This window comes from Sinohyriopsis cumingii, chromosome 8 (assembly GCF_028554795.1).
Source record: "Sinohyriopsis cumingii isolate HCF-2022 chromosome 8, ASM2855479v2, whole genome shotgun sequence".
Taxonomy (NCBI): domain Eukaryota; kingdom Metazoa; phylum Mollusca; class Bivalvia; order Unionida; family Unionidae; genus Sinohyriopsis; species Sinohyriopsis cumingii.
Window position 1 is genome coordinate 50,838,941 of NC_142968.1, and position 72,089 is coordinate 50,911,029.

The 72,089-nt window shown below is 36.2% G+C and overlaps 1 protein-coding gene across 1 annotated transcript; it reads right to left on the bottom strand.

The window, feature by feature from the left end:
• Positions 1-26,538: 26,538 nt before the first annotated feature.
• Positions 26,539-52,812, bottom strand: LOC149793497 (uncharacterized). The gene is made up of 8 exons (XM_089967482.1): positions 52,692-52,812; positions 49,160-49,236; positions 45,737-46,057; positions 44,185-44,324; positions 43,337-43,529; positions 42,281-42,436; positions 41,342-41,383; positions 26,539-29,577 (listed from the first exon to the last, which is right to left on the bottom strand). Exons 2-8 carry the CDS (start codon positions 49,230-49,232, stop codon positions 29,543-29,545), a joined length of 960 nt encoding a protein of 319 aa, XP_089823608.1. The 5' UTR covers positions 49,233-49,236; positions 52,692-52,812; the 3' UTR covers positions 26,539-29,542.
• Positions 52,813-72,089: the final 19,277 nt, after the last annotated feature.

Sequence of the window (72,089 nt, forward strand, 5' to 3'; positions counted from 1 at the left end):
TCCAAAGCTGCTAGCAGTCTTGCATGAAAACCAAAAGTGGTACATGTCTTGGGACCATTGTAATAAAGCCATATTATCCATTTGTTTGACAACCTTGAAAGGCAGGTAGATAAAATAAAGTTAAAAATGCATGAAGAGCAATCATCAAAATAGTAACAGCTTTTCAATTCCAAAAGTTTTATAAGAGTAAAGAGTGAAAACCAACAAGTCATTTAATTCCCAAGAATAAAAAATGAAATTTAAAAAGAATTTACAGTATTGTAAATTAAATCCCAAATAAGTTATAACACCAGTCCTAATGAATAAAGTTCTAATGAACTGCCAGTGGTTTCCAAAAACAAACTTCAACTGTTATCTCAGTATTTTGTTTTTGAATTAAATTTGTCTTATGTGCATTCATCATGAGCTAAGTGGATAGATGGGAAGAGGGTGTTAGCAAGAACTGCATGTGGGACATAGTATAAATGGGAAACAGCATAAAGAAAGCATATGAGGCATGTAGGCACAATTTCAATATACAATCACTGGTCCTCTAAGTACTGAGTGGGGAAAAAACAACAGCTGTGATTATTGGGTTAGTCAGCACAGTATACTGGAACTCTTTTGCATAACCAAAACAATGACAGTTCAAATTGTGCCTTTTTCCATGCATCAAGTGGCACAGTTGAAATACCCAACCCCACTTCTGAGAAAGCGAAATTCAAGGTTTTTTTTCGAACTCAAACTAAGAAAAGCATGAAGTAGGACCTCATCCTGCTGGCGTTATAATAATGTCCTTTATCGACATTGCATTTGTTACATCATTGTTTTCAGCAGAATGACAATAGTAAGACAACCCCCACCCCCACACAAAAAAAATCTGCAAGAATGTTGTCCTTTTTACCTTTCTGATTCAATAGCAAATACTTCAGATACTGAAGGTGTCTTCATTCTCTCAGTATGTTGCACAAATACTTGGCCAGGTGTTGATGTGAAGCATGAAAATGTACTGGCCATCGGTTCTGTATGCTTGGGTTCATCTTTTGCTATATTCTTTGTAACTTAAAATATGAATTAAATATTCATTTGTATTATAAGTTATGTTTTAAATCTGTTTCTTTGTGCACTGTGTTAAACACTTAGAACTGAAATACTTCATTTAAGGAAGAATACATAATAATGGATCTATAAAAAAATTCACATCAATAAAACTAACTTGACTGCAGCTCAAAACAACATCCTTTCCTATCATGACTATAAATCCTTTTGTAATTGTAGTCAATACAGTGCTTTATAACAGATTTACTAGTAGTTGAAAGATGTATAAAATCTTATTATTTGTTCCATCACGTTTACTTGATAAGGTTATTAAACTTTCATGCAAGTAATGTGCATGTCACATTAACCTAAGGGGGTGAGAGAGAGAGAGAGAGAGAGAGAGAGAGTGAGAGAGGGATATATATGATATAAATAATGATAACGCTTGTAAATGTCTCTAAGTTCCCTCGCCAAAGTTTTAAAAAAAACTGTCTCACGAAGATAATTGACAGGTTTACAAATTGACCTTTATGAGCACGCTGTTATAAAAAATAAATAATATACATGTATTCCACCCCAACATACAATACACACAATGCAGTCACCGATCAGCCGATCACATCTAGTTTGGGCATATTACAAAGCAAGTCCTTGTGCAAACGTTGTATTAATAAAACAGTGTGCTTTCAAATATACAGTAGGAACAACATATTGAAAAATGGAGAACACTTATACATAGACATCACAGTCACTTGATTCTGGGGAAACTAATGTGCATCACCATATAACACAGACATTGGCTTACCTGTCCAACAACAACTTCGCCATTTCCGTGTATGATGCCAGTCCTAACTCTTACATCAATGCTCTCCATCGAACAAACTGGTCCACAAGACGAATCCTTGATAAGTCTCGTTCGGTTTCTCAGACAGTTTTTCAATGTTTCTTCTCGGAAAGCGACAAGCGCGGGCGACCTTTACGTTTTTGACTCTCACGTGTGTCCGCCATTTTTGTTTATAGTAGATATTTAAATTACAGCCACGTGACTCATAACCCGCCCACTGGAAGAAGATGACGTATACATTTTTGTGGTCACGTGAGGCTTCCGTAACAGTTCGTGACCTACAAGTTTCAATTAAAGCGGGCCACCATACAAATTAATTTTCACTCATTTATTTATCAATTGCCCAATTTGATCTTCTCAAACTCTAGGTTATTTTGAATTATTTCAGCTTATAAGTCGACACATTTCACTAGTTACATGATTTGTAACATTCACAAAATTACAGACACTCTGCACTATTGTGCCTTTAAGTTGATTATTTTACAATTTAAATTACTAATTTAGGTTCATAATTTTAAAAATGCCATACTGGGCCTCTCATTTCATTTCGATGCTAGTTTTGTTTAATTAAATCAATTACTTTCTAATCTATTTTTCATTTTTCCGCAGAGCGTGCACATGTATTTTCTGGATGCAATTCGACTTAGGAATGGAATTTAGGCAATAGAAGTTCTAACCTTGACGGATTCGATGTTCGCATTAAAAATCCAACTGGAAAAGTAATCATTGCAACTCAGAACGATCAGTGTACGAGTCTAGATAAGTTAATAGTGAGTTGTATGATTTCGAGAAGAAATGACGACTTGATTATTTTGTTAACTTCAGTCAATACCACAACCAATGACCATGGAAATTATACTGCGTGGATCAAAGAAAATCTACACATTGAACATATGACCAAGATTTGATGATCATGGGTAGGTATGTGAGGAAAGAATCATGTCAACTTTTGCACATATCCCCACCCACCCCCCAAAATATAAATAAATAAATGCCAGATATAACAGTATTACGAGAAATACATCTCGGAAGACACTGTATGTAATGGAACAAAAATAACGTTAGAGCTTAATTTCTCGCAAAAATAAAAACTCTGCTATCAAGGTTATGTTCTTGCTACTAGTTTCTATTTATATGATAAAGCTAAAGAAATGAGTCAGATATACGGATCCTTTAACATATCAACTGTTATATGATTGATTCATAACTGTCAGTTTTCATTGGAACATGGTACGTAACTCACAGGCATAATGCCATTTTAGCACCATAAACAGTTAAAGAAATGCTCCATCAAGTGAAACAAATATTCGAGGAAAAAACACTAAGATACATATATAAATTATTTCATATAATATTAACGACAGGAGTTATAATAACTATAATAATACAAGCAGGTATTGAATAAAATAATTCAGAATGTTTTATGCACATAATGTGAAAACTGTGATAATGAGCACAAAATATACAAAAGGATGGTTATCGAAAAATGTATATACCTGGTTAATTTGATTACTTCCTACATGTGAATTCAAATGATATGAACACATATATTCTCCTCATTACCTAAGTTCAAAAGAAGGGAACAAATGTATTGTTCTACAGGCAGTTACGATCGCTTAACGGTGAATTATATTACTGTCAGTTTTTGATGGAAAATCGTACATTACTGTAACCACCCCAAGATATAAATGTAATTAAAATAATTTTTTAAAAATGATATAGGCACAAGTGAGATCTTTGTAGTCGTTAATAAGGAAGAGCTAGCGAGATGCATTTGCTATAAAGAAGAATATGTGCCCTTTTTGAAAGAAATGTATAACTCTAATTAAGGATTTGTTTACAACTGCTGCAAGCTTAATGATCGAAGATCCAGGACGGTATTTTAACTACAGTTATATTATGCATTATAAAACACTATCTGTCTATCTATCTATCTATCTATCTATCTATCTATCTATCTATCTGACCATGATTGATATGTATCGCTGATCCAATCACTCACAAAGTGAGTGATCAGGTAATAATTTACTCATCGAACAATATCAGTCATGATCATTTAATCATTATAAATCCATTTGTATTCCTTTCGTTAGTCATATCAGAGGATTTCATGAACAAAAGCACTAACTTTTTGGCAGCTTGTAGTTTGCTTTCATTAGCCCCCTCACTGCACCAGATTACGTAGCCATATCCTCTCTACCTAATGAAGTCTGACTCCACAGTAATAGTGGTATAATTTCAGAGCGGGTCGTACCATGGATCTACATAACTTAGAATGATCATTTCTTTAAACAAAGATTGTGTAGCTGCTTAATTCGGGTTATTCCTTTTTTTCAACATCACGCTTGGTATGTGTTGTTTTAGCATTCGTTCCTTTTGCCTTCTACGCATTACGATATATCAATACAAAATCATATCCCATTTTTATTGAGCTCGGTTGCTCGTATATGACCCGGATCTTTAATAACCGTTGGCGGAACATATCGTCGAAGCAAAATACAATAATTTTGAAGTCTGGATTGTAAATCATGCCATATACTTTCTTTTAGCAAAAGGGGTGAGTATAGAAGTTCCGTAAGTTTTGTGCAGTTGCATTGTTTTGACTTCAAATGTGAGGGTTGTAAAGTCGGAGTGGGTGGGTGGAGCTTATTGATGTTATTAATGTAGTATATGGCGTTGGTATAGATAATAAATAACAAATACTGGGTTCACTTGCCTCAACATAGTGCTTTTTTTGAAAAGGATGTTCATACGGCATATGTGGTTTTTCAGATTCGATACATCAGCTGAATCTATCAAATTAACTATGCAAATACAGTTTGTTAGTGATGTCATATAGAAGCAGGGATTTTCATTATAGTACTTTCCTAGTTAAAATACTGATTTAAGTACTGCTTCTCGGCAAGAATTGCCAAATTCAGCAATGGCATTGAAAATTTCAGTAGCACATTCCGAGCTGTATCTGGTAAGTATTTAAAATGATGATAGTGAATAGTGAATCACTTCCTGCAAACTTTCCATACGTTTGATCAATAAAGTGTGTAACACTCTGAGAATAAAAGGTTTATGTTCATTTTCAGCTTTAGTGGAATAGAAATTTAGATGCACTTTTTCTTTCAGGTGTACATTCTACTGTACTGAAACATCCTCCGTTTGTTTGTATTCCCTACCGAGTTTTAAAACAAAAACATCAAGGATATGAACAATGCACACAACTCAGAAATTTTGTTCATCCATTTTGTACTTTCTAAGCTGATTGTCACGAGGATGTCGCTAACACTGTAGGCACATTTGCTGTTTCAAATCATATGAAAACTCTCGACATAAACAATCCGACAATTTCAGTATATATAAAAAAATGATACGTCTGCGTCAAATATTTGCGATCTTTTGTTTGAATATCTCTAAACAAAATTGAATAAATAAAAATAATAAATTCTTTTATACACGTGTTCAAAGAGATGCAGTTCCTAAATTTACGTAAAACATATACTCTACCATGCAAATATCTCGACTTGTTGCTAAATAAAATTCCATTTGATACAAAAGCGAACATGTTGACAGTTTACTCAGATGACTATTAGGATATAAATTACACACTAATGAATTAAATGTACAGTTTTAAAAATTTTAAAAAAGTATGGCTTTAAAATGGGAGAGTTTGCGAATACTATATAATATTTTTAACTCAGCCTGCATCAAACTGCAACATATTTTGTACCTTCCAGATAGACCACAAATAATAGAAATTGGGAAGCCGTTTCTCCACAAATTCTTTGAAGTAATGTGTACCACATCCTATGTATCTGACTCTTTAACATACTACTGGGAGATAAACGGCACGTATATGACTCAAAAAGTCATTCACATGCAAATACTTCTAGACTGACATTCACAAATTTAACAATGATGGACAGCTTTAGCAAGTTATTATGTCAAGCAAGAATACAGATGTGTAGTATTGTGGGATGTTACTCGTGTTCGCAAGAGAGCGAATCTTATAGAGTTCTACCTTTGTGTAAGTACTATCTAGCATCTTTACTTATCCTTCTTAATCCACATTTCAAACGTATTACCTATATGATGACTTAATTCCAGGGACAGAGTAATAACCAAATACGGACGAACAGTTGTGCAATCAGGTAGCTAGACTGAATCCAAACACACACACACACACACACACACACACACACACACACACACACACACACACACACACAGAGAGAGAGAGAGATAAAGATTAAGCGATTATTAGATATGGAATCCGAATGCAATGAATTATTAAGTAAAAAACTACTAAAAGTGCATTATTTCTCTAATGTTAAACGCACTATTGTACGCAGAGTAAAATGCTATTTTACATTATGGATAGGGCAGTGTATGGCATTTTGGTCTATAAAACAAATATATATATATTAATATAAATGTGTCATTCGAAAAATACAATTTTTTAGTTAATAATTCGTGTTTTATCTATGATCATTGCTCAGTGCGTACAAAGAAATAAAGTTCAAAACATTTTAAGCATTTTAAAGTGGTACATAAATTGCGTTTGAAATAAATGTAAGATAAATTAATTCACTAAATCTACATCTGTTATTGTTATCGTTATTAGATTAGTAACTTTCACTTCAATTTATATACTAGTATGCCACCGACGATAACAATCAACTATTTATTGGTACCAGATATATATATTGTGTTATATTCGTTAATAAACACACGTTACAAACACGTAAGAACACCACATGACATGAGAAATGGCATAGTCACATTATAAAGAGGCAACAATATCATCCCGCTTGCATCCAAGTGTCCTTTAAAGTATATAGCACATTTTGTGGTCTTATCAAATACAATGTTTTTTATTTAGGTTATTTGATAAAAAGAATTTTATATTTTCTTATTGTATTTAAATCCTCGTAAATTAGATTTAAATTATAAGTAATATAAAATCACTATATTGTTCAACCTCTTAATTTATTTTCAAATGGACCCAACAATGTATCCTTGACTGATGAACGAAGAGATGTTTATCTTAAAGAGGATGAAAGTTTCAGAGTAAATTGTTCGGTAAATTGCTACCCGGATTGTACCTTTCAATGGGAGAGTATTACATTAATGTCGAAATAAACAGTTGCAATAAACAGTTTCAACGCAAGAATTACAAAACAAGCAGAAATGGGCGTGACATCGAAATCGTATCCCATTTTCCTGCACCCTGCGAAAGGTAATTACAGTGGGTCCATATTTTTCACAATGATACAATTGGCTAAAATATTTATAAGGTCAAACGACATAAGAACAGATTTTAGTAAATTTAAATTGTAATATGTTGGGTAGCACACAATAACATTTTTTGTGTTAATCAGTTAGTCAGAACGCTCCAATTCACATACGCACTAACCTCCGTCACATAAAAGTCAAATCTATGAAGATGTATAAACGTTCCTGCTTTTCAGAAAATGGTATAACCCTATCAGTAAACCTATTTCAGTGGTAAGCTTGTTCTGCAGATATATCCTTCAGAGCTACAACAAAACCCGTCTCAAAATATACAAACTCCCCGATGTTTACAAGTTACAATTATGGACACATCGAAACATTTCTAAAGTAACGCACTAACAAAAGTGTTGGATGGAATACTTTTAAGAGTATGTCAATGTGAACATAATGGGGCATTAATCCAAATTAAACACTGATTGTTGTTATAAGCTATGTATACTAGTATAGTTTAAGCACAATCAATTCAATCACGATCGTTGAATTAGCTGCACTTTAAATGTTATTATGGCATTGCAGACGAAAATTAGTAATCGCTACATACTTTTCAGATGGTGGCCAGGTACTAAAATGGGCCAAGAAATGTGGACATCAGGTCTGTCACGCGCAACTTTTATTTTGCTATATCATGTCGAGTGTCAAATTATTGAAATATTGACAGACATCAGTATCTTTTACTAAATCATCATCAAGAGTCGAACGATTTTGAACAACATTACATACGAGATAAATGCTTATTTGAATAGGTCTGTGCCTACTCCAAAACTCTATCATCTCTTTTCTAATGGCCCTACAAACAATCTTTTCTCTTGAATTTTATTTGAAAGCTTCTTCAATAAAGTCAAATTATTTCAAAACACGCGTAGTGATTTTGCACGTTCAAAAAAATATGAAAAAGGGATAATACTTGTAGCAAATCACAGACAAGCAACACTTTGCATATCATGGTATCTAGGATCAAACGTGGGGAATCATGAGTGCACTCTGTGCGCATTTAGGACTTTCTACATATAATCATATTGTAACCATATTTGAATAGACTCATATTTCGGTATAATGCAAAACAATTTTCATATCTGTTTCTTGTACGTATGCAAACGTATGGTCACCTTTGTTCCTAATTGTTTAATTTTCCACAGTCTTGGTAATTCCTTTCAGGAATTTTGTCAACGTGGATGCCTATTTGTATATCGATAGAGGTACTGGAAGAAAGGCGCTTCATTTTATAGAAGTTCACAAACTAACAAGCTAACGTACCTCACGTGACGTCTGCCATGCCTAATATTTCTAAATTGATTGTTTAATGTCTTTTTGTGCCTTTCTGATTGAAGTCAAGTAATGAAAAGCCCTTTTACTGATCGGTTTTGATACTTGTCTTGCAATGCATACCATTTTCCACATACAAGTCAATACTAAGAGCTTCCGCAATATACATAATTATCGATGTTCACGTTATTTTTTTTATAGAGGAACTGCCCAATCTCCGACTATGCCAGAGTGAATAAACTTGGAGAATACCTGCAGGAAGACGACACTAACGGTGACCTGGAAACTTCCAATATGACTATGTTTTTTTTGCCTCATCCGTAAATATATATATATATATATATATATATATATATATATATATATATATATATATATATATATATATATATATCGAGAGAGAGTAGCAATCATTCATAATGGTCTTGGATGACGCACTAAATCTGTTTCACGAAATATGTATATCAGTATATGCTGAAAAATGGTGTGGACAGCATTTTTTATGCATTAGCATTTGTTTTATTATACATTACACGATCGCGAAAGACTCCGGGAAAACGTAATATATGAATACTGATGTCGTTTCATTGTTTAGACATAAAAATGTCTGGATATCTCTCTTCCTATTATTCATTGTTAACTTTCCTTGAGGACGTTGCATTGCTGTCCATTGTATCGTTTTGCTTTTCATTTCAGTTTCAAATAATCTCTTTGTCTTAACAAGTTAGGTGCATTGCACCATTCATATTTGATGTGTGTTATCTACTGTATAAAGATTTATCGACTTATATGTGCACTACATTCACATCCTTTGGCTTGAATGCATTTTTGACCATGACTCCTTTGGAAACTAAAGTATACAGTAAACAAATTATTAAATTAAACAGAAAGAGAATATACAAGAAACTTCCATTTGATCATTAGGATGAAATCTCGAGAGGTCCCATAAAGATCTATGTCATATCAGTATAGAGTACAATTTTCATACCTGAATCCTATGTAATGAAGCATCCTGTATAGACTAATTTTAGGTTCTATAAATAAATGCACACCAATTGTACATAAACCTATTCCTTTCTTCCACTAGATTTATATATTATTGAAAATCAAAACTTTGTCTATGACATATTCAGTAAACGTTGACAGAGAATAGATAAATTGATACATTTGAATGAAATATGTAGGTACGGTTTGACAATTACGGAACTACAAATATTAATATTTTTTTCCCGGTTCAATATTCACAATGAACTTTATAAGATGATAGGCTGTTTCTTCGAATGAATTTACTCTGACATTTATTTCATGTGCAAATTAATATTCCTAATATTCCCTACTCGCTGCCAAATTATATATATATATATATATATATATATATATATATATATATATATATATATATATATATATATATATATATATATATATATATATATATATATATATATATATATATATATATATATATATATATATATATATATATATATATGTATTATTTTCTTCTTTTCTTTCTTTAGGCATAGTTATGTTTTTTCACCAAAGTTCTTTTTGTATTGTTTGTTCTATTTATTCTGTCAGTGTTCTAATTTAATTAAACAGCGTAGTAGAACTTTACTTACATTTGCGTTTAAAGATAATTTTGTATTGTCTAAATGTTACTATTTTTGTCGGTTTTGCTGGTATAAAATCCTGATTCTGTCAAGATGGATGTGTCGTCTATATATCTTCAGCCATTTAAAACTATGTTAATTATCCAAAGACAAGTTAACACGTGACAAGGTATATTTCAATAAGCCAACATGGCAGAATCTTACAATTTAACTTTTATTTTAAATGTTTTGCTGAATGCATTTATTGCTTTAAATCGTACAAGTTATTTTAGGTTTGTAAAACACAGCTATGAGCATGATTCTCTCAAAAACAGCTATATCACACACGTAGACAGGAAATGCTCTTTTAGATCTGACATGCTCTCACATCTCTGATTCTACTGTATCGTTGCAGACTAATTGTTTAAAAGTAGTGGACCTTAGAATATGTTTTAAATTGAGTCATACACATATATGTGCGTTTATCTACACCTAGTATGTAATGTATTCCTTTTCCATTCGGATCTGTTTTAACCATGTTGCAATCAGGATTGATACGCTTACCTTTAAAGAATTTAATTTACAACATGTATATTTTGTAAAATATCTCATGATATCATTTTTTATGTTTGAAGCGATGAGTTCGACAATTGTTGTTTTCTTTTTGTCTTCTTGCATCTTTCTTTTTAAAACACATAGCTTCGACCATCCTTTTATCTCGATGGCTCACATGTATTGTTATTTATGACGAAACATTTGTTATTGTCAAGGAATTAGTAATCGCTGGGTTTGATATAATGTTCATTTACTGCATATTGCTTTGGATGCATATCACGAACTGAATCGAACGTATTAAACATATACGGGCAACAGAGCAAAATTAAACTGTCAAGTATCCTTAACATACATTATACTCACCTTTAATATAAAGATCTGAGCACCACCGAGGCTTATCCTATAGACTTTATCTTACTTTTTCCGTCGATTAGTAGCTTAAATACAAACGAGTTTGTTAAACAAATCTTTAGCGCGTACATAGTAAAGGAAAGTGAGATTTTCATTGGTTAGAATGTTACGCCGTAATCACTTTGAGTTGGGATTATTTATTTCTAACACGCCGCTCTACAATTTCGTATATTGCATGAAATATGGGTTATAGAGTATACAGTCTGGCCTTTCTTCAAATGTGTACCTTTAACAAATACGACTTTTACAAAAAAATCAAATTCCAAGGTTTCTCAATGTTTCTACGGGCTGTCTAAAAAAGACCTTGAATATCTTGGGTATTGTTAAAAGCACTTTTAATTCTCGTTATTTTAGTGCATGATTGATGCATGTAACATGAATTATTCGGTATACAGCTTGGCCTTACATCCGATATGGACCTATATGAAACTGCTAGTTCCAATTCTTAATTTTCACTTAATAGTGTACATTAGACTAATTCAGGCTGATAATTTTAGAACATGGGAGCAGTCATGTTATCTGTGTGATTAGATCATGTTCAAATACCATAAGTACAATATCCAAAGATTTTCGACTATGGTACATTTAAGTAACAGAAATATGCCAACCGTATCTCCATTGTGCATGATGCAAATATCAGCATGTTTATCTCAAAAATGTCATTCTGTCAGAGGATTATAACATCTGAAGAACGCCTCAATAAAGACATCATATGTATTATTATTATATGAATTAATTTTGTTTGTATAGCTGAAATATTTAAGTCGCAGGCATCAAACCAGTCCTATTGAATAATTCGCATGTTTTCCCCACAGAAGAGTATTTCTTATTAACAAAGTCCTATACAAGCCTACCCTTTCTTATGATAAAGAGTGAGATATTTTAAAACAAACATTGCATTTTCTAAGCATAGCAACCAATGTTATTCTGAAAGCGAGGCACATGAAACTTGTTAGAAATATTCCTGATATGTCATTAATAAATTTTACTCTTTGAAAAGGGTGTAACAAATCAGGTTCATGGAGGTGAAATATCAAAGTGTAAAATGTTTGCTTATTTTTCTAAGATTATAATATAAAAAAAGAGTTAATTTGCTTTGTCTTCATTTATTTTAAATTTCATTTTTTTATAAACGAAAAGAAACACATTCACTGTTTATTTCTTCCATTTTTTGCAACAGTGTTTAATTTAAATTGACTTCACTCCTGTGTTCTATGATTTCAAATTTCCTCATAAAGAAGGTCATTGTATGCATACTATTGTCACATGGTAAACTGAGTATGCAAGAGCAAAATAAGCATTGTTAGCTTTATTTCATGAATAATGTCAATGTCAATGTATCAGTTTGCTGAGAACATTACACACGAGTATATGAAACTTGACACAATTATTTCCGAGATGCCAATAGTAAATGTTACAGTTTGAACAATAGTGGAACAATGGGGTTCATGAGGTCAAAGATCAATACTTGAAACGTTTGCTTATTGTTCTAACACTATAATATGATAAAAAAGGAATCTGCTTTGTAATCATTTATTTTTAAATTATTTTACAATTTAAATAAAAGAAACATTTTCGCTGTACATTTCTCTCATTTAATGCAACAATTTTAAATTTAAATTGAATTAAACCCTTTGTTCTAAGACTTATAATTTCCCCATCATTAAGATCGTTACACGCACAATATGATTCAAGGCATATTGTTTAAACAAGAGCAAAATAAATATAATTAGTTTATTTAAATGCAAAACATAAATAATTATATATCGTTATGTTGAAAACATCGTACACGACGATATAAAGATAAGAAAAATGATTGCATCATTTTTGAACTTTGTTTTCAGACGGCGTTCTAAAGATTTGTATTTTGCATATTGTTAGTGTTTTAAAGACAAATAAGTTTTTCTCGCCGGTTGTACTAGCTATTTAAAAAGACATCACTAAAAGCCCTTTTAGTTCTACTTATTACGATCGATATTTGCAATGTGTGTTATAGCGTATACACCTTTTCCTTTTTTGAGATGTGCGCCTATAAAAAACCTGCTAGATCCATTTGGTCAATTTCAGTGATAAATTCATTTATTGCACTCACAGATTTGGTTTTGGTTAGCCTGGCAAAATTATTTTCTCTACTATTTTAATAACCGCTAAAGATAGTGTATATTATACAAATTCATGTTTGTATTTGTTTTGTTCATGGGAGCATTTATTTGGTTTAGTGTGTGCTTAGATCATGTACAATTTCCTCAAGTACAATATTCCAAGAAATTTCAGTTACAGTACACGAAAAGCAACATTGGGGTATACCAACATTCTCTCCACTGTGCATGTTATAAATGTAAACATCTTCACCTTACACTTGTCACTCTCTCAGACGTCCACAATATCTGAATAGCATCACCTAAACTATTTAAACTTCATTTCTAAAAATACTTCTATAAATCGAGTCAAGTGCGAAGCACAACGTTAACACTGCAAGTAAAGGCAAACGCGATTAAAGCTATGAATGAAAAGAACATTCTGACATTTTAGGAAGCAATTGAAGACACTGAATCTGATAAACTAAAGCAACACATTTTTCTGATATTTTCTGAAGCAAACCATTCTCCTTTGTCGAAATGTCGTGAAACAAAAGCTAGAAAAACATTTTAGGAGGTCAACATCAGAGGCCTGCGGTTTTTTAGAATCAAACAGCTATATCAGAAATAGGTCAGACTCTGGAAACCTTTCACTCAATGTACCTTATCGGATCGATTTTCTGCACATGATATTGAAAACCTTTATCCAGCCATATTTGACGACTTGTTTGAAGAGGAAGAAGTATCACAAACTTGGTTATCAAGCAGGTTTAATGAGCAAACACCAATTCATTTCACAATTGAACCGCGGGATGACTGCAAACCAGACCGCATTTAATCAATTAAAGATGACATCTTTAAGATATCTCTGAGCAGCAATTCTCAAAATTCACAAAGAAAAACAATCAGTGGAATGAGACACTTTCACAGACAGATTCGTTCATTGATTTATTCATTAAATTATCATTAAAAATTTAATTAAAATGATAATAAATAAACAGTATGTTGGGCTGTTAATTATTTAAGTCTAAATAATGTTGCTTGAAACTTAATTTGTTTTTGTTGTTCAAGGGTTTAACGCCATATTTCAGCACAAGATAGGCTATACATTGCGGCCAGTATAATTGGTGGTGGAAGAACCCTGGAAAACCCAGGGAAGAACCACCGACCCACGAGAAGTTACTGGCAGGCTTTCCCACTTACACACGCTAGCTGAGCCTTGGACTCGAAACCACGCAGACAGAGGAGAAACGTCAGTGATCCGGAACGGTGAGCGCTTTAGACCACTCGGCCACCCAGGGCACCTTAATTTGTTTTTGATTATTATTTTGATATAGCATATATTATGAGAAAGGCAATATGTTGTATGTTTGTAGGTACAAAAGGAAGAAAACGTTTCATTTATAAATCTTTAATGCCATTTGATATAAAAATGGGACAACTTACACTGAAGAGACTAAAATTTAGTTTATTTTAAAAGTAATATTTGTTACCGTATACAAAATTAACAAATCCTGTATATAAATATCTTGCATGGAAAGGAAATATGCATGAATGATTTTGCACACAAACCTAAATATTTAAAATATTTTGAAAAATGTTTAATAACACGCTGAAAAACATACGAATTTATTCAGCATGGTGCATATAACAAAAGATGGAGTTAGATATATAGTCAGTTGAGTATGCAGATTTGGCTCAAAAGCTAGCCATATTTTATGCTGAAGCAGCACTCAAGGTCACTGTAGCAAGAATGAGGATGATCCCTGAAGCCCAAGTTTAATAATATCACAAGAACTCTATAGAAATGTCAGGGCTGCTATTAATCGCTACATTCAAGTTGGATGTGGTCGTTCAATCAATATTTTTACAGATCCCGAGAATTTTAAAGAAAGCAAATGACATGTTCAGTGGGAATTTAAAGATGAACAAAAAAAAAGGCTTATCATGATAAACTCAACATAAACATACAATTCCTCAATCAGACATGAATGTAATAAATAGATACACGATAAAAGATCACCCTACCACACTGAAATACAGGGTTTGGTTATACCTCTATATCCACTATACCACGTGAAATTTAGACCTAACGCCTACGAGTCTTGTATTCAGGTTTGAGGAAACAGGCCGAATATATTATTTTAACCTATCACACTATGCAACAAATGATTAGGGAGATAACGAGGAAAGCACAACCAAGAGAATGCATGCAAATGGTAGTCAGGACTGCCAGGTCAAATCAGCCAAATTCTACATCACACGCATTAATCAAACACCTGAATCGCTCGTTTGCTACAGCAATACAACAATGCTTTGGAAAATCACCAACTGTGCCAATATATGGTGCACCACTAGAGACAATGTACGAGTTTTATACCAGACACATGCAAAAATGCTAAGTTATACAGGCCATTCTCTTCATGCCACATCTTTGAATGATACGATAGACGCCAATCGTCATGGTAGTCACATTATTTATATTTCTGACCACTTTAGTAAGATTTCAATGAAACCTTACACATGGCCAAGTTATAATTATAAATAACAAATGAGTAACATTCTGTCCAGTATATGTTAAAATGGGGCATAGTCTGCCACAGATTTCTGCAATACTGCCAAACACGTCTATAAATGTTCAAATGACCCCAACATACCCAAACTACTCAAGTAAATATATCTGCATCTGTGCAAAATTCACTACAAGCACTCTCATAAAATACAATGAACGTTGTGACACACGCCATCCGCATTTCAGTAACTGCACCTTCCAGTTTAATTCCAACTAGAACATACATTTGCCCGAACAAGTTAAGGTAATACATGTTCTTCAAGTTAACTGCTCCATGTCAGCTATCCATGTCAGAAGAATGATTTAAAAACACAATGTGTCACCTTTGGTTTTTGTTACAGTTCAATCGCAATTTCCAACAAATAATTGTAGGTAGATTAAGAAAATGCATAACACATAGTTAAATACATGTACAAATACTAAAATAGGTACATGAACATTTCACACAGTTTTTCTCTTTATAGCATATATCATTGCCCTGTTGTAATTTGTATATTTAGAAAAGTGTGTTGACCATAGACACAAAATTAAAAAATAAAATAGGCAGGCTGGCTGTTTTGAAGCCCATTGCAAAATACTTAACTTGTTAAACCAAGAGCTTTCCACGTCAACCATCATTTTATATTTACATCTGATTTTCGGTGTGTCTGTATATTTCTTTATTTATTAAAGTTGTGGAATAGGATTATTTTTGACGTATATTTTAATCGGATATCATTATTCGAATAATTAACTCTTACTGCTTTAAAACTGGAGATCGCCAATTTAATGTACCGCTTATCACGTAATCGTTGGTTATGTTATGAAAAGAACACCATTTGAAAATACAGGATCAAGTGATGGCGACGTTAGGATAATTATCTAATCTGTGATATTTCGGCACAGTAGGGTATGGAAATGTTTTTTTAAAAATTTACATTTGTGTAATTTATTAAATGATAAATGTGATGTCATTTAATGTTTTCTTTTCAGACAATTAATCTAAAGCTAAAGTTCTGCCACCCTCTCAAACACACAGTAAGATGTATGTATGTATGTATGTATGTATGTATGTGTGTGTGTATGTATGCATGCATGCATGCATGCATGTATGTATGTATGTATGTATGTATGTATGTATGTATGTATGTATGTATGTATGTATATATGTATTTATGTATGCATGCATGCATATGTATGTATGTAAGTATGTATGTATTTGTGTGTGTGTGTGTGTGTGTGTGTGTTTGTGTGTGTGTGTGTGTGTGTGTGTGTGTGTGTGTAAAGCTATTGGTTCCATTCCCAATTCAAATTATTTAAGTAACGATTTCAACTGTCTTCACAACCAAAACATTTCTGAGAACGTCGAGAAATTATATAGTCGAGCTGATTGCCTGTCTGTGGATTCACAGATCTAACACGGTGTGGATCTTTATTGTCCCTCCCTTCGTTCTGCCATTCCCACAGTTCTCGTTCAGCATGATAGCTTCAAGAGTTTCCAAATAATTATTGTGTTGATTGCCGTTGCGGTGATTGAAGACACACTTCTTACAGGATTAGCAAAGATCATTCGAATTTTTTCAGAATGTTCATCCGGTCGCCGTTGTTTGGTTTCGCTGGCACTTTAACGAATGAAATCTGAACATAAACCCGATGTACTATTGCGCGAAGAATAAACGTGGATATGCGCCAATAGTTCTGCTGAGATACATGATCGACGCGATAATAATGTTATTGCTGACGGTGAGTGAGGCAATAATCATCTATAGATGTCAAACAGAGGTTTGGCTGCGGCGTGGTGGACGGCAAGTATGTATCATTCGCCAAGGACATATTTAGAAAAATCATTGGCAAATTTATACACGGAGACTCATCGGGTAATCGATGATGTTTAGCGCGATTAGATATCGATGAGGCAGAACTCAACTTTACAATTGCCGATACGCGCGCATGGTTATAATTGTGGATAGACAGCTTGTAGTACTATTGTCAGCTGCTATGACGGCAATTCACTGTAGTTAACGCATTTAAGATTTTCAATGCTCGCTTATGTTCGATAAACCTGCTATCCATGATCAACCGATTTCCCGTGGACGCTGTCAGAATCGCCATGTATTCATTTCATATCAGCAAGTCAAGCTTAACGCTGTCCATAAATGGTCGGCGGACAATCTGCCTGAGAGACTATGTGCCATAGGGACACTAGCAAAAAAATAAACGAAATGAAACTTGTTTATTCTGAGTCCACGGATCACGAACCCGTTCTCGAGTATCACCGCAACCATCCGAGGAACCATCGGTGCATGGTCCTGTATCGAGGCATAAATTGGTTTATCTTACTGGCGCTGGCGGTTCTGGTAAAACCACACGTGCCTTAAATTTATTTATGTAAGGGCTTCGACGTTGAAGTCCTAACCCCAACGCATTGACTTGCCATGTAGATGATACCTCTTCTTCTTCCTGTCCATAACTCCTCTCTTCTTCTTCTTCTTCTTCTTCTTCTTCTTCTTCTTCTTCTTCTTCTTCTTCTTCTTCTTCTTTTTCTTGCCTCAGTTGTTTCTTAGGGCAATCTGAAGACCAATGTCCTTTTCCTTGACAATGATAACTGGTATCTTGACTTTTGTTTCTTCTAGCCTCTGTTTTGCTTTTATGACGGTTGGGACACTCTGAAGACCGATGTCCATTCTTATATATATAGCAAGTATCTTGACTTTTATCTTGAAAGGAGTGTGAGTAGTCCGTTCGCTTGTTTGAAAAAAATTTCCTAATGATCCCTCGCAAAGTTCTGATCAAAAGTTTGATTTGGGTAGCCTATTCCACCGCTATGCTCAGATTGAGAGTGAAATGAATAGTGAAAGGGTAAGACACATCCCCTTTATTTACACTGGGCTGTCATGGATATAAAGTTTAACAAGTAGTCATTTGACTTGTTGCACTCAAGATGAAACGATCACATCCATTCGTGAAGAAAGGAGAAGAAAGTAAGAGGCAGAAACGTGATCTATCGCCTCGTACCAGGGCAGAAGTATTGGCACAAATTCATGCCAGTGATTTTGAAGAGGACATGAGTGAACCAGAATCCAAACCCTCTAAACAAAGTTCAATACCCTTAGTCAACCCTGAAAAATATTATTCCATTCGAGAGACGGAAAAGAGTCTCTCTAGAAAATTTAGAACCACGGCTTACAAATACACGGTGAAGTTTAAAGATTTCAAGTCCGAAGTACCGTTATAGAAAGCAGAAGGGTTCATCACCGAGATGTGGGATTCTTTGCTCACCACACTCAAGCGACAATATCAACCCAAAGAAGACGATCGCTTGAGACTTTCCATACAACACGACGGCTTGAAATCCCCTGTTTGGATCGAAATTAGCAGCTCCGCAGGCAGAATTGACATCTTCCAAAGTCATAGATAATAATCAACATTACAACAATCCAATGACCAGTTTCACATCACCGATGGTAACGCGACACTGTCCATGACCTACGTCTCTCCTCCTCAAGGGAGTGGACGCAAAACGGCCTTATTGGTGGACGACCTTCGCAACATCAAGCGTAGCCTCGTCCGAATTAACATCTTCTTATTATGGCATTTCGTACATGTTTGTTGTGTATTTCGCTTGCAGCAGAGAAAACCTTCATCTATAGACTGTACTGCAGAAACACCAAAAAAATATCAATACTATTTGAAACACGTATCAAAAATTATTTGTTATTTCTTAATATGCATTCACTGTGCTTTTTTGGTGCACAGAAAATCAAAATCATTTCAATACACTGTCATCAAGGCAGTGTTTATCCATCTGTTAATATTTGTTAGTCTGGCCTATAACTTTGCAACTGTTGGATACATTTTCACGGAACTTTGCTCGTGTATATATCTTGACCAGTCAAACACTGTGTCATGTACAATAGTCAGGCATATCCAGACCTGTAAGTCAACATCAAGGGAAAATGTAAATCTGTAACTTATATCTTTGTCCAGATTTCAACGTTTGCACACCTGCTAACTCAAATGATTTTATCGTAAGGTTTACTGAAAATACTCCGAAATTATGGACTCATGGAACAATAGCCAAAACTTTGAAAATACTATTGTTGCAGTAAAATCCAAATATTGGCATGTCTAGGTTTGGTCCAGAGCACACTGGAGTTGGTCAAGGAAACAGACAAACTTTACATGGTGTATCTTAGATACTTCAATCAACCAAATGCCCATAACCAGCAAAACATTTGCGTATACTTTTTTGTATGCTGTCTATCAAGTAAAACATGTTGAAATTGAAGGGGACCACCAACCTCTTAACAAGTCCAAAGTTTTGGGACAAAAGTATAGAAAATAATATTCAGATACTTTGTCAAGCATGGGAAAAGGGTAGGAAATGCAGAAACCATAATTATTGGACATCATGCTGTGTCAATATGAGCATTGCTCATTGATGGAAAGATGATTACTGCTATTACAAGAATGAAAAATAAAAACACATAAATATTACATGAAGTTGATCCATCATGAAGTCATTGACTGCCATGTGGTTTATAGATGCGGTTTCTGAAACTGAACTGAATGTCATTTAGGCTGAAGTGTTTAACTTAATATTGCTGTCCCGTAATTGGACCACACTTCTCACCTTTTCAAAAGCATGTTTTCCACGTTGACAATATCGGTACATGAAACTTTGTTGCACTTTACTAAAACTTGGTCACACTTTACGAAAATATTGGCTGCGTTACTGAGGTCCATTTAGCATTGACAGGTCTGCTTTTCTACCACTGATGATATTTTAATGAAAGTTTAACTTTTCTACCACTGATGATATTTTAATGAAAGTTTAACAAGTCATATATTATAACTAGATGGTGTGTCAGATACCATAGCCATGCCCCCTGCCTCAAGGGCAAGTTTACTGCAAAGGTAATGTAAATCTGGGACTGATAACCTATGTCTGGAATATAACATTGTAGCCAATGAAGATATGTAAATGAAACATTTGCCAGTTATGTATCATATATAGATGGTATATCACATACTTTGGCCATGACCTTTGCCTCAAGTTAAAGATCAAATACAACTCTGACTTGTATCCTTGTCCATACTATAACTTTGAACTACTTCAGATATTATAATAAAACCTTAAACCTTTTATATATTATGACTAGACCATATGTTACATACCATTGCCACGACCCCTGCCTCAAGGTCAAGGTTACTGCAAGGGAGAAAATAAACCAAAGACCTGTCTTCATGTATTGATGTGTAGGTAGAACTGTTGAACCAGTGAAGATATTTTAATGAAATTGTATCCTGTAATATTAAAAACTGTCTTGACATTGTCTTGTGTATTTAGTCATACCACTCTTCTTTTCAAGGTCAAGTTCACAACAGAGAATAATGTAAACCAGTTGCTAGTTTGCCAACTCTCCCTGTGCCACCTATGTCTCTATTGAGATGTCTGTAGGAAAATATGTCATTAATTATAATGCAGTAATTGGTAAATACCAATATTTCACTCTGAAGAAACCAAAATGTATGTATAGTTTAATAATCGCATCAGAAGTTAAGAAATACCTAGTAGTCGAAATCATAAATATTTGTAAAGCAAAATGGTTTTCCAAAATTTTACTATTGGCTAGGGGCTAAACATTTAATACAGCGGTCAATAGCCAATTGTTGTCTACCATACAATTACTTGAAATTTTATATCATTTTTGGAGCCATACCCAGTGATTATGATCATAGACTCTGCATGTATTATGGCCAAGCATATATTTAGCCAAAACTGCCAATGAGCCATACATATATGTTTATGTACATTACAGTGGCTAGCCAGATTAGGCTAAATACACCTTCAGCCAAATTTGGGTTTCTAACTGTAGATCTTACAAAAGAGACATTTCAGCCAATGGGCACGATTGGGTTAAGGAAACATTTTTCCAGAATTTGGTTCCTGTGTGAAAGCCAAACATGTACATAATGGAAAGAGTGAGGTGCATAGCCAAATTTGTCTAATCATACCGTTACCTAGATTTTGGTTTCTAAGAGCATATAGGCTATACAAAAAGGTATTGCAGGCACAGACAAATTTAGATTAAGCATACAGTTATACAAAATTTGGTTTCTGCGAAAATGTTGTACATATACATTATGGAAAGAGAAAATGAGGAGGACAGGCAAATTTGTCTAATCATACAGTTACCTAGATTTGGATTCTAACAGCCATATAAGTAGGTTATACTAAAAGACATTGCAAACACTTTTTACATGGCAGATGAGGTAATTGCATGTGTAAAACCTCTTAAAGCAGTGACAACCACTGTATGCTGAGTAAGGTCCAGCCGTTTCTCTTATCATGCCTCTTCTTTGGAAACTTACTGACATCATTTTCCAACACTGTCATGGTGACTGTCTATTAATAGCTCAGAGTTCAGGTTGATGATCTTCAAGAAAGATACACTCATCAAGAAGAAACTCTCACCATTGCTGCTGTCTTCGATCTGCATGTTAAAGCTATACCTTTCCTCAATGATGCACAAAGGTATGAACAATTTCCAAAATAGATAGAAAATTGTTGTTAAATATTTAATAAAATTCATATACTGATCATAATAAAAATACAAAAATGAAAGAACACAAAATTCTCCATGATTATATATTCCGAGAACAACCTTTGGTGTATTGTTGTATTATGTGACCACCACATTGACATGTGATCTCTGCTTGATAAATTAGACTGGCCAGAGTGCTGGTTTTAATTTAATATAATTGAATTTCTGTATAACATTATAAAGGAGTTTGTTGTTGATATCACATGAATATTGGACTTCCGATGTCCTCATTTGATATTTACGAAGTCATGTGACTAGCAATGCAAATGGCGAGTACTTTGTCATGTTTCATCTAAGCAGTAGATTCGTCTTGTTTGACTGGATTAACGACATAACGATTATAATACCTGCCATCTCTGAGAAAATAATGGTGAAAATAAAGGTTAATTCACCAGATTGGATTCATGCAATGGTTATCCGAGAGTTATGTGTGGGAACGTCACTGTCTTTTGAATGTATATGTATAGTTATTCAGTCTTCTTGTGATTCTGAAGCGATAAAAGACAAGTGAGAAAAGTTGAATCGAGCAGATGGTTGTGGCCACGCTTGCACACCTTGTGATTTCATGTTGTCAAAGATTTCGTCGTACTTTATTGACAAAACGTCAGACTCCTATGATTGAACCTGTAACCAAGAAAATTATATTTACTATGTATCTGTTAGAATCATATAAATAACTACATTTTATAAAAGATGGAAATGTATACCTTAACAAAATTATGCATCTTAATAAAAGTTTCCAAATTTGCAAGAAGTTGTCCCACACATACAAAATCGTCTGCTGCCCAACATGTCAGCTTGTCACTAGAATGGAATTCGCACAAAATTTACCAACGTATAGTCTGTTTCTAAATTCTTAACTATCTTTTCCCCATGAACAAGACGTTATAAACACATTACACCCTATTCATTGTTGTTTCTTTTCCACATAATAGCTCATTATTTAAAATTTAAAATATTGAAGTTTACTAATTTCTTTACAAGATCGGTTTAGTTGGTTTAATATCGCTTGCCATTTATTGGCATTGTTATGTTGAATTTTGTAAAACTAGCTATAAACCTAATCAAATTACTCAACTGAACTGCTGACAGAAACAGTCCAAAGTAATGTATTTCATTTCTAAGGCTTAATTCAAAAACATTTACTTCAGCCTTTAAATGAAGAGTTTTATGAATGCAGTTTGCCAATGTAACAGTACAAGGCTGACATGTTCAAATGTAAAACTAGGCTGAAAGTAATGCCAGCTGTACCTTATTTGTTTCCATTTCACCATGATAATATATGTATTTTCGAAACTTTGCCATTCTGGTCATTTGGAAAATTGATCAGTTGTGTGTGCCCTGTTTGCAATGCATGTCCTTCTGTGATCTCATGGTAACCACCTTGGTCTCACGAACCATGCTGAATTGATCACAAGTTTGTAATCTTGGATGCATTTTAGAATAGTTTTGAGTGATATTGGAGTCAAAATGAATGAAATTCAATAATAATATTGGATGTATTCAATACAGAGCCCTCATATTATGATGGATACAACAATGTTAGAGTGACTGATGGAAAAAACATCGTTGAAGGGGTCTATAGCTGTCCTTGATAGTCCATGTCTTAAGGTCTTTATAAAATGTCAAAATCGGGCCCTGATGGTGAAATGTATAACATGTCACACCTTTATCACTTTAAACTTTGCATATGTTCTCCCCATTTATATCCAGTGCAAAGTTCTGTGGAGAGAGAGAGAGAGAGAGAGATAGAGAGAGAGAGAGAGAGCACTGTAAAAGACTTGGTTGCTGTAGTAAATGTCATTAACCATTTTATTTATTTATGCAAATTTTGTTTTGTCATATAATCAGTTTTTGCAAAGGTGATATTTGCATCTGTCCTTTCAGGGAGTATGATGTAACTGCTCACCTTTAGATGAATTTCTTTTTTTCTGATGTCCCTCATAGAGCTGGAATACTGGTAAATATGCACTATGTATACATTAATGGTAATTGATGTTATTGTGTATTTTCTTGTTACTATAATTCATTTGTTCTTTTTTCAGATTGAGAGCAAACAAACTGAGAAAACGGGACTCTCCGAGCCCAGTATTTTTTACAGAGGACTACACTTTGTGTCATGGTGTGAGTGTTCATTGTGAATTTTGTTTTACTATGTAAGCTGCTTCCAATTTTACAGCTTGAGTGGTTGTATTGAACCTTGTTTTCATAATGGTACTTTGTCCAAGCTGATTAGCCACCAAAACGTTCTTTGAAACCGCACTATCAGTTTTTGGCATACACAACTTGCAGGCTGTTTTTTAAAATCCAGTTCACACTTTTTAAGCTCCAAATACCTATACGGTCAGAGACAGAGAGAGAGGGAGATGGAGGCTAATTTGTGACCCTTGTTAAATGTATCTGCTTTACTGCCTGGATCAACTTTTTGTACTTCATCATACAAGTGATACAATTAAAAATAATATTAATACTTTTACCGGGCCAGCATTTCCGTCCACCCCAGTCCACAATCTCCTTTTCTAATTTCCAATGTAATATTTCCCCACACTTGGGGAACATTGTCAATGTTCATGGAATGCTTCATTCTACCGTTTGGCATTTGTATCTAATTGAGCTATTACAACATGTGCTGTCCTACACAGGTATACCATAACAATATTCATCCTGTTCAGATAGCTGTCTTACAATTATTTTGCTGAATATACTGATTATAAATGTAAGCATAATACAATGTTATGCGCATCATGAATGCTAGTTTTTGAGTGACTGAATTAGATCTTTGGTTTCAACAGTGCTAGTGCAATATATTACAGAATTATCTCCCTTGGACCAGTAAAGGATGTATTGTCATTCCAAATAATATTTTGTAATTTTGATATATCAACAGTGGATCATATGGTGGAAAAGTTACAGTCTTTATTTCTTGTTGATGAACACAAAACTCTTTTTGAATGCAATGTTTTATATTAATTTTAAGAGCCATATCCTTGATAAGAAGTGTATTTCATAGTATTGCAACTAATTACCTTTATATTTACCTTGATTGCACATACTTCATTTTGCACAAAATGGTTTATTTATCTCACCTTTTCTATACATACAGTTCCAATTCAGTGTTGGTTTACATGGTTTGGTATAAGCATTACAAGCCTGGCTGTTGATTTAGCACCCAAATATTCTTCTTAACAAGTGATTCATTGCCAGTATGTCAAACAGGTCTTTGGCTTGTCTTACAGAATTTTTTACTCAAGTACTTCTAGTCTCATGTTGAATTGATTTGCCTTTGTTATGTTGTAAATGTCTTATCTGAAGCGACCTTTTATCCTTGTTTGTATACTCTTGAACTAGTTCCCTTGGTCTGTTGCATAATAAGACACTAGATTCCTTCTGCATTGATTCTGTACTGTAGACTGGCTTATTTTAACAAAACCACTTATGTAAATTATGTGATAAATTAATTGGCATAAATTGTTCTCTTTGGTTTATCTGTGGAATTAATATCCCATTATTATTAAATTTCACTCAACGAGACCATAACTGAGTCTGGCAGAAGTCTTCATTTGACACCGAACATGGTTCGAGAGATACAAGACCAAGATACAAGTTTTCAGAGAAGGGTAGATTGTCTCTTAGATCTGATTCAGCACTTTTGATGAAGAATTAATACTTTTATTTAAAGTAAATGTGTCTAGTTTTCAGGACTTTGTTGAACATAAACTGAATTTCAAGTAACAAGTATTTACATGTTGACTATGTACATATACTCTGATATTGCTATAATCTTTATTTCATAATCATGTACAGAAAATCTTTGTATTTCTTAAATCACCTGTAGTTAACATTTGCCACAGATTACAAATCATATTGGTGAACCGTGTATTTTTAAATGTATTTGATATATGTCAGAGTTGAATTGTCAGCAAGGGAAAGAACTCTCAGTGACCTCAAACCTGTGATTTTCAGAAGTCCCTTTCATAGGTTTCTTCCACTGCTTCCTTTATTAGGCAAACTGGTTGATTAATTTCATGTACTGTGATGTATGTTAATATGTACTTTACATAGTACTTAATTACTACTATTGATATTCCACACATTCTGTTAACAAATAGATATATGACAGATACAGTCTATGGAAAAAGGTATTAGGAAAAAAATCTTTCTGAGTACACCTGTTTAGAGACGTACAAACATTTGTCACCTTCATAATAAATTGGTTACAAGAATAAGATTGGTACTTTAGACAAGCGCCAAGAGCTGACATTTAACCATGTTGTAATTGAGGATGAAATGTTTGAAAAGGAATGAATTTAGCTTGCTTGTTGCATATACCTTTTTTGTTGGACGATATTTTTGAAAGGTAATGCTGGACATATTCTTTTGTATATTAAGTAATGGCACTGTTTCATATAGGACCAACAATCTTTATATTTGGTAGCATATAAAAAAGTTGTTATATTGCATACAGAAGTGAATTATAAATGCAGAAATAAATGAAAAATGTAATTACAGAAGGGATATGTAAATGTTACCAAAGTTGCCTTGTAAGTGGATGTAAATGTATCCATATTCCCTAAGGAACAAAGTAATACAATAAAGCTGAATGAAAGAACTTCATATATGAACAGAAGCACAAATGATAATATGAGGGAAAGACAAAATATAAGTATGTTTATTACTGTGAAACATATAACTGGAGAGCAGAGCATGTTTTGCTCTGACATTTTTTTACATTTTTAGTACATTTAAATCAGTTAAAGCTGTTAAATATTTTAAAGACATGGTTCATGAGTAACTAAGTGTAAGTGAACCATATGTTCACACTGTTATTTCATTATCAGAAAACTTATCTCAGTAGCAGTTATACCATAGAAACATTTAAGATACGTTATGGTACTATCTTTTCAAAATCTTCTCTTTTTTATTTGATAAGTTATAAAAAAGGTATATTTGAAAACCTGTAAGAAAGTCTATGAACACATGATAAACAAAGATTTGACATACTAGTTTTATGTATCAATCTTTTTAATCTCATGTCTCCACACACTTTAGTGACAGCTTGTATAACTAACAAGAGGTTTCATTTAGGCAATTGATATTTTTAATTCTGAAATGGCAAGTCTGTTGAAAGAAACTTTGGATTCACCGTCTGGATACAATCTACTGGATAGGTTTAAATTATAAGATTATGCATGTTATGTATGTCTATATGTTTTGTTACTCCTGGTACATGATTTTGTCTCATTGTTATAATTTGTATTCATAAATAGATGCTTACGTATGTGTTGACAATTAAAAATAATCTTAATAATAAGACTTAAGTCATGCCTTTGACCTAATTTCTTGTTGGTTGATGGGACTTCATTTCTAGAAGGACCGAGTAACTTCCCAATGGCTAGGCTAGGTCAAATGGATAGGCCAATTCGATGTAAAATGAGTATGGTTTTATGTCATGTGGGGTCAGTTGCAATATACAGTCTCAATAGAAAGTGTATATAAAAAGAGAACTGAACAATCAGTTTCATTTACATTTCTTGTGTTCCTTTTCTAAGTTTGCATATGTGTTTTATGTTGTACTTAGAATTATTCGAGAGAAGAAACATTTGCTTGGACTGTTCAGTGGAAATAGAAAGTGCTTATTATTTGGACTATAATATTATTCTGGAACTGTTATAGATAATTCGAAGGAATACTGGACAATGCCATCTTGACAATGTCATAGTTCTTGGAGGACCAGCACATTTGAAATTTATAAGGAACTTTTCATTCATGTAGGACTTTCACAGACATTTATAAGGACTGGTTTTGATTCACTTCATAATACTCTAAGTTCCTCTCACATTTTCATTTACAACGTTGATAATTAAATTGTTTGTAACTTTGATTATTAAATTGTTTGTTAAGTTTTACAAAACTTGATGGATTTCCTTTTTCTGTTAGTTTGTGATCATAATGTCATAAAATCTACCTAATATGTTTGAATTATAAGATTATATGTGACCTTCATTGATAAATTGTTTTGTATTTGGTCACTTTATTGCTGTTGGTGTAGGTCAGAAGAACATCTCATTAACTTGTTTGATGTTTGACAAGTTTTTGAGGTATTTTGTTTTCATTGTTTTTGGTTATTACTACTACTACAAAAACAATCTATCCAATGCTGATGGTTTCCCTACTGCTGTGTATACAATGTTAAATACTTAATGCCTTAGAAAAGAAAGTGAAATTTTATAATTTTATTTATTATTTGTAGAAGACTAACAAACATATCAGTACAAAACTGTTCTCCAATTTACGGATGTTCATTCGTTTATATGGTCTTTCATTTTACGTAATTATTTATTAAATTGATGGACCGCTCTGGTGGCCTAGTGGTTAGAGAGTCCGCCTCGGATGCGGCATGTCATGAGTTCGATCCCAAGCTGAGTCATACCAAATATTTACAAAATTGGTACTTACAGCTGCCTCACTTGGTGCTCAGCATTAAGAGGTTAGTGTTAGGACTGGTTGGCCTGGTGTCAGGATAATGTGACAGGGTGGGACATTATGCTACATGTCTGCGGCATGATGTCCCAGTGCTAGACATCACTATAAACTGCCACACTGAAGACATCATAGCGATATGTGAAAAATCGTTAAAGCTATGTTAAAAATCCAGATCACATATACACACATATCAGATTGATGAAAATAATTTTGTAATATTGTATATAATTTTTAAATCCGATTTTAACTATTATAATAAAGGACTATAATTATGAAATTATAATTGTGTATTAAAGGAAACATTGGCTTTGCTGTTTGGATACTGTCAGACATATCTAAATAGTTCTATATTTAATATGATCTTCATTAATAAATTCATAACATTTTATACATATTTAACGGAAGTGAAACTGTCTATATTTACATATATAGGTTATGCTCGTAAATAAGAAGAACTTGTTTCTACCTACTCAGCTTCTATTGCAGAGTATATCTTTACTTTCACTGCGAACCAAATACCTCAGCTCACTAGATGCAGTCATGCACATGTTCAGCAATCAAATAAAGAAATAATAATAAAGAAATCTGCTTGTTTTACACCAGGAAGATGTCTACATATGACCCTATAAGAAAGACAGTCCATCATGAAAGTGCTCATCCACTCAAAGAAATATAACAACTGAAGAAACACCCAGAGCAGTGAAGAACCCAAAATAAATCTAATAAAGACGACGTTGTAGGATCATTAAAAAGCAAGTCCTTTCTGCAGCAGCTGCTGTAGTGTGTGATTAAGTGCTATAAAGGGACACAGGTGACCTATTGTGACTATCGCTCACAATAATTGTCTTCGTATTTCAAACAGCAGTTTCTAGTAGTGGGATTTTGTCTTCTGCAAAAGAAAAAATATTGAATCTTTTTTTTACAATTACATATTATAAGAATCTCAAAACTGAAGATGAACAAAGTCCAGAAATATTTATTTCATTATTACAACATTATTTCTCTTATAACAATCAATAAGTTAAATATATTGGGAAGATATACAGTTAAGAAAATTAATGTAATTATGAGTGCCAGTTTTTTATTCCATGGGCCGGTATGGAGACCAACACTGAGCTTCACATCATGACAACTTGAATCCAATTATTGCCTTGTTAGAATCAGTTGAGACTAATATCACAGTTTAATAAATGCGTGTATTTTCATCCTTTCCAGTTGTAACTACCACAGTGTGCTTTGACTGTACTTTTATGTCGGCAGTCTCCGTAAGTAAGGAATGTAGGGTAATTACAGAGGAGTCTTGTTAAGACTTAAATAATTTCAGCATCGTACTTTTATTATTTTTGACAAATCAGTTAAACAAATTAACTTTTGTTTTATAAAGTGATCATATCTGTCACAAATTAATGGTGAACATTATAAAAATAATTTTATTACATATCGATTTAATCTTACATTGCTGATCTGGCATGTGATAAATTGTTCAGTCTGTGATTCCGTTCCGCACATCTAAACACCTAAAATTTCCGTATTGCACACACTGTCTGGAACAACTTTTACAAAATGAAATATTTAATAATAGTCCACTTATATCATGAATAATGTATTGCTGCACATTCTGAATTATTCAAAAGTGACAGCATATGTTTGTAATTTTAAGAAATGCAGCCATATTTTGTGAAAATGGCCACATTTTTCACTAGGGAAAATGGAAGGATACAGCAAGTAGTGACAAGAAGTTTATGTGTGTCTGTATGTCTGTTTGTGTGTGTGAGAGAGAGAGAGAGAGAGAGAGAGAGAGAGAGAGAGAGAGAGAGAGAGAGAGAGAGAGAGGGAGCAAGTGCCTTCCTCATGAAATATTGTATTGAAATATATAAAAATCCAGATAAAGTAAGGAAGATGGAATGATGAGTTAAGATTTATGGCTTAGTCAGAAATGCCTCACCTTTGGAGAAAACCTTACCCCATGTTTCATTCCGAAGTGACATTTCACAATATAAATCATCTAAAATACCAAACGTAGCTAAAATCTATTTCAGCTTCAGACTTTCAAAATGGTTATTTACCGAATTATACTACTTTAAGAAGCAAGCTTAAGTGGAGGAACTTTTCCGTTTGTCTATTAATATTACAAATGAATCAGATTTGTTTAGTAAATCTGGAGATAAAACTGACAAACATTTGCAGCATAAAAGTAGAAGTATCACAGCTAGCAGCTGCTGTTTTAAATGATGCAAAGTTGCAAGAATTACATCGTGTTACAGTATTGTAGTTGATAGTTTTTCATTACTTGGACACGTGCTGGGAATTATGTTTGTTTACATTGTAAATTCTCGATACTGCTCAAATGGAACATGAAAATAAAAAACCAAAGCCAAATTATTTAGAATTTTCTTGTTAAAACTATGCCAATGATTCTTAAAAATTTAGTCCACATGCTAGAAAGAGATTAAATCTTTGTGTTGTTTAAAATATGTGCTAAATTATCATGTTTAAGTTAAATCCATCACTAATATCTTGTAGCAGAACATAAAACTAGAGAGTCTGAAAGTACTGTAATATAATGAGATTTCTGTATTAACTTGAATTGTTTTAAGTACTGTTTATCTGTGAAATTTTCATGGACCTATGCATTCATTAAGCATGGAGCATGAAGAAAGGAACACATACTGGTCCAAAACCTATGTTCCATTAGAGAATAAAGGAACATACACTTGCAGTTGAAACAAAGTCATACATCCTATGCAACATTTTTGAAACATTCAAAGCTTAAGACTAAATCACCATCTTAACAATGCAGACAGACTGATGACACAACTGCACAGTATATTACTAGACCTAGCTTCAGTTAGGTTTTGTCACATGGGAGTTATTCAGAGGTTGTATAGTATCTTTCATAAAAAGCCAAATACCTAATTCATGCATTTAATCTTAAACGAATTTGTGACTAAATAGGGGATATGCAATAAATACAAAACCACATTAGTATTTCGTTCCAAGTTGGGGAAAGAACTTGCTCAATACGGCCAAGAAACACAGGTCTTGGCCTCACGTCCTCAACATATTCCTGTGCTGCATCATACTCTTTCCACTACTCAAAACAAAACACATATATAGCTTTGTCTATACAGTCAAATTCAGTTATCTCAACCAGGAATGTCATTTCAACTTTTTTGGGGGTTGGGGTGGGGGGCAAAACTTGACGGGTTTGTTAATTTTTGTATAAAGGCTTCATCAGTTTTACAGCACATGCAGTGACGTTCCTGATCTCAACCTTAGTTATTTTACAAATTCTTTCTCAGAGTAAGATTCATAAAGTGGTATTGAGGCCATACTTTGAGCACGTGACAAATAACATGTAGCATTTGTTGCAAACTCTGGATTTTCCAGAGGATTGACTCACATCCAGGCATCTATTTTGTGCCGTAGCAAGATTTATTGTTGATGTCTTGAGAAATAATAGTTATTAGTGCCTTAACACTTTAGAAGTTGAAGTGGTTTATGCTGTGACCAGTTTTGGGGAAAATTATTTTATTTTCTTCAAATTATTTGGATTTCAAGATTGTTTTCCCTGGAAATACTAATTCTAGAAATTAATTCTAGGACAAGTTTATTTATAGAAATTTACACAGAATTCAAACACTGGAATATTATTTTATGTGATTCAACAAGAACTGTTGTGATATCAGTACGACGCTGACCATAGCATACATCATCATCTTTCATTCTGGATTTCTTTGGGATTCAAACAGTTTCATTAGGACTTTTTATCACTAGGACTTATATTTTTTAATTCTTGGATTATTTTTGGATTTGATTTGTAAGACCGTAAGTTCTTTTTCTCATTTTTACCTTTTTTTAAGGGAAATAAATTATTTGCTAAATTTAAAAGAGCTTGTTGTCTGAACTTGTTTCTTGTTACGTTTTGTAAGAGCCTAAATATGTAACAAATATCAAAGTCTTGCAACCCATCAATGAGATTAGCTGACTTTCCTTCTGGTGTTGTGTTCTTCCCGATGGTCACTGATCAATATCAGGAAGGATATGGGACAATAACTTTATGAATGGAATAAGTTGTTTTCTAACTGCGTGAATGGAATATGTTGGCTTCATACAGAATTTGATGTTGAGACAGTTAACTTAAAATACTTGAAACACGTTTTAGTTTGTTGATAGCCCTGTCTTTTGCCAGTACAGAAGCAAAATTTATCGGTAAAGACTGGCATATTCTGATATAAAGGAACCCCTGACGATCAAAAAAAAAAAAAAAAGAAAAACGACTGATTTTCATGCATAATATTGGTCAGTTACATTTTGCTGCTAGTCACAAGTCAACTCTAACAAAAGAAAGAACTTTAAAAAAAAGTATAGTCCTACATGTACATGTACTTCAATTAGCCTAGATATTGGATAGCATGAAAAAATCATTGTCTTCCTGAGGCTTCCAAAGGGATGAGGCTATTCACAGGGAAATAAAAACAACTTCAAACCACTGACACTGCCGCAGTAACTCATTGTTGTAAAAATATGTCTTGTTACCTAATTTCAAAAGACCTCCAATCTTCTTTTTCTTGCAACCAGGCATGACTGAATTATTACTTGTATTGTGCATTAGAAATGCCATTGGTTTTTTGAAACAAAACTCCTCAATTTTGGTACGTCAGATGCATAAACATATTTTACTTAATTACTTGCATATGTGAATGAGTTAAGTGTATATATTTCTTTGTAAGGCTGCAAATCATTGTGCCATTTTAGAAGTGCACTTGTTTTCTGTCTGAATTTTGCATCATTTTCTCGAGGTCACTAAACATTTTCTCTTTTGTTGAGTAAGTGCATTTTATATTGACTGTTTTCTCCCTGTTATACCAATAGTGTAGCTAGTAAATTGTTGGCTTCAGTATCAACTCTTACAATTTGTATCAATAGGCTCTTGAATGTCTTTATTAGTAACAGCTATAGTGTTAGCTTAATGATCCCACTTTAGTTACGTTTAGATTGCAATGTATACAACAGTTAATATAGCAAACTCATCTACAGTAAGGTGTTAGCCATTTAATTTTTGGGGTAGCAGTGGGACCATGTTTCTCTTTTGAGCTGAAATATTTACTTTTTTTATTCATCTCAAGATAATTAGTATTTCTTTTCCAAATAATATCATGGATATAATATGTTTTTGTGCTGTACATCAAAGCAAAATATTTTTCAAACAACTGAAGGGGCCCCGAGTGGCTGAGTGATTACTGCCATCTCACCTCTGTCTGCGTGGGTTCGAGTCTAGAATTCAGCCAATGTGGGTATGTGAGAAAGCTTACCAGTAGCTTCTCGTGGGTCGGTGGATCTTCCCGGGGTTTTCTCGGGTTCTTCCCCTCCATTAATACTGGCCGCCATGCATAGCCTATTGTGTGCTAATAAATGGCGCTAAACCCCACAACAACAACAACAACATTAAACTATTGACAGACAGAAATTGAATAAATTGTGTCAGGTCCCTGCTCGAGAACACTAATTATTAGTCACTAATATAATTGCGGTATACCGTGGTACATATCGCGGTACTTCCTGAAAATACTGTGTTTTATAATTTTTTGCTGTAACCAGCTCAGTATGTATACTGTATACGAACACCAGATCTTGGCAGTTATACATAGCTAAGAGTAATTTTATAATTAGGCCTAAAACTACAGTGGAGGCAGTTAAAATTGTTTGGTTTCAGTTTGTTAACAATGGCAAATTTTGTGCTGATGGGATTGTTGAAAAACATTGACTCCAGTAGAGAGATGGAGATCAAGATCCTACATTAGAACCGGTAACAGAAACTTAAAATAGCAGTTTGATGAAATGATTAAGATAATTACTGAGGAAATGAGTTTTCTACCCCATATGTCATAAATCCTGGTCTCTCGTTCAAAATCGGCCTGAGATGTGTAACATATAACACAACAGCATCATGATAGCCATATCAAACTCTTAAACAAAGCGACTAATAAACAAAAACAAAATGACACCACAATTATACACTTGTAGGACAACATATACACAAATGAGCTGTGCTAAATGATATATATATATATATATATATATATATATATATATATATATATATATATATATATATATATATATATATATATATATATATATATATATATACATATATATATATATATATACATATATATATATATATATATATATATATATATATATATATATATATATATATATATATATATATATATATATATATATCGAGAGAGAGAGAGAGAGAGAGGGATATATATATTGAAGAATCCAAAAAGCAGATTCAAAGTATGTAAAATGAAGCAGTTGCATCAGAAATTCATTGTGTGAAAATGAAGAAACAAGAAAAGAAAATGGCACAACCAAAGCAAGAGGAAATGTTATATATGAAACCAGACTCCAGATTATTCAGCTGTGGTAAATGTGGCAAATTACATGCAAAAGGTAGGTATCCAGCCTATAGAAAAACCTGCAGGTGTCGAAAACTGCATCATGTTCTGAAATGTTGTAAGACAAAACGGGTGCATGGTATGCAAGAATACTCAAGCGAAGAGGATGAAACATCTTTTGTAGGTACAGAGTGACAAAGGCAAACACTGAAATCAGTGGTAAAGAATGCTACGTCAATCTGACTCTTCATGGTACTGATGTCAAATTTAAAATTAATAATGGGTCGCAAGTAAACATCATTCCAAATCACATTTTTGAAACAATGAGCATTGACAACATTGAAGTAAAACCATCCAAGACCTGTCTCACAAGCTACTCTGGTGATAAACTATTCTGGTATCATAGGCAAATGCAAATAGACTGTATGAATGAAGAACTTGATTTTCATATCACAAAAACAAACAAACTGCCTATTCTTGGGTTCAGAGCATCTCAATATTTGCACTTAATACAAGTAGTTTGCAATATTCACAGGAATAAAGACAATCATATCATGAAATAATTTCCCAATGTGTTCAAAGGTCTAGGATGCCTGAAACAAAAATATGTTGCAATTGACAAAAATGTGAAACCTGTCATTAATCCACCAACGACGGTTCGTACAGCTTTACGAGAACCACTTAAATCAGCTTTGGAGATGGAACGGAAGAATGTAATATGGAAAGTAGATGAACCAACAGAAAGGGTCAATTCATCAGTAGTTGTTAAAAAAACCAAGTCGGGAAAACTACGAATTTGTCTAAATCCGAGAAATTTGAATGAAGCTATCAAGAGCATTATCAACTTCGTACAATTGAAGATATAACGACAAGGATGGATGGAGCTAAGGTTTTCTCCAAACTAGATGCAATCATGGTTACTGGCAATTACCCCTGGATGAGGAAAGCCAGTTATTGACAACATTTAACAGCCTGTTTGGTAGATATTGCTACCTGAGAATGCCTTTTGGTATTAAATGGCACAGTGTTTTTTGGACCTACTTGGGGTGGAGTCTGATATAGATGACATAATTGTTTGGGGAACTTCATAGGAAGATCATGATGGAAATCTGAAAAATGTTTTAAAGAGATGCCAGGAAATAATTCTGACACTGAATTTGGAAAAATGTCAATTTGGACTAACAGAAGTGTGTTACGTGGGACACATGTTGACATCATCAGGTATTAAACCTGACCCAGAAAAAGTAATCGCAACCACAGAAATGCTCGCTTCGACAGACAAGAAAGGAATTGAAAGATTACTGGGTACAGTCAACTACCTATCCCAAATATGTATACAGTGATAGAGCCATTCAGAGAACTTTTGAAAAGTGACACTGAATTTGTTTGAGAAACTGCACAGAAACACACATTTAAAGAGATCAAACAGATTCTAAGCAAAGAAACCTGTTTTGAAATACTTTGATGTTAAGAAGCCTGTTGTTGTTTGTTTTGATGCTTCAAAATCAGGACTTGGAGCAATGTTGATGCAGTCAGGCAAACCTATAGCATTTGCATCAAAGTTTTTGACAGATGCAGAAACTATGTATGAACAGATTGAAAAAGAACTGCTTGCTGTGCTATTTGGTCTTTAAAGATTTAATCAATATACTTATGGTTGTCATGTACAATACGAGTCGGATCATAAACCTCTGAATCAATCAAGAAACCTCTATCTGCCGCACTGTTTAGAGTTAAGAGAATGCTTTTAAGAGTGCAGAAGTACAGTTTTGACTTAACGTATTGTCCAAGAAAAGAGTTAATTGTAGCAGATACATTTTCGAGAGCATGCAAAGAGACGAACACATATGTTATAAGTCTATACTCTTTAAAAAAAAGTAATTAGAAAAGAGTGGAGACAAGAAGCTTTGTAAAATTTAATACATAATTTATTTTCCTAAAATATAAAATGAAAAATGAGAGAAAAGAACTTACTGTATTGCTAAAAAAATCCAAATTGTAATCCAAGAATTAAGAACACAAGTCCTATCAAAGAAATTCAAGATAGAAGGCGATGACTTCTATAACAACATACGAAGTATAGCTGTATCAACATTTTCTTGTTGAATCACAGCAAATATTACTCCAGTATTGAATTTCGTATAAATTCCAGTGAATGTCTTTGTCCTAGAATTATATCAGAGCACTTCTGTATTTCCAGGGAAAATAATCACTTGAATTCAGTAATTTGAAGAAAATAAAAATTCAGCCCAAACTGGTCACAACACAACTTAAAGTGCTAAGTGTTAAAGCATGACTGACAAACTTATGACAATCTCAAGAAAAAATAGTTCTGTGATTGATCTTGGGTCACAAATTAGCATTTTCTAATAACAACCATTATCTATTGGAAAATAACTTTCTAGCATGATTTAATGAATTTTGTTTATTTTAAACATAATAGCCTATTATATTTCCTTTGGAATCCCCAAAACCCTTACCCAAATCAACGTTTACCTGAATAGTAATTTGGTTAATTTGCTCATACAGAATAGAGAATAATGAAGCTATTTTTAGTTGTTTACTTAAAGTCAATCAGTTTAAACAGAACTGAACTCAGTTTTGGATAAGGTCAAGTCCAGCAAACAATGTCACATTAAAATTACATATAATGGAATAAAAAAAACAGTTAAAAGTAACTAAAATATACATAACACATATGAGATGGACATGGATAGTGAAATTGAATGCTATGTGCACATGATCATGTCAAATATACAGACTGTGTGTGTGTGCGTGATTAGGATTTTTAACGTAGTTTTAGTACTTTTTCAGTCATATTGCTACGATGTCTGCAGTGTGACAGTTTATAGTGATGTCTAGCACTGGGGCATCATGCTGCAGACATGTAGCGTGATGTCCCACCCAGTCACATTATCCTGACGCCAGGCTGACCAGTCCTAACACTAGCCTCTTAATGCTGAGCACCTAGCAAGGCAGCTGTTAGTGCCACTTTTGTAAGTTTTTGGTATGACTCGGTGGGGGATCGAACCTACGACCTCCCGCATCCGAGGCAGACACTCTAACCACCAGGCCACCAGAGCAGCCTAATACAGATTGCAGATACACAGTTAGAAGCAATTTGCAGATGCACAGTTAGAAGCGATAAAGAATGGAACTATGCATGATAATAAAATGACCAAATTATGAGAAATGATTCAAAAGGGATGGCCAAATGATAAATATCTCATACCTTTTGAAATCAGAAATTTCTGGAACTGCAGAGATGAACTTTCAGAAATCGATGGATTAGTTCTAAAAAGAGAGAAGTTTGTAATGCCAGATACTCTTTAGAAAGAGTTGCTAAAAGATTTGCGCAAATGTCGTATGGGCATTGAGAAGACACAGCAAAGTGCAAGAAACATTATGTAATGGCCTGGCACGAATGTAGAGATTGCGGACACAGCATCGAATTGTTCTAATTGCCAGAATATAGAAAGTTAAATAAAAAGAACCATTGTTGTCTACACAACCTACTGCATGTGAAATGGTAGGAACAGATTGATTTATGTGGAATACTTAAAACTATTTCGTGACAGAAGACTATTGCTCCAGACATTTTGAAGTTGCCAAGTTCAAAAATACATGAGCAAGCACAATAATCATACACACAAAGTCAGTTTTTGCAAGACATGGAATACCACGAGAAGTAAGGAGTGATAATGGACCAAAGTTCTCCTCAAAACAGTATGGTCAGTTTACAAAAAACGGGGGATTCAAACACACTATGTCAAGTCCGAGGTATCCACATACTAATGGTTTAGCAGAAAGAACCATTCAAACTGTCAAAGGAATTCTCAATAAGGCAAAGAGAGATGGAAAAGATCCATATTTATTGACAATGGATTAACAAAATACACCGATTGATGATATATGATCTCCGGCACAAATACTGATGAGTCGAAGACTTCGATTGTCTTTACCTATTACCAACATACATCTACATGCTCAGGTTATAAAAGAAACATAAAGTTGAAACTGGTTGAAAAGAAAAATCAGCAAAAGAAACTATGACAGAACAGCTAAAGAACTTCCAAATCTGACTTCTGGAGACAAAGTAAGAATCAGAAGACAAGATCTTTGGGAACCAGTTGTAGTCGTCAGAAAAAGTAACATTCCAAAGTCGTATGATGTGACAACTCAGGATGGTGCTATATATAAGAGAAACCAGAGACATCTGTTACCAAAAAAAGGAGACATTGCCAGAGATATATGATGCATACAAAGATACTAACAAGGAGATTACTGAACTGAATGACAAGATGCCGTTAGTCATCAATGAGCCAAACCAGACAGGAGAGATTCGAACAAGGAGTGGACGTCTAATAAATAAGCCTGCATAATACAGAGATTGTATTATGTGAACTTGATAATTTTCCTAAATTATATTGTGTCTTGTAAATATTAGAAACTGGAAGTGGTCGAGGGCATAATAATACATCTTTTATATCACATCAGTTTATATGCAGTGATAACAACTGGATTGAAGAACAAAATATTAGGACTATAGATTTTAGTGGCAATGCTAATATATCACATTGTACTTGTTTTCATGAGTATAAGAATGATTGTGAATGTCGTATGTCTAGAACCTAATTGTAACTACAATTAGTAGAACTTTTCCAACTGACCAGAAGCTGTTTGAAATATATGGGATTTGGATTTTCAACGTAGATTTAACAATTTATCAGTCATATCGCTACGATGTCTGCAGTGTGGCAGTTTTTAGTGATGTCTAGCACTGGGGCATCATGCCGCAGACATGTGGCATGATGTCCCACCCAGTCACATTATCCTGACACCGGGCCGACCAGTCCTAACACTAACCTCTTAATGCTGAGCGCCAAGCGAGGCAGCTGTTAGTATCATTTTTGTAAGTCTTTGGTATGATTCGGCCGGGGATCGAACCCACGACCTCCCGCATCCGAGGCGGACAATCTAACCATGTGCAAAATAGAACTTTGTCAAGTTTGAATATGTTTACAAATTCATTAAAAAGTAAAGTAAAAATGAATATGTGAATTTAATAGAAAAGCACAAAACTCGTTTTTAAGGGGAGTTGTAGTAATTTATGGTATTAACATTATGTTGCAAAAAATGGTCTGACATTTACAGGTCACCTGAGATCAGCTCCAGGCTCTCATTCATTTGTAACCCTATATGTTACTTAGCAAAACATAACAAAATGAAGTCAAAATGATTGATCCTTTATAATCATCCGAATTTGGATTCCTTACACTATCACGCTATTTTCATTATGTATATATGTTTAGAGCATTGCACTTACTTTTGTACATTCCATTCTTTTCTCCAAAATATTGTCAAGGAATGCCTGAGGGTGCATATTCAGTAATGGTGCCAGAGACTAAAATTGTTAACTTAGTGTAATCAAATTGGTCAAAGCGAACTACCCATGTGTGTCTTATTCCATAGATAAAGAAAACACGTAAAGAAAAATAAATGCAATTAAGTTTCCATCCACGTGAAATAAAAAACAACGAAACACCAACCTTGTAACAAATTAGTTTGTAATTCGATTGTATTTCTACTAAATAAATCTTATCCGCAATATACGACTTCTCTTCTGCAGTAATGCCAGCATAAATTTAATATTGCCTGATTGATATATGCACTGAACTACTTATTGGTTTAATTACTTCATTTGCTTGCGTTACATAATTAGCTATTAATGCATGTTGGATGCCTAATCATAAACAGAATATGTTCGCTATGAATTCAGAACTTTCAGAACTCACTACAACATTTTATTTCTTTTATACTTTCTTCCTTTTACTACATTGCTTTCATGTTATTCAGTATATCACTTGTCTTACATGTGGTGGGCACTAACCGGGATCAGACATAAAATAATCAACAATAGTTAGTTGCATTTTTTGCATTTAGCTGTATCTGATTGAATTAGCTGTACTTGAGAATCACCAATCTTTAAGCAGCCACATCATACATTTTGGCCTTGTTGTTGCCTGCAAATATCAAAACTCTGGATTCAATAGATATTTTTTTACTCTATTAAGGATTTAATTCTGTTGTATATTTAAAACGGATATCATTATTCAGTGGTCAGGAGATCTCCAGGGAAAATCAGAGAAATACTTAGGTAAATGAGCGGAATGCAATAACAGCTGTGTGGCTCAGTTAGTATAGTAATGCTTAATATTCTAAAAGGATGGTTACTCTTACCATTGTGCCTAGAATCTGTGAGTATCTCTTGCATTGCCGCAACTGTAATTGTATAGAGTATGATGTGTTAATGCAACAACTATAATACAATTAATCATCTGTGTTAATTAAAAATTAATTTATGTTGATGTGCAATATGTTGTGCTCCAATCAGGATCTGACTGCAATTTTGAAAACAAAATATTTACAAAATGATATTTCAAGTAAAGTGTTTTATTAATAATCTAAGCAAACATTCCCAGATTTTAAGTGATGAAGTACGAGTAACAATATTGTTTTCGGCGAAACAAATAGCTGTATAGTTAGTTGTACAACAGATGGATAGTATGTGTCTCAAAGATAGTTTCATAATTCCTTATACGTGATTAAGCTATGCATGAACACGAATTTACCAGTGTGTCATCTTTGTCGGGAAAGACTCCTTCCCATACTAACGTAATAGCTAAGACATGTATCATAATGTAATATGTCTAAGTCTTGCGAACATTCCAGGCACATGCTGATATTTACCTGTCACATGTTTTACTTTTAAAGAAAAGATTCAGAGAGACCAGCTTTATTAAGAAAACCTGCACTTTGTTATTTATGACATACTATTGTGATAGCTAAATGTACAAGTGCCTTTATGTGAACGTGAAATTGATTAATACAAGTTCTAAATCCACATTTCTGAGTAATGTGCATAGGTCATGGCATATACAAGCTCTGACAGTTATATGATTTTATGTTTTCGAAAAATGGAGTAAGTGATAAGGCATACTAGTAATATATGGGAACTCATTGTCGGAATAATTATTTTCTCTGAGTTCTGGTATTCATTGAAGCCTAGGCTGTTACATCTAGGTCACATTTAATGAGAACAAATGGATTGAAAGCACACAGCTATAGTGTCTAGATGATGATTACTGTATAACTGTACCATATATGTATTAGACTTACCTAAATATGTATGTTTTCTTAATATCCTACACATGATTCTGAAGGTTACAAAGGAAACTGTTGTCCCCACGAAAGTCACTGTTAAAGATAGGATCAGAAGCACAGCAATGTCACAGCCACTGGTTGTCTTGCAGTCTGTATCCATGCTGTAGGGGACTAAACAAAGCATTAGGCACAACATGATCAATATCAACTTTCATCTACAATGTAAATATTCTCCCTTCTAACTTTATTATCGCAAGTCTTGAATCGGATGCCATTAGAACTATTCCTTATGCGCTCATAAGCTCTCAGATCTAATCTCCAATACATGAATGGTAACACATAGAGACCAGAGGTTGCACAATTTGTTCTTAAATTCCTTCATCCAGATTCTTTGTTCCTTCATGTTTAAAAATAGTATGCATAAAGTCACTCAAAACCTTATTTGTCCAGGATGGAACATAAGCGTTTGAATGCTACCAGTTTACATGTTGATATGTATTACAGTTTTAAATTTCCGACCCTATTCCCTGAGCGGATGCAAATCTCAAAAGGTAAGTATGTGACGGAGATCAGGTGAAAAGGGGCATTTTAGCCGCAAGAGTTAAGTAGTTATTCATTCAATGTTATATGTGCGTCCCCGATAGTTTTTTATCAGGATCATTTATGGCATATTTAGTATTTTCTGTCGAGGAAGTGAGAGTTTGGTGATTGTTTCCAAGCTTGGTAAACCTTCAAATTTAGTTAATTACCGAACCTTGTAAAAGAGAATATATTACTTCCATGTTGTAAATCAGCATGTTACTAAAAACAAAACACCCTTCCAGGACCTTGCTTACCTGAAAGCCTGAAATTTGCAATTACGCAGTGATTTTATAGCAATCTTCTATAATTTGGTTCGATTTAAAAAAAATGTAAACTGGAAAAGAAAATACAGCTACAAGTATGTGCATATGTTTTGCCTATATAAAACGCTTTGCTTTTCCTCAATCTCGTGTTTCCTAACTTCTTTATATTTCAATACAGATAGGCTGTATATAAGAACGTAACGTAAATTTATACTTTGTTCAGTACCTTGTTTTGTTGTTGTTTCTCTCTGCTGCGTATTTTTGTTGACTTCAGATAGACTTTCATCATTCTGGAGAGGAATAGGCGTACAGAACTTACTTGAAAATTCACCAACACAATCCATGGCTATTCCTTGTGGACAACAAATTATTTCGCTATTATGGAATGAGGAATTGAGTGTGATGTAATTTCCTTCTCCCTGTCAAGAAGCAGAAATTATGTAAATTATGTAAACTTTAACACATATTCTTAAAAACAAGAAATAACATATTTATATGCAAACGAATATATTGTGCAACATTTGCCATATTTTCCAGACGAATACCAATGTGCCTCAGAAATGTAAACATTAGGTATGAACTTGTATTAACGATGCTGATTCTTCATTGATATAGACGAGAAAAACTTAATTAACAAAGCAAGCGAATGTGGACCATATTTTAGAATAACTGATATTCAATATCTGTGAGAAAGCATATGCCCTGCACAGTTTGATTTTCATAGACATTACTTTCTTCACTGGAGTTATAGATGGATAACAATTATCTGTATTGTACTTGATTTATGTTGCTGAACTCAGATATTAATAAAGTAAAAGTCTTGATCTGTATTTAATTGTTTCATGTCAAGAGACACACATAGTTGTAAGAGACATTCAATTAGTATTTTAGTTTTTATGTTGCTACTTTCACCAGTAAGAACTAAATTAACTAAAACAAACTGCATGTAATACAAGGACAGTGATAAAACAAACACACGAAGTAGTACATTGTACACATTTAAACCACAAGCAAGCTATTAATATTGAATAGAAAAAGACTTTAGTTTATAAATGTCTTAAGTTTATGTCGTACCAAAACTTCCAAAGTGCTGCTTCTTTTCCAAATTACTGACATATGTGGTCTTCCACAGTCTGATGATGAAAACTCACATGCATATTTCAAGGGTTGTCCAAGAACTCTCGTCTTGCACTTGCACTTATCTGTTGGTGGTTCTGTATAATGTAATCAAACTATTCAACATTGAAAACATAGTTAATAAAGACAGCTAAAATGGCATTTCAGAAAAGCCTGACCACGGATAATCCACCTCTCCTGATATTGTTTGATATATATTACTCTTACGTAATAGCATGTGATGGATTCACCTAGCGACATGTTAAAGAGATATCTTTCTGCCATAAGTAAAAACATCAATATTATTACTTTGGCAACCATATTACGTAGATTGAATACTGTAAATTGAATAAATTAGACCAGATGTTTGATTTTCGTACGAGTTTTTATAATATATTGACCAGCAGAAGAATATCCATATTAGTGTGTATGTACTGTGCGTCTATTTAAAGCATGCTTATTTGTGAATAACATCCACACAGGATCATGCTGAGTAAATATCTGTTTGTCAGATGAATTGGCCTGTCAATATTAATCATCTGTGATTATGAAAAAAAAAAACTCAGGTCACTTTGGAAGAGCAATGGAGTATAGTTAAAAACGAAAAAGCATTTGAAGAGAGAGATCTTTTAAAAGTATGCATCTATATCCCCCGCACATATATACCTATTATTAGGAGTGCAGTAGTCTGAATACTCTCGCTTGTGTGCATATTTTGTTTGAACGTGATTTGTCGCATGCAGGAAAGTGCAAATCAAAACTATGGTTATCCAATGAAGATGTTGTAGACAATAATTCCCAGTAAGGATAGAAAACAAGGCCATCATTATATATATATATATATATATATATATATATATATATATATATATATATATATATATATATATATATATATATATATATATATATATATATATATATATATATATATATATATATATATATATATATATATATATATATATATATATATATATATATATATATATATATATATATACATATAAAGATAGAGAGATGCATCAGGAATGGAGCCTATTACTACTGTAATCGATTATATCGTAACAGTAATCGCAATCGTGATCATTAATTGGCAGTGTAATCTCATTGGCAGTGTAATTTTGTTGTGTAATCATGATTACAACCTAAAACTCATTAATTATATTCTTGACAATAGTCAAAATTTTTAATGTTTTAATAAACGAAGTACCATGAATGTATTACAATAAGGAATGGGTAATTTTAGTTGTCCAATAAAGAATCTGATTTTTTTCTTCTTCTAAAAGAATATATTTTACCTTGTAATGTTTTAAAATTGTTTTTCAGTTGTACATTGAATGATATCTGCTAAGAACAAAGCAGATAACAAGAAAATACAAGGCAATCGTAATCAGCCACCTGGAATAGTAATCGTAATCATGGTTTCCAACTGACCTTTAATCAATCCAGCACCTGTAATTGACCCCATGCCTAACATACATCCATCCATCCGTCCATCCATCCATACCTATGACACTGAGTGAAATAGTTTGAATACTCTCGCTTGTGGCCATAGAAAGTACCGGAAACAAGGTAAATCTTCCTTCATCGTCTAGGGAAATATTTTTCAGGCGAATCCAAGACTTGCCTAAAATCTCTATTCGTTCCTGATAGGAGGGTTCCACTTTCACTATCTCTGTATCTAACCAGACCCAAATCAATGGTTTGTCATTGAAATACCACTCCAGTTTACTTATCCTGTTTCCATCTTCATCGAAGTCCCAAATCAAATCGGTAGTGTTACCTTTGCAAACAGTCATAGTCCTTGGCTCGGTTTTCCATCTAATTTCTGAAAGAAAACAAAGTCACATACTTTGTGTAAGCAATAATTTATTTACATTGGTTACATTTGCAACTAGTTTATATCTGACTAATTAGTATCATATATTTTCTCATAGGCTTGGAGCATAAAACTAAAATATGGCAATATTTACATTTTCCTTTTCAATTGTTTGTTGCCAATATTAAAACTAAAATGGAAAGTTACATAATGTCCATACTGTCCTACAGCCGAAAGAGAAAATGTAGTGTATGCAATGTTGCTTTTGTACAGCGTTGTTTTCTTGAGTTCATTCACGCACACAAACACACCCATGTAAAAATGTGTTTGTATGTGTGCCCTACATTTGTCTGGCTAGAATGGATTTTAGATACACACGTATCGATGTTGGATCCAATGTATTGCCAAAAGGGGGAAACATTTGGAGTATGATGTTGTGTTCTCATGAAAAAGTAATTAAAAAGTCATAATAAAAGCACATTGACTATTTTATCAATTGATCGTCTGTGGAGGCAACAATTTGATTCAGTCGAAGATTAATGCTGACAGTTAAGAAATCTCAAAATTTTTATTTAATTTCAAAATTGTATCATGAGCTTGCTTTCATGCCACTTTGTTTCATGTATTATTCATTCTTGGAATATTAAGAGTGATTAAAAAATTATCTCTTTAAGGTGATCATTGAATTCTCTTTAAACTTATGATGGGGGGAGGGGGCAAGTGACCAAGTAGTCTGAAGTGCTCTCTGTTACGGATCACTACCATCTCACCTCTGCTTGGGTTCGAGCCTAATATTCGGTCAATGTGGATATGCGAGAAAGCTTGCCAGTAGCTTCTAGTGGGTTGGTGGTTCTTTCCGGTGTTTTCCCGGGTTCTTCCTTCACCATTAGTACTGATAGCCATGTATAGCCTATTGTGTGCTGAGCAATGGAGTTAAAATCTACAACAACAACAACAACAAAAAACTTATGATTGTCCATAAAACTTTACCTATTAGCTCAACAATGAAAATGGAAATAACCAGACATAAACATAACGACTAATGCTTTGACACAATATTACCTACCTTGTCTCATTTACTGTTTAATATCTAGGCAACCATTGCATCCATTAGTCTATATTAACATTTTGATTTGGATAAAAAGTTTATAAAATAACTGTTTAAAAGTGGCAGATCTGGTTACATTTTCTTTGGAAATAATATTTGCCAATATATGCCAGCTCTTTTTCTCAGATTAAGCATTTCTAATTTACAGCATTTGTTCTTCTCTACAAATCACAAGAAAGTGGATCATTGATTGCTTTAGTTATTGTATAGGTAGTTGAGAAGTGAGTGAGAACAATCATCTTGTTGTATAGCTATTAAAGAATCTCTGTGTCAGTTTAGAATATGTCAAGACTTTGAAAATGATTTATAATGTTTCCACTGGTGAAGGCAGGATATATATATATATATATATATATATATATATATATATATATATATATATATATATATATATATATATATATATATATATATATATATATATATATATATATATATACATATATATATATATACATACATATATATATATATATATATATATATATATATATATATATATATATATATATATATATATATATATATATATATATATATATATATATATATGATTGACATCATTACTCACTGTTGGTATACTGGTGTATGCAGTCTAGTCCATATTAATTTTTTATTTCTTATACACAATTGCTTTCTTGAAATATGATACTCTTATTGAAGTTGGTTATGGTAAAACATTGTTTAAGAGGTTCATATGGGTCTGATATTGTTAACCTCTCATGTAATCAATTTATAATGGCAAATCAATGATAAACTTTATCAGGTTAGACCGCTCGTGTAGCCTAGTGGTTAGAGTGTCCGCCTCGGATGCTGGAGGTTGGGGCTTCAAACTATGGCTGAGTCATATCAAAGACTTCATGAACATTGTACTAACAGCTGCCTCACTAGGCACTCATCATTAAAAGGTTTTTGTTAGGACTTGTCAGCCGGGTGTTAGGATAATGTGACTGGGTGAGACATCATGCTACATGTTTGTTGCATGAAGTCCCAGTGCTAGACATCACTATAAACTGCCACATTACAGATCTCATAGCAATATGTCTGAACAAATGTTAAAGCTATGTTCAAGATCCAAATCACACACACACACACACACACGCGCTCACATCAGGTTATAACGGAATTATTTATGTTAAATTAAGTCAAAGTATGTACAGTTACTTGGAGAATTTATAAACAAAGTTTTACTTTTCTTGATGGCTTTTGTTATGACAACTACAGTAGATGGCAGAAAGGATTAAACTTAATTATACGTGTTTTATGCGAGGATGATCTCTGTCAAGTTAAATCAAGTTATATTAGCAGTTTGTGAAAAAACTAGTCGATGGATTTTTGTCGCAAGGGTTTAGTGACAGGGCTCATGTTGATGCTGGATTCTTTAATTAGTCTGAATTTCCTTTACCCAAGAGTTCTTTATGCACAATAGGTTAAATTGCTTTGAAGAGACATTTTTGAAAACTTTTCAAATCACTGGTAATGGCGTCTTATTTTGTGGCACATTGTACTTTATGCATGCCAAATATTATCTGTCAGAATTGGTCATAGTATATTGAATGGCTTATAAAGATAAGTTATTTGATCATTTTTCTACTTTAGTAAAACTGACCATATTGCAAGTCGGATATGCACGATTGTGCGGATGTGTAAGACAATTATGCCTAAATATTTTCTGTAGAATGTCCTTAAAACTGCCCCAACCGTTATGAAGAATATGCAAATTATAAATGTTGATGGATGCAAATAAAACAAAGGAAATTGCTCTACACACTGCGGTCACCGGGCCAGAGGCAAACCCCGAATTATGACCAAATAAGCTAAAAATATTCATTATCCTGATTAGGGATCTGAATTCATTTCTACGCCTTTAATGTTGTGTCTTTGAATATTACTCTCAGCTGTATGTTTTGCCACTTCATAATGATGTGCAGCATGTTACACAAATAGCACACACACACACACACACACACACACACAGAAAGAGAGAAAAAGAGCTTTCATACCTTCTGATAAATCGATTTCCAGATACATCAGAGTAAACAATAAGATCAAGTTTGGAATTACGTTCTCCATCATATGTCTGAAATGAGACAGATAAGTCAGACAAATAATATGTTTATAATATATTATCATAGACGGTGCGAACATTCTATAACGTTATGAATTAGAAGGCATTAACAAGTTATCTGAATCCTCTGCTCTAGGTTAAAGCCTAGATTTAATAGTCTGCTTAATTTTAAAGAGAATATTCTTTCTTGCAGAGATTATGTACAATTCATCCTCAATAATTCACACATCAAAATATGCTTAAAGACTTGTGACTAAGGAGCAAATCCATATTGGCATACACCATACATGCATCTTTATTCATCAGTCCAGATGTATGTGTGACAGATGCTTGTTTAAGTACTATGTTGTGACTGCCATATACACGAGTGTCGAAACTGATAAACGTATATAGAGGGTAGCACTTGTTTCTGATTTATGCTATTCATAAGTCAATTGAAAAAAGATCTTTGGAAAAATGTGAACAATCAAATGCAATCAAAAGCCATATGGTGAGTATTTGTTTCTCCATATATGTTGTTGCAACATTTAATTCATATATATATATATATATATATATATATATATATATATATATATATATATATATATATATATATATATATATATATATAGACAGAGATGTGTTTGTGTGTTCTGTGGCAGAGTCGATTCGTAACTGACAGTAGGTCTTAGTTTGATTCCTAAAAAGTAAGAGATCTTGAGATTACAAACCGACGCAAAATCGAAGTTGAACCAGTAGTAGATGATTGTTTCGGTCTTTATCAAGTGTTCCTGCGGGTCCTTGAATCATGGGGAAAAATAAATTTGCAAGGGCCTAGAAAAAATCATAGAATTTCTCCAAACTTGAAAATGTTTGGAAAAGTCACGGAAGTTTTGACAGTTGAGTTCAAAAATTGATAACTACTACTTTCGCTGAGCGCCGAGTACATGTTAAAGGAATTTGTTTGGAACAAGACGTAAGTATGATCGATAAACGGTTGACAATGAAAGATGCAGTGGTTCTTGAGTTTTGTGAAATGGCCCAGAAAGGGTTTTGGAAAATTAGTGGAATTTGTTTTCTTTAAGTCAGCGGAAACCCTGTGTAGAGAAAGCTGCTGTAGTAAATAAACTACATTTGTTTTTACATATTTAAGTGAGTGAACCTGCAATTCGTTATAATAATATTAAACTTATTCATCATTTAATACAGGTCACTGTACATGATCATGATTCCGTCGGATGACTGTTATATCACTATCTGTTTACCTGCAAGGCTTTCAATATAATTTTATATGGCATATTGAGTTCAAACAATTGTTTGTAAGGGAGGTAATTACACATATATAAAAGGTTAAATATGACAATAGCGAGCTTCTTACACTGCTGCCAAATATGCTTTTTATAGACGTATATTATGTAAACCGAGTGTGCTTTATCTGAAATCAATGTTAATATAGGCATAGAGGTGTCTTACAGCGAATGAATGTTAAGAGTTTAATTAATTGAAAGCAAATGCTGATGGTTTTTATAATATAACGGCAAATGACAGTGAATTATTTTTCAAAGAATTGCAGATAAAACGAGTTCTTAATAATTCGATCACATGTAAATTTGCTGCCATATTGTTCCTTAATACAAGTCCTGTCATCTTTTTCTGACGTCAGCAGGGCGATATGATTTAAAATTCAAAGAGTTGACACAAAAATTCTAAAATGTGTCCTAGCAATATCTTTTCCACTGATGGGGCAGTAGAAAACAAATAAGTATCAGTAACAATGTCGTGCAAAACAAATACAACACTACCAGGGTGAAGTGTTCCCCAAATTCCCCAATTTTGCTAAAAGCAGACACAACACAGTCAGTTCAATTAAATCACTGTATCACTGTTAATGCCACTGATATGGTTCCTTCAACTATTGGTTCTATATTTATCTTGGGGGTTTCCATTGGTTAATTTAACTGGACAGATTTCAGAAACGTTCATGTTTACATTTTCGATTTTTAAAAAAATCAAGTATACATGGTTTGTAGAGCCTTTATAACTTCTCAAATTTGTGGGGTTGCTTTCAAAAGTCTTTGGATTCAGAACAAGTTAGTTTTATCATGTAAAAATTCTTGAATCTGCTATGGCAGAATAACCTTTCCCCTGGAATTTGTATGTTCTTGATGTTGAGCTAATCCTATCAAATACAGATATTTATCAATCCCAAGTACACAAACACATGCACAAATCCTAAATTCTATAATCTAATTACATCAGTACATCCACACTTCAACTGTACTTTGTTGTAGAGTTTTCAGAAATGCATTTAGTGAGACTGAATGTAAAATACTTCGATTTGAGCTAAACAATTCAGCATGACACATAAAATAAGATAATGTGGCATTTTAATATTGATGTAATAGTGTGATGTACTGTGAATAAGATCTTCAGTTCAATAATTATACAAAAGATAAGCTGATGACAACATATAACTTATCTACTGCATGAAAATATTCATAATGTTTATAGAGATGCTGAGGCTTCATGGTTTGCCTCTTTAAACAGAAAACTGGTGGCAATGTTTGGAAAATACTCAGATATTGTGAGAATTATTTTGTAAAGTCACATATCACCTACATCAGTTAATGTATTTGACTGAAACGTTTTTGGAACTTGTATTACTATGTGGCTGAAGATGAAACTTTAATATATCACGTTTTCTTATCTTTCTGCTTTAGTACGATGTCAAGTCATAATGCCATTGATTAGAGGCTGAAATGGATCGTAATCGTAATGCAGTGCGCTTGCTCCCTGAATGGATGTTGCTAATAAAAAGAAAAAAATAATTGATAACCATCTTTCGTTAGTCTACAGTAGTATTCACTGTAAATATTATCATGCAAAACTCTAAATTCTGAATACAGAAGTTTGGCAACTTTTTAACTAAAAAATGTTTATAAATCTTTAATTGTTGATTATGAACTTATAATAATATTAAATCTTGATACTTTCTATTCCTTCTCTTGAGTCGATGGTTCTTTCCGGGGTTTCCCCGGGTTCTTCCTCCGCCATTAATACTGGCCGTCATGCATAGCCTATCGTGTACTGAAAACGGCGTAAAACCCCACAACAACAACAACAACAACATAAAGTTATAATCTGTAATAATACCGAAATGAAAGCCCTACAATTGATGGAATTTTATCAGTATGACGATATATTGTATTAGCTAGTGAATGGGCACATTGTGTATGTAAAATATGACTCACCCATCCCCCTCACTAAAAAGAGTACAATTCAAAGGGGCTATATGTTTCAATGCTGTCAGAATGATCGAATCACTCAGTATAATATATATATCAAGTAAACATTGAGTCGTAATTAAGGTATTCAATGCTTTTCAAATGTTGCCTTATTATTTTTCCAGCTCATTAGAATTGAAATAATACCCCCAACTTCAACAGAAGGGTACTATAGTTAAACATTTACGAAGCTGTACATACCACTGGCTTGCATGGAACATACGTGTATTCGTGTGAAAACGTCATGTGAATGTAGTTTCAGTTGTGATTTTACTTCTTATACTTAGCTTACTTAATACATACGTCTATTCCTTCTCGTGGGTCGATGGGTTTTTTTCTGGGGTTTTCCCGGACTCTTCCTACACCATTAATAATGGCCGCCATGTATAGCCTATCTTGTGCTGAAAACGGCGTTAAACCCTACACCAATAACAACAACATAAAGTTATAATCTGTAATAATACCTAAATGAAAGCCCTACAATTGATGAAATTGTATCAGTATGACGATATATTGTATTAGCTAGTGAATGGGCACATTGAGTATGTAAAATATGACTCACCCCTCCCCCTCACTAAAAAGAGTACAAATCAAAGGGGCTATATGTTTCAATGCTGGCAGAATGATCGAATCACTCGATGGTTTTTTCTGGGGTTTTCCCGGGCTCTTCCTACATCATTAATAATGGCCGCCATGTATAGCCTATCTTGTGATGAAAACGGCGTTAAACCCTGCAACAACAACAACAACAACAACAACAATTTTCTATTCCAGAAATTCGTGAACTATTAAACTAATTTGTATTCCGTGAAAAAGATCGGCACGTGAACATATATTCAGTTGTGAAGCGTACTTGTTTTACTTAACCTACATAATACGTAATTTCTATTCCAAGAATTCGTGAACTATTGGAGGTGAAATATCACGTCACAGCCTAAATATATAGAAAGCACGTAGTTAGACATTTAAGGAAGTTTAAAATATCGATAGCCAGATCAATCCAAACAATAACAAATAATATTTCTAAGTAGGTTGACTAAAATGCCAAACTTCCTTGTTAATTGACAGTTTATGTCATGCCTGTTTAAATACACTGTTCATACATAAGTAGTGAAGTGGGCCACCTTAGCCTCAATGGAAATTAGCATTACAAACCCCCCTGGGCCACTTTAGCCTCAATGGAAATTTAACATGGAGAAAAACCCTGGGCCACTTTAGCCTCAAGGGGAATTTAACATGGGGAAAAAGTCTTGGGCCACTCTAGCCTCAAGGGAAATTAACATGGAGAAAAATCGTGGGACTGTCTAGGGACAATGGGAAATTAACAAGGGAAATGAAATAGGGTCGGGACCCTATTTTAATACGGTCCCGACCAGATGGGTCTATGGAAAGGGAACAGGGGGGAGAGGGATATAAAACACACACACACACACACACATGGGGTACGCCATTGAAACTAGATCTCTTTTCGAGAAATGGGAGTGGTCCTGAAAAAGGCCTTTGGATTTATGTTAATATGCCCTTAACATAAAGGGCATCTGCGGCATCTTCTGGTCCTCAAGCTGCGTCTTACTACAGGGCCATAAATTAGAGTCCTCTTGAGGCAACCTTGTCTCTCCACGTACACTCTTCGTATCCACATACTGGTGTCTGACCTGTGGACAACTGTCCACTTGGATCGGACATACATTAGCATGTCCGTCCTGAACATCATGGAAGAAACAAGGGTGGATGATTCGACTGTGGTCCACATCTTGAGGCGACAAGAACAGGTGAGTGATTGCACTGAACTGCGCTTATTTATAGGGAGAGGAAGGATTGAAACGGATTGAGTTCGTTGACCAACCCAAACACGCGTTACAAAATTCAGTCAACCCACATCCATTCCGAAGAGAGTTGTCTGTGACGTCACATAGTCTATCTAGATTCGATATCGCCTGTGTGCAGTCAATCCATGCGACAGTTTTTCAACATGACGGAAACTCAGAAAACGATCCATTGGCTTGCACCAGCCGTGGAGACTACACAAGGGATCCCGGACTTACTTTCAGAAGAGGTGAACTGGGATTATGTGGATTTTCTTACCTCACAAGAATTTGTTCCAGAACCTTCGTCACCTCCTTCATTACCACAAGTGGAGAATTTTACACAGAGACAGAAAGAAGAATTGGAGAAATTTATGCAGCAGCAAAAGGAAGCAGAACAAGCTTTTCTTCTACAGCAACAGCAGCAAGAAGAAGAGGTAAGAAAAAAACAGCAAGAAGAAGAAGCAGCAAAGAAACAAGATGGTGAAAGTCAAACCGTCACGGTACTGTTGGACATTTTAGCCCAGTTAAGAAGTCTGAAACAAATGTATCTGACTTCTTTATCACGACCGAAGAGAATACGACCTTCCCGAGCGAAACACTCCAGCCCTGGGACTAAGCCTACCGTACCGCCCTTAGTGATTTCAACCAAATCATCATCAGAAGTAGGCCTCGGCCGTGGCAAAGGCATAAGACAGTTAAAGTTGATTGCTTAAACTCACCCCTTCACCGAAAACGGCCCTTTTCAGGGCCACCCACGTCTCTCGAAAAGACATATAATTTCAATTGCCAAGAACTCAAAAAAATTCCCATTTTACCCCTATAGTACGTGTCTGTGTATGAGTGCGTGAGGTAGGTTCTTATTTTTAAAATCAAAAACCCAAAACACTTACCTTTTATAATTAATTTATTCTTTAATCAATATTTACAATTCAATTCACAATTCACAACATTAACACTTTAAAAAAGTTCATTCACTTTTTCTCTCTCATTATTTACTCTCTCTGTTTTTTAAATTTCTTCACAGGCTTTTCCTCTTCTTCCTCCTCACTTTCTTCCCTTCTTCTTTTCTTCTCCTGTTTCTTTTTCTTCACCTGTCTGCTTTCTTCCTCTTCTTCTTCTTCTTTCTCTGAAGAATCCCTCTCTTCTTCTGACTCCTCTTGTTTCTTTTTTGGGCAATCTGGAGACCAATGTCCTTTTTCTTGACAATAATAACAGGTATCTTGACTTTTGTCTTTTCTAGCCCCTTTTTTCTTTTTTGACGGTCTGGACACTCTGAAGACCAATGCCCTTTCTTCTGACAGATATAGCAAGTATCTTCACTTTTATCTCGCAAGGAAGGAGAGTAGTCCGAAGACTGGTCTGAAGAAAATTTTCTAATGACCCATCGCAAAGCTTTGATGAAACGTTCTATTTGGGTAGTCTCTTCCATCGGTTTGAGAGTGAAATGAATAGTGAAAGGACAAGACACGTACCCTTTATATACGCTGGTCTGCCATGACTATAAAGTAGCCCATGGTGTTTAAACTTGAGTCATTTGACGTTTTACACTCAAGATGAAACGATCCAATTCATTTGAGAAGAAAGAAGAAGAAGAAAGTAAGAGGCAGAAACGTGATCTATCACCTCGTACCAGAGCTGAAGTCTTGGCACAAATTCATGCCAGTGATTTTGAAGACGACATGAATGAACCAGAATCCAAACCCTCTAAAAAAAATTCACCACCCTTAGTCAACCCTGACAAATACTATTCCATTCGAGAGACAGAAAAGCGCTCCTCTAGTAAATTTAGAACCACGGCTTACAAATACGCGGTGAAATTTAAAGATTTCAAGTCCGAAGTACCCTTAGAGAAAGCAGAAGGGTTCATTACTGGGGTGTGGGATTCTTTACTCACCACACTGAAGCGACAATGTCAACCCAAAGAAGACGATCGCTTGAGACTTTCCATACAACACGACGGTTTGAAATCCCCTGTTTGGATCGAGTTTAGCTCCCCTGCAGAATTGACTGCTTCCAAAGTCATGGACAAGATTCAACACGTACAACAATCCAATGACCAGTTTGACATCACCGATGGAAAAGCCACACTGGACATGACCCACGTCTCTCCTCCTCAAGGGACTGGACGCACAAAGATGTTATTGGTGGACGACATTCGCAGCACCAAAAAGAGTCTCGTCCGAATTAACAACCCTCAAGACCAGATGTGTTTAGCCCGTGCGATCGTGGTGGGACGAACTTATGTCAACAAGAACGACACGGTAGAATGGAAAAGAGCCTGGAAAACAATTCGACAATCGGACCGAGCCAAACAACGAAACGAAGCAGAACTCCTGTTACAACAAGCCGGACTGTCCAAAGACACACCCTGTGGCATTCCTGAAATGCAAAAATTGCAAGATGTCCTAGCTCCACGATACACCTTGAAAGTGCACGCTCAAGAAGTGCGCGGACCTCTGTTGTTTCGAGGGAAAGACTTTAAGGACGGAAAATACATTCATGTCTATTATCACGATGACCATTTTGATACCATTACTACTATTACTGGATTCCTGGGATACAGATATTATTGTGAGAAATGTAACTATGGCTATAACAATCGAGAGCAACACAAGCATTGTGGATCGAAATTCTCAGGATGTTTGGCCTCTCCACCCTGTCTGAGCGAAGGACCAGTGCATTGTTCAACTTGTCTGCGCACGTTTGTCAGTCCTGCCTGTTACCAACAACATCTGAAAACGCAAGGTTCACAGCAGAAATGTGCTTGTCAACGGCTGAGATTGTGCCCTACGTATGGACAAGGTATACGTACCAATAATGCCAAGGCACACGTATGTTCAGAAAAGAAAAAATGTCACCACATCGTGGACTTGGAACACGAATGCTACGTGCAAAAATACCAACCCCCACCAGAGAAAGAGGACGGTCACAAGAAGAAAGGCAATTTCACCTTTTTTTATTTCGAATGCATGCAAGAGACCGGTATTCACATTCCTAATTCCTGCGTGGCTCATCGAGCGTGCGAGAAGTGCATTCAGGAACCTATCTTCAGTCATTACCCTCACTGAAGTAAGATTCCCGGAGGGCGTGAAAAAATCTTTCGAGGACCGAACACGTTAGCCGATTTCGCCCGATGGGTCTTAGACCCCATCGACAAGACGTGGAGCCAAGAGGACATCGAACGTTACGGAGATTGTCATCGTCATGCCACGGTGATGGTTCACAATTTCTCCGGATACGATGGACAGTTTCTTTTGAGGTACTATACGGAACAAGGCACCGAGCGTCCTAAAGTGACTTTGAACGGAGCCAAAATCATTTTCATGGAAGTGGGACATGTACAGTTTAAAGATTCGATGAGTTACTTGGCCATGCCTTTGAGTCGAATGCCTAAAACGTTTAGAATGACAGAAATGGCTAAAGGGTACTTTCCACACTTTTCAATACGGAAGCCAATCAACATGCCGTTCTACCCCATTTGCCTGAGGCTAAAAACTACGACCCAGACAATATGCATACCGAACAACGAGAAGCTTTCTACGCTTGGTACCAGGCTCACGCCTCCGCCCCTTTCGACTTTCAGGAAGAAATGTTAAAGTATTGTCATTCCGACGTGGACATTTTACGACGTTGCTGTGGAAAATTTCGAGAACTGTTCATGGAACACGGAGGGGTCGATCCTTTGAAAGAAGCTTGCACCATTGCCAAAGCGTGTTCCTTAGTGTACCGGCAACGATTCATGCCTGAAAACACCGTGGCTGTCATCAGTCCTCAAACGGCCAACTATGTCAAACTTCAATACTCGGTCAAAGCCTTACGCTGGTTACATTACTTGTGTGACAAGGAAGACAAGTGGATTCAGCATGCCCGCAACGGAGGGGGCGAAAAGACCATCGGAACGCATTCGATCGATGGCTGGGACTTAGAAAACCCCAAGATTGTGTACGAGTTTAACGGTTGCTTATTTCACGGATGTCCCGTCTGTTACCCTGACCGTGGCACTAAAAATCAGTTTTTACAACGAACCATGGAAGACTTGTACCAGGCCACTTGTCAGCGACGTCTAAAGTTAGAACAGGAAGGATACCAAGTGGTGGAAATGTGGGAACACGAGTACGATCACCGTTTGAAAATCGATCCCGAGTTTAAACGCCTCGTGGAAAGTTACCAGTTCATGGACCCTCTGAACCCGAGGGATAGTTTGCACGGAGGAAGAACCAATGCCACCTGTTTGCTGTACCAAGCCGACGAAGAGAAAGGAGAAGAAATGAAATACTTGGACGAGTGTTCGCTGTATCCCTACGTGTGCAAATATTGTCGCTTTCCTGCAGGGCACCCACAATTGTTGACGGAACACATCGACCCTAAAAACGTTCGACTATACGAAGGTTTGATGAAGTGCAAAGTTTTGCCTCCCACCGACTTGTACCATCCCGTCTTACCTCACCATTGCCAAGGCAAACTGATGTTTCCCTTGGGTCGTACATGTGCCGAAACGTGCAACCAAGACCAGCCTTGTCAGCACACCCAAGAAGAACGTGCCTTGACGGGAAGCTGGGTCAGCGTAGAATTGTTCAAAGCTCTGAACATGGGATACCAACTGTTAGAAGTGTACGAAATTTGCCACTTTCCCAAGACAGAACAATACCACAAGGGTGACCCCACGCAGAAAGGCATTTTCGCAGACTACGTGGATGCCTTTTTGAAACTAAAGCAAGAAGCCAGCGGCTATCCGTCCTGGTGTCACACTTCCGAAGACCAAAAGACATTCAAAGAGAAATACCGGGCACAAGAAGGCATCACTTTAGATCACATCGAGAAAAACGAAGGCAGGCGATCGTTTGCCAAAGTGATGTTAAATTGCTTGTGGGGTAAAATGGCACAACGCTCGTGTTTACCCAAGACGGAATATTTGACCGAACCTTCTCGCTACTTCCAGATGATTCACGACAAAACCAAATTCATGAAACACGTGGACGTCGCTCGCGAGAATTTGATTTTAGTCAATTACGAAGAAGATCTGGACTTTGTACAAGACGACCCTTTTGGAAATGTCATCATTGCGGCTTACGTGACAGCTCATGCTCGCTTAAAACTGTACGAAGCTTTAGAGCTGTTAGGGGAACGCGTGCTGTACTTTGACACGGACAGTTGCATTTACATCGATCACCCGAGTCAACAACACCCTGACATCGAAGGAGACCGTTTAGGAGCCTGGACAGACGAGCACCCCGACGACATGATTCTAAGTTTCGCCAGTGGCGGTCCTAAAAATTACGGCTACGAATACCGGGACAAACAAGGAGAAGTGCACACGAAGTGTAAAGTGAAAGGATTGACTCTGAATTATCGTACCAGTCGAGTGGTCAACTTTGGGGTATTGAAAGAAGCCTTGCAGTCTAGAGAGGATGAACACTTTAAAGTGACCACCTACCAACCCAATAAGATTGTACGTTTACCCACTCATCACATCGTCAGTCGTCCCTTGGAAGAAGTCTATCAAATCGTGTACCAGAAGCGAGTACGACTTCCCAACCACTTTACTTTACCGTATGGACACGTTGGTATAAAACATTGGTTGTAAGAGGATAGCCACTCACCAGAAGAATGAGTTTGCCACAGCAAGAATCGAGTAAGAAACCCGATGAGAACTCCAAGTTCAAACCCCACCACTTTCAAGTCTTCTTACCTGACTATTGTGATTGTGCCCGTCGATTGGAAACGTTTCAAAAATGGCCTACGGATAGGAAAGGATTACCTACTTCGAATGTTTTAGATAGAACAGGATTTGTCTACTTGGGACCTGACACTGGATTGGGATACGAAGTACAGTGTTTCGCTTGCGGACTAAAGTTACGAATGGATCTGTGCATCTATAAAAATTCAGCTATTCTGGAACATACTCGATGGTCTCCACACTGCCCTTACCTTTCTATGGCCTTTCCACCCATGACACTACGGTACAATGATGACGGCACCTTAGAGACGGTACCTTCCAAAACAAGACGTAAAAAAGGAACGATGTACAAGCTTGAGACTGCATTGCGACTAGTATAAAAAGAGGCTATGGTCAAGATCGATAGTTCATTGTGACTACCAAGACCAAGCGAACAAGATGAATTTTTTGAAAGAGACAACATTTCAGTTTGGGGATTGTACAAAAGTTTTACCTTCCCCTAGTGTGACTAATATTGGATGGATAAGACCCAGGCATTGCGACGGAAAATGTCCGGAAGGAAACTGCGATTGTCCATGTGGTTACCATTGTAATTGCGTATCGGAGTTTGCAGACGAGTGCGATTGTGAGCCTTGCGATGGGAACGATGCTGTACGCTGTGACCTGAGCGATGCTGTAAAGCATCATGGGAACTTTGTTTTCACTACCCCTATCATGGAAAGTGATGCTGTGCGTGCCAAACCTGAGGGATGCGAAAGCGATGCCACTCGTCCTCTTGGACACTTTACTGGGTTTCGTTTTAAAAGTGGATGTTCACCTTCACGTTTACCCCTCTAGGGATGTCATCCAGCCCTGAGCAAACTCCTGTCCATGGCACCCAACCCTCATCGAAACGAACCTGTGAAAAACGAATATTCGTTCCCTGTGCGTTTGTCGGAATACTGCGACTTTGAAAATCGTCTTCAATCGTTCAAAGGAAAATGGCCTAAGTATCTGGGAGGACCGACCCCCGAAGAATTAGCCAGAGCCGGATTTTTCTACTTGGGCGAAGGAGATAAAGTCAAGTGCTTCAGTTGCGATGTGTCACTTCACCACTGGGAACCACAAGATTCGGCCTACGTAGAACATGCTCGATGATCACCGAATTGTCATTACTTACCCTTAGTGGGACCGAAACATTGAAGTAACTTACCATGTCGTTGAAGAAGAAACCAGATTGGTTAGGAATCAAATGTTGGACATCACCGAGACCAGTATTTAAACTCCATTTCAAAAACGATATTGAATCATTACCTAAAGAACTGCAAGAGAAGATTTACAAGGAAGTTTGGCAGGGACTTGCCAGAGTGAAATCTCAATGGGTAACTGTAGAACTTTTATGCCAAGAAATTCGCAAGAGGAAAGTGAAAAAAAATTAATCAATGTGATAGATTTCTCTGGGTCAAGTGTGCATTCGTCCTATTATATCACTCTAAACCGTTTACATCGAAAGAGTTCAGTGAGATTCTTGGACGTTACCCCGAATGGCAGTGGCCAGAAATTACTCACTATGTGAATTACTTTTGCTCTAGGAGAAGATTGTGAATTGTACTGACTAACCTGTTTATGGATACTTTACAAGAGAACATTCGTGGTTTGCCTGTGGAGGTGAGAGAACGCATTTAGCGAGAGCTGGTCAAAATACAAGTGAAACGTAAAGAACAATTGCATCCGTTACGTCACCAGATCTTTAACCACTGGTACCTGAATGGTATAAAAGAACTGATTCGTCACAAATTGTTTCAGCGGTCAGAACTTGTTCAACACTTTGAGTTAGTGAATGAACGAAATGTTCATTATTTTGGTTACTTCGAGATTCAGCTAGAGCAACGCATTGAGGAAGACAAGTTAAAGGATTACCAACATATTTTACGTGGAATCTGCTTAGCGGAAGAGGAAACATCTAAACAAACTCTGAAGTTTAGGTTACAGTATGCAAGATTTGAAGAACGAAGATGTCTAGTTAGAAAGTACCTTTAATGCTTCCGAAATAAAGTGACTATAAAATCAGGAATCCATGCCACGGCTTATGTCACATGTGATTGAACAGATTCCGTGGAAGGAACTCAATGACCATATTCAAACCGTGGATCATTACCATCGATTATTACAAGAACTGAATCCATTCGATTTGGGTCGACACATAGTGTGTGTCTTAGTGACTTGTTTTCTGGGATTTCGTTTACCAGCCGATTCCTTGTGGACTCTTTACGATCAATACTTACCACACAATGACCTTAAATGGTCACGAAAGACTCCTTTTGCTCAAAGCCTTGCGGTTTCATCTGGATACTTCTCGACCTCTACGGGAAAAAAAGATTCGTCAACTTTTAGCTACCCAAGACGTGTATGATGATGTGTGTGTAGCTTGTGACTTACACCCCCATTGGACAGATGTCCGTGCCTGGAAAGAATGGGATTTTGAGGCTTGGACCCAAGAAATGGCCCAGTATGCACGAGATTTGTTCAAGGAAAAAAGTCACTTTTCAACCTGTGTTAGTGACGGTACCAGAAGAACCCATCACCCAGGACAGGACTGTCGTGAACATGCCTGAAAGACAATTTCGGGAGGACACTTGTGTGACCTTACCCCCTATAGAACTGGTCAGAACCTTACTCACAACATGTTGTACAGACACTTGTTTCTATTCCACGTTGATCATTTCGATGTGCCTTTTATCGTTGTACTTAAGTCTTTGGCTTTTATGTATTTTTGTCTTTCGTATTCATGTTTAAAACATTCAATAAACGTGTCCTGAAAAAGTATATAAACTCTTGTCTTGTTTGTTTTCGTGTCACAAGTGACATTCCTCACATTATGGTTACTTCTGTTCCCTCTTCCTCTACTGTCAAAGTCATCGACGAACACTTAGATCGTGCCAGTTGAGAGGCTTTGTATCTTCGTCATCCCTTTAACATGCTCATTGCTGGACCTAGCGGTTCAGGCAAAACCGAATTTGTCAAACGTTTGATCGAACATAAACATCATTTGATCGATCGTCCACCTCAACGTGTCGTGTGGTATTACAAAGAGTGGCAATAGGCGTACAGCCTCTTGCGAGAAAGTCAAGGCGATTCCATCGTGTTTGTGGAAGGCATTCCTAAAGAAGACGATGGCATCGTCTCTGACTCCCGTTAAACCCATTTGGTCATTTTTGACGACATGTTAGGAGAAGACGAAGAAGAAATTAAACTGTGGTTCACGCGCAAAGGGCATCACCGTAATGCCAGTGTCGTTTACATCACTCAAAATTTGTTTCAACAAAGTAAACCCCATCGCACCATCAGTCTCAATGCGCATTACGTGGTCTTGTTTAAGAGCCCTCGAGATAAATCACAAGTGCAAGTCTTAGCCAAACAATTAGGAACGCCTTGGCTGACTCAGGCGTACGACCATGCCACTCACACTCCACACGCCTATTTACTCGTCGATTTGAAACCTACGACCCCCGAGGATTTGCGATTTCGTACCCACTTGTTTCACCACTGGTGTCAAGACGGAGGGCCTGTACTGTACACGTCTCCGTCCTCGACTTAACTTCACTCCAAAAAAATCTATAAAAACCTCAGACACTTTTCGTCTGTCTCACACAGTGTGAAAATGACGTCCCTTCAATCCTATTTTCCCGTCAAATTGGTTCGTGCCTTGTACGGCATCAGTCGAGAAAAAAATCCACAAAAACGGGCTCGTGTCTTACAAGCTAGTCTCAAAGAAGTCTTACGATGGTTCACAGTGACAGCACGTCAATTACTCCAAGGGATCATTCAGATTCCTCATCAAACCAAACGCTTTTTCAATCGAAACAAAGTCGCTTTAACCCAACTGGCCGATCCCAGCATCGACAATCAAACCAAAAAACAAATCATTTTGAAACCTGGAGGGAGCGGTACTCTAGGAGGGGACATCATTTTCTCTCTCTTAAGATGGGATCCTAATGCTCCCAAAGTTCTCCCCAAGAAAACAGTCAAACGAAGCTCCAAGAAGAAGAAAAAGAGCCACGGTGTCAAGACCATGTCCCCAATGAGACCCGTGTCTGCAAGAACTTCTCCAGTGGCGGGACCCTCCTCTTACCAGACACCACCACGGAAAAAGAAAAGAATCCATCAGAAAAAGAAGCAGAGAAAAAGTCCCCAGAAAAAGAAAAGTCCACAGAAAACTAGTCGCAAGAGAAGCACTTTAGCCAGGACGCAACCTCACACTCGCAAAGCACGACCTGCAAAGGCGGTGACCACATCTCCGGTAGCCTCAGGTTCATTCACTTCCCCGTTGATGTCACCAAGAACTGAAGAGTACTTGGAGACGTTGATCACACCAAGAACTTCTCAGTTGATAACCCCAAGAACTTCCCCAGTGGCAGGACCTTACAGTGGCTGCGGCTCACAAAGTACCTGCTCCCAAAGTCAAAGTCCAAGAGAGATCGGGCATGTTACAAAGTTTACTAGATTTGTCCAAGCAAGAACTGGCTCGATTTAGTCCGTTGCGTACCCCTGCACGACGTGTCATGCCTGTCCTCAAGTTGATACGACGTCAAGACAATCAGTGGCGACGCGTTCCAGTATAAAAAAGGCCTGTGACCAAGTTCGGGTATCAGTGTTCTTGGTGCTGAACAAAGATGTCACCCTCCAGAAAGCATTCCTCTTCTAAACCCCACGGAAAGAAAAGGAAAGGACTGCCTCCACGTTTAGTCAAACATGGGGACATGTTATCTGTCCTGTCCAAAGCTTCTCCACCCCTTGCGAAAAAAACTCATTCAATCGGCGTCCAAAGAGGTCATCGATTCCGTGTGCGAATGTTGTTTGAACGTCTTGAAAGGCACGATCCCTTTGTCCAAACACCATAAACAATGCTTAGGGAAACATCGTCACGTTCTGCGTCAAACGGTTCAAAAGAAAATCCCTCTCGGACAAAAGAAGATGTTGGTCCAACGTGGAGGAATTTTACCCCTCTTGCTAGGCCCCTTACTGAAAGGAGTCTTGGGAACCATGTTGGGAGGACTGATGGGAGCAAGATAAAAAGGTCCTCTGAAGTCCCAAGATCTCAGAATCGACCCCTGACAGCCCATGGAAGGACGAAAACTAGCTTTAGTGCCTTGCAAACGATGGATGGAATACCATCGTTGGCAAGAACAACGCACCCCGCATTTACCTCCCAATTCCAATTTGAGCGAGATGTCCCAGTTACAACACGAATTACAGTCCTTGATGGATCGCCAAGATTTGTCCGAAACAGAAAAATCGCAAAAGTACGGTCAACTCTTGCAACGACTGCAACTCTTTCACCAAAAAGCTTTAGACGAAACAGCTCTTCCGACTCTGAAAGATTTTAAGACCTTGATGAAAAGTCCGGGACCATCATCACTACCGCCACCACCACCACTACTACCATCCCCAGGAGTCACCAGAGATGCTACCCCACGAAGACCTGAGGAAGAAGAGATACGAGAAGTGTTTCAAACACCGTCAGCAGCTCCCATTTCTAGTAAGATTGCAGCATCATTGTTGACCCCGTCCCCCACACCCCAACGAGAAGAAATGAAAGCTTGGGTTAAAAAGAAGTGAAAAAGAAAGAAGGGAAGCCAGAAGTGAAGAAAGAAAAGAAGATCAAAACCATTCCATTGCCACCTCCACCACCACCACTACCTTTGACTTCTACTCCCGTAGCCCATCGGACACGTAAATCCGTTTCCAAACCACCCTTTCGTCCCACCCAAAGTAGCATCCTCGAAGAGTGGGTGCCTTATTAACAAACCAACAAAATGGAGAAGGTGTTAGCCAGCATTTACTACGATCCCTTAAATCCTGCAGGTTACGCAGGAGTTCAAAAATTGTATCGTGCTGCCAAAATGCGAATGAAAAGTCTCCGTTTACCTCAAGTGCAACGATGGTTACAAGAACAAGCTACTTACACTTTACACAAACCCATTCGACGCAAGTTTTCCAGAAGTCGCACCCGAGTGGAAGGCATCGATCATCAATGGCAAGCCGACTTAGCCGATGTCTCTCATTTGGCCAGCTACAATCGCGGCTACAAATATTTGTTTTGTGTCATCGACGTCTTTTCCAAATTTGCCTGGGTCGTACCCTTGACTTCCAAATCGAGCAGCGAGTTAGTGCGAGCCCTGCAACGGGTGTTGAAACAAAGCGGTCGTCACCCTCTTCGATGGCAAACGGACAAAGGTACCGAATTTCTGAACCAAGCTTTCTAAAAAGAATTAAAGAAACGTGACATTCATTTTTTTACCACCGAGAATCCTGAAACCAAAGCCAGCATCGTGGAACGTTTTCAACGCACTTTGAAAGAACGCATGTGGAAATATTTTACGCATCACCACACTCTGAAGTACATCGACATCTTACCGCACCTGGTGCAAGCGTACAACCAATCTTACCATCGAAGCATTGGACGTGCCCCGCAAGAAGTGACTCCCGACAACGAAGTGTTTGTGTTTGAGCGCCTGTTTGGTACGTCTCCGACGAGGGCTGTCCCCAAGAAAAGTGGAGTGTTGACCGTAGGAGATTGGGTGCGCATTGGCAAAACCAAACGCACTTTCGACAAAGGTTACTTACCTAACTGGACTACCGAATTGTTTAGTGTCACTGGACGAGTGCATGGTCGTGATCCTGCCGTCTATAAATTGGAAGACATGAACGGAGAGGTACTCAAAGGAACGTTTTATTTGCCCGAGTTACAACGTGTCACCAAAAAAGAAGACGACGTGTACGACATCGAAAGCATTCTCGAACACAGAACCCGTAAAGAGGGCAAACGACGTGTCAAAGAAGTGAAAGTACGTTGGAAAGGATATCCACCCAGTTTTGATTCTTGGATCGACGCTTCGCAAGTCATCGACTATAAAAAGAAGTGACCATCATGCCCTTTCACACAGACGCAGCTACGTCGACCACTCCTTCACCCAGTTCTTCTCTGCAAGATTTACAGAAACAACCCTTTTGGGTGTGGTGTGGAGAATGTGTGCCTAAAACGCAAATCGTCTTTTTCTGCCAAATCTTCGTGGTGTATCGTGTCATCGGGGCAGCCATTGCCAATCTGAGTTTGCAACAAGGAGACAAACAATTGTGGACCATTTTATTGAGCAGTTGCATCGGTTACCTACTTCCTAATCCCTCCCTGAAATTCACCTCAAACGGTAACAACGGGAACCTTGTGTCCAGTGCCAGTGCCAATCACCACTCCAATAACAACCCTATTATGGGCTGAGACACTCCTCGGACGTCCAGTAACCCCTCGGACAGCCACAGAACTCTGGAATTATGAGTCACCAAAACCAATTTTACTTAACCGTACCCAGTGACAGTTCCATGGAGGTGTTTCCCAAGAACACGTTGTGCTGTTACACGGCCAAATTACCTCAGGCCATCCCATTAGGTCACGAAGCCCATTGGGAAGTGGCTTTGGTAGAAATGATTTACCCAACACAAATCAAAAACATCACTGAAAATCAAAACATTTTTGACGTCGAAATTCTGGACCTAACAGGGCAGCCAACCATGATGACCACGAATCAACATAAATCACTTGCGAAAACCCAAATACCCCGTACCAGCAGTGACACTTCTCCTCCATTTTATGTTTATCACTTTAAAATTAACCCAGGCCATTATTTTAGTGGTCAACATCTGGTGGAGGCAATCGCTGACAAATTCCATGCAGCATTTGACAAAGTTCTGACCGGACTAAAAAAACGTGTCACCATGGAGTACCACAAAGTGTCTCATCGTCTACTCATTAAATTTGAAAGTGAGGATAAAAGTATACGTATCAAATTTTGCCCTGAATTGTATGACATTTTGGTTGGAGACCTCAATATGGTCACGGATAAGGATACCAAAAGGATTCGCATCGCAGACATTGACAACAACGGGCATTTTGCGAGGTATTTTCGTTTCCCGGTAGAACTGAACCAGGGACTGAATTTGATCTTCGGGTACTCCGATGTGGTGGAGTACAACGTGGTGGGACACACCTCTGTGCCATTACTGCGTGTCATTCCTTTCAAAGTGGATAGTACCACGACCAATAACCAGGAAAGTGGAAACACTTATCACGTCCACCGCGAATTTGTACAGCCTCATTATTTATTTATTATTAAGGGCAGGCAAAAATGTCTTGTTGCAAACGGGTAAAGACCTTTTGGGTCGACGAGAAACACCTAAAAATGCCCTGCACGCTACTGAGGCAGGAATTCGGCAAGGACAAGGCAGAAAGAGACGACGAAGAAAACACCCTTTTACCAGACTTCACACGTCTAAAGCTAGAAAGACTAAGAAAAGAAGAACCCTTCGAGGCTTAGACGTTTTCGATTATTGAGACACAGAAAAAAATGATGCACCGAGAGTCATGCGCTTGTTCCAAGTCGGAACTGGATCTGTTTGCCATGCCACCTACCATGATGACGATGCAAGAATCCCAATGGGTGGAATTTCACCCTGTCTCCTCATTGACAGATTCCGCTCCCATCGAGTTTGAAATCAAAGGACAGCCCGAAGATTACATCGATCTGAATAGCAGTTACTTGTACTTGAAAGTCAAAGTTATAGATAAGGGAGGAGATGCTATAGTAGACGAGAAAGTAGCTCCCGTCAACAATTTCATGCATTCCTTGTTCAGCTCAGTGGATTTGTACTTGAATAACAAACTGGTCAGCAGTAGCATGGATGCTTACCCTTATCGTGCCTACCTGGAAAATCTCTTGACGTACGGAATAGACGCCAAGAACACCCATCTCAATGCCTGCGTACAATGGGAACCTGACGAAGAGAGCCAGTTTAACACATTCGAACCGGATGCAAGCAAAAATCCACACAATGAGGGATTTGTAGAACGAAGAAACAAAATCAAAGATGGACAGAGTTTAGAACTGATGGATCGTTTGCATTTGGACATGTGGTTGCAAGAAAAGTATTTGCTGAACGGGGTGAATGTCCGCTTGAGACTGAATCGTAGCAGTGCCGCTTTCCATATGTTGGCTGATAGTGCTGACGTCAATCCCATAAGCAAAATCGAGGAGGCCAAACTCTACGTACGACGCGTGGAAGTGTTACCTAAAGTGGGTAATGACATCAGTAACACTTTGAGCAGAACGACCGCCAAGTATCCCATATGACGTGTGGAAGTGAAAACGTTCACCATTCCCGCTAACCATCATTCCATGATCGAAGATCATCTGTTTCAAGGACAGTTACCCAAACGTTTAATCCTTAGTATGGTCATAAATTCAGCCTTCAACGGAGCCCTCACTGAAAATCCTTTTAAGTTTAAACACTTAAAGGTGAAGAAAATCGAAGTCAGTCGCGATGGCAAGACCTTGTGTACCCGACCTTTCGAACCTAACTTTACCCAGAAGAATTACTTGAGATCGTACTTGTCCTTGTACGAAGCCACCGGCCAGTTAGGAACCAACACCAGTCATGGCATTACGTACGAAGATTACGCAGGAGGCTATGCTTTGTGGGCTTTTGATTTCACCCCTGACCAGGGCAGCGACGAGGGACATTTCCACCCTATAAAATCGGGCCAGATTCGTGTGGAACTTCAGTTTGCAGAAGAAGTGAAAGAGACAGTGAACGTCATCCAGTATGCAAAATTTGATAATGCGATAGAAATCAACAGTTTGAGAGAAGTCATTCTAGATGATTAGAAGCCATGGAAGACTGTTATCCCTCTTTACCTAGTGGAGAAACTTTAAAGATGGAATGTGAGGAGACCATGGAAGAAGAAGAAGAAGAAGAAGAAGAAGAATCCCAAGACAAAGACGAAGAAGTTGTCATGATGAAGTCGAGATGGCCAGAACAAGAAGCCCATTTAGTCTCCTGTTTTGCCAAACACTTGGTCGAAAAAATTACGGAATTGATGAAGAAAAATTGCTATGGATGTCAAAACGATCATCCCAGTCAAATTCAACACGAAAAAATGTCTGATGCTGAGTCAAGATAATAAATTGGACGAGTACCTGGACGAAGCTTGGAATCTCATCTCGGACGAAGTCGTGTTGCATCAGTGGTATAAAGACTTGCGTGAACGTTCTTGTCCACCATTAACCACTCAAGAGATCCATCGTATCGAAGCTCTCCTGAATCAGAGTGGGGAGACGAAGCGAAGAAACGGTTATTTGTCAGACATTTTCAAGCAAAAAGTCAGGATCGAATTGATGACTTATTATTACCTGTGAAGAAAAAAGAAGAAAAAAAACCATACAAAACATGGATACCTGGGAACTTTATTACCTTCTGAACCACAGTTCGTACACTGCTTCTTGGAATCCTGTCGTCTGTGCTAAAGATGAACTCCTTCATCACAAACCTCAAGACCATCAAGCTTATGTGATCAACACGGACGACAGTCATCTCCCAGGAACTCACTGGGTAGCCGTCTACTTTCCTCAAGAAGGATGTGTGGAATATTTCGATTCTTATGGATTGCCCCCTCTGGAAGACGATATCATTGACTTTATGAGAAGAAATGCTCAGACCACCCGATTCAATAATGTGAAATTACAAGGCACAGATTCCTTGGTGTGTGGACAATATTGCGTGCATTTTCTGCATCATCGCACCCTGGGCTATTCCTTAGAACATTTAGTGACTCATTTTGATCCTTGTTCTTCTTCTAGAAACGATGTGAAAGTAGATCGATGGTTCTGTGACCATTATGCTTATCTTTTATCTCAAGCTAGGAAACGTAGTGTCCATCAACGGCCTAATGACTTCCAACAGTGGAAATCACAATTTCATTCACAACGTTGTCAGCCCTGTCCAAAATAATGTGTAAATTGAAAAAATGTTTGGTATTTGAAAAAAAAATGTTTGATATTATATTGTTGGATTATTGCTAAAAATGTTAGAGTTGTTGGTTAGTGTTATGTGATTTTGAATAAAAAATGTTGTTTTGATAAAAAATGCCTTTGTCTTTTGTTCGTCTATAGGAATTTTGATTCGTGCGCTTTGACTTCTCTCTATCTCTCTCATGGCACTCGTTAAACTTTCCGGCTCGAAAACCGTGTAGGGATGTTTTCCTTCACGTCCGCGCTTTGACTTTAAGAACCGGGGTAGTTTCCAGTCAAACCATTCATTGTCGACTCATCCTCCTACGAAGATGTGCTCCAAGCTAGCTAAGCTAAATGATGCCTACGTGAACTTGCATAGGGTCAGACACAGTCTGATACCGAAGCCTGAAGAGATAGAGAATGTGAGAATGTTAAAAGTCACCGAAGACCTGATAGAAGAGCTCTTCAGAGAAGAAGTGAACAGGAAGAAAGAAGAATGGACAGAGAAGTACAGACTTCAGAGACAGCAGCAGCAACAACAACAACAGCAGCAGCAGCAGCAGCAGCAGCAGCAGCAGCAGCAGCAACCTGAACCTAACAGAGGCTTTGTCGATTGTCGTATCGACACCAAAGAGTTCTTCTTCTCTTTCCGAAGAAGCAGACATATCGTCAGAAAGTCTATCCTCAGAGGACGTCGCATTCTTAGAAACTAAAAGATGGCCCTAGCTTCAACTTCACGCAAGCAAAGAAAACCAGCCCTTTTCAGGGCTACCCCAATCTCTAGAAAAGAAATAACAATCGATTTGCCAGTGTGTGTATATAGAGTAGTGTGAATATAAACACTCACTCATTTCTGGTGTGATTGTATAGGTTGATATGTGTGAGTGATTGTAAGGGTTAAAGTAAGTTTGTGTGAATAGTAGATTATGATGATTGTTTTGGTGTTTGATGTGTGTGGATAGTAGATATTTGGGTTTGATTTGACTGCTTACGAATGTGGATAGTATATTATTGGTTTCATGAAGTTTTTTAGAATAGTGGTGGGTAGTATAAAAAAGTGAGTGAGTGTTTCTTTTAGGTCCGCGAGTTGTTGGGTCATGATCTAGGTAATATCAATTTTGTTTTCGGGGGATGTTTTCCATTACGTCGGCGCTTTTAGTATAAATTAAAAGTCACTCGTCAGTCTAGCTACCCTTGTTGATTGATCGACACCAGAATGAACACCAGACTAGCGAAACTGTTGGAACTTCATGTGCACCTGGAATATGCCAGGCACATACTAAATGAACTG

What these genes read in the sequence shown, in the direction of transcription:
- LOC149793497 (XM_089967482.1), bottom strand. Translation starts at nt 49,232, where the DNA reads ATGATGGAGAACGTAATTCCAAACTTGATCTTATTGTTTACTCTGATG. An exon ending in TATTTCACTCAGTGTCATAG is followed by an intron (nt 44,325 to 45,736) that starts GTATGGATGGAT and finishes TACATTATACAG; the next exon opens with AACCACCAACAGATAAGTGC. An exon ending in AAGAAAACATACATATTTAG is followed by an intron (nt 41,384 to 42,280) that starts GTAAGTCTAATA and finishes ATACAATTACAG; the next exon opens with TTGCGGCAATGCAAGAGATA.